Below are 70,900 nucleotides of genomic sequence, written 5' to 3' on the forward strand. Positions count from 1 at the left end.
TTGCTATCATTTTTCAAAAAAGTTTTTTGTTTTGACTATGTAGACTGTTGCTTGCTGACCATCTCCCAACTGTTGCACTTCTCACAGGAACAAACATTTTGTTTCTTTCCTTCTCCAGCATCGTGCAGTAAACAAACTATGAAAACAAGTCACGAAGAGAAGCAAGACAAGAAACAGCAACAGGAAGGATTAAAATTCCTGCATTCCCACCATGAAAATGCTTTCAGCAAAGCATTTCAGCCTGTCTTATACCCAAGCTCAGTGACAGTTTCAGAACAAAACCCAACCAGTCTGCTCTGAGGTCTCCTACCGGCAGAGCATAAGAAATACATTGTTGGAAGTCGAGGAAAGAATCTACTTTTGTAAAGAGCCGTGGGCCAAGCCTCAGTGTAACTGCCTACCCCACAGACAGAGCAGAGAAACCACAAAGGTGAAAAATGTGCCCTAAACATCCTGTTTGCAAAAGGCAGAGAGTACCTGCAGGCCTGGGAGGATGGACATATGAAAAGACGTTTGTGATATGGGAAAGGCTGAGTACTCCTGAGCTAAAGCAGTCATTGGAGGGTGGGAATGGAAGCAGACTCTTCAGCCACTCAGTAAAGGGGTCATAGCAAAAAGAAAGCAGAAGAGACTGGGAAAGCCTTGCAAAACATGAAACATAATTTTGTCTTTCATGTCCAGCAATTCGACATAAACAGCTGAAGAGATGACATGAGCTTCTGAGCTTTTTCGATCTCATATGAAGGTACTGGACTATTTTACACAGCACAAGCCTAATATGACCTTTCAGATTAAACTCAAAAGTAAGATAGTCATCAGGCTCCCCTATAAAGGAGGGTTTTCCAGCAGAACTATACTGGCATGGTTTTAACATGACTGATGTTAGCTCCTTGTGCACGTAAACTTAGTCGTCAGTACACACTCCTTTTTCTTGTGTAGTTTACGTTGCTTTGAGCATCCACACAAGGAATTACAGTAAGACTGGCACAAATTCTAACACTGTAATTAGAGTGCTACTGTCCTGCTAGGAAGTAAACAAAACCTGAAAGTCTATCAGAGGCAAGAAAGAGCTACTGGTGAGAATCAGGAAAACACTCAGAATAGCTCGCTTGAGATTGAGTGCATGTAAATGCGCTCCAGTTATTCCCATGGGATTAAAAAAAATACACTCTGTAGTATCTTCATTGCTTTAAAATAGTAAGAATACATCCTAGGAGGAGACGATCCAAAACCTTCTCTGAACTTGCAAGCAATGCTGAGAATTTGGGATCTTTTTTGTTCACACAGGCTAGTGCCAAGCCTGACTGCACTGCCTTGGGCTTAGGGGAGGTTGGTGTTCAAAGGATAATGCAGGTTGAAAGAAACTTCAGGAGATTCCTAGTCTAATCTTCTGCTCAAAGCAAAGTCTGCCTTGAGATCTGACAAGGATGCTCAGGGCTTTATCCAGTCAGATCTTCAAAACCTCCAAGGATGAAGGCACTACAGCTTTGGTGGGCAACCTGCTCCTCTGCCTGATTCCTCCCTCAAAATAAAAGTTACTTCAATAAATCCACTCTGAGTCTCTCTTGTTTCAGTCTACTTGGGCAGAAAAAAAAGAAAACTCTCCCAAAACAAAACAAAAACCCCTAACCAAACAAAACAAAAACCAACCAAAAAAACCCCCCACAAAACCACAAAAAAACCCACAACCCACACAAAACCAAAACATACACACATCCATGCTCCAACCCCCAACCCTCAAAAAAATAAATTTAAAAAAAAAAAAAAAACACAAAAACTTAAGCCATTTACCCAGATCTCTGCATGAAATCTCTCCTGCAAGGAACAGTAATTCTCAAGGCCCTGTGGAGTCCTTACTACAAGCCTCCAAACAGGTACAAAAGGAAGATAGTATGCAACCATCCAGCTATCTGCAAATTCGGTTTGTTCTGAAGTATTTTCTTCCAGGGTTGGGAGGCAGAGAGAGGAGGCAGGAATATGAGTCTTTACAGTCACATTAGAACAAATTCTAGCTATCAACGGTACTTTCTTTTTTATGGTAAGAGATCAGGAGAGGACAAAGTGAATGCTGGCTCCCTTTCTGAATTAATCAGGCATTTTACCATTCACCTAAATTTCATTTCATTGTTTAAATTCCCTTAACGTGTCGACAGATAATTCCAGGCCTGAGGGCAGAACTGAAGGAAGACTGAACCTTACACAGCCTTGCACAGGGACATGATTTCAATGGTGAGAAGCTTTCCTTATCTTAGGGTACAGTTACTGATTTCTAGAATGAAGCTGAATCCTTCCACCTAAGATAAGGAAAGCAAGGAGAAATACTTCAGCTTCCTGTAGCATAGGTGAAAAGTTATTATTAGCTGTTTTTTCTCAGTCCTCAACAGCATGAGGAGATGATGCATCAGCTGATGCTTACCTTTGAAGGCAGCCACAAGCAAATTATTACAACAGGTTTTCTAACCTGGTCAAAGTTCAAAAGGTTTTGCAGAAGAGGAAGGCTGCATCACAGATTCACAGGAAAGGTAATCCCCATGTGCTCCAATCATTCCAGAACAGCATTTGGCTCAAATACGGAGGGAATCAGTTTAAGAGCTATGTTGTGAGACTACATGCTGTCCCAAATGCACCTCCAAAATGTATGTATTCTTCAATAATGGGCACGTGGAAGCTCTGCAGGCTTACACTGCCCACGTTTGCGAAGAATCATCACTATTAGTCAGTTCTCAGACACCAAATCACTGTGAGGCTGTTGAAATATTGCAGTTATTTTACACCGTTGGCAGACAAGCATTTTCCTGCATCACTGCATCACTGAAAACAGATAAGAACACTGCTTTCCTATGGAAGATAAGGGGTTAAGTTTGGAACAAGTATCATAAGGAGATACGGGGGGGGGGGGGGAAGTGGAGTAAAATTCTTCAAGCAAAAGCCGCTGGTGCCAAAAGCTCATAGAATATCAACAGTTCGTAAAAAGAAAATAAGATCCAATATCATATAGCAATTGCCATATCTGGAACTTCTGAGAGCCCTGTACCAAGTCATCAGGTAAAATATGGCCATTTAAGGTGCATTAATGAGATAGTGCATGCACAGTACAAGAGGAGTAAATATCTTTAGACATTGGTAAGTCCAGAACAAATCAACATGTTTTATATCAACAAAACATACTTTGTGAGAAAGGATGAAGTAGCAGTGAGAAGATAGGTTATTAAAAGAAAAACTTCTTTTTAAAATCCAAACTTATAACCCATGAAATGCAAAGCTATCACCAGAAAAAAAAATTCAAAACAACTTCATATAAACAGAAGGATATATGATTTAATTAATGCTGAAAACAGGAAATATTTTAGAAAGTAGACCTTTCAAGCTTCAGAGCTGCTATATGAATGGAAGTAACAAACATATTTTCATACAAAAAGGGAAAAAAAAAGAAACACACACAGGGAAAAAAAAAGGTAAAATAAACCTTTATCATCCTGGGATGATAATGTAGGGGCAGCGAGTTAATGCATATGCACCAGAAAGTAAAACAGTGTAAATGCAATTAAGTTAATCTGACTCAGTTTTATTTAATAATGAACACCAAAACACAAACATACAGCATACAGGCCATTTGAATAATGCATGCTGTTCTTCCAGTCCAGAGAGAATATTAATACATGAAAGATTGAAAATGTTACTTCTAGATGGCCTCTAAGTGTAGAGTAAGTTGTTTTTAAGAAGCATAACTGGGAAAAGAAATGAAGATGCTTAGATTCCTGAGCAGTGCTTCCATTTGGTTGTTCATTAACACTGAACTTGTGCTAAAACCATCCCAAAGATTTTGACAACTGGGCCTCAATATGGACACTGGCAGTGTAGATTCCCAACAGTGTCTGGTTAGTCATTGGCAAGGATAGGAGGATTCTTAACACACCTCAAGTGTGCCAATATCAGCCGTTGGACTTTTTGCAAAGACTGGCAACAAGAAGACAAAGAAAAACCTGTGGACTTCATCCACTATTGCACTTGCATACCCACACTTTGTCTGGCTCTGAAGAGCCAAAACCCCATAAATGCTTCATTATCCCTTCATCCAGTCTTCAGAGTCATCTGGGCAAGGACTGAATATTTTCACTTAATATACCTCAAGTGGTTAATCCTATTTTGCAGTTCTCTGTCACCAACACAGCTCCCAGTCCAGTTTAATAATTTCAGATGTTAACACCTATGAGTGAAAATTCAGCCCAGGGACAGTACTGATGTGTTGCCACAGCAACCATTATTTATAAACTTGCATCCTCTTGGCTGCCAAGGACCATTTTGAGAGCCTCTGCTCCCCTTCAGTCCATGTAGTATGGGGACACATACAGCTGCCTTAGAAACTGATGAGCTAAATTGACACTGAGTGAAAAGAAAAAATAGCAAAACCCCACTAACTTAAGAGAATTACTGTTTGCAAAAATGAGGATGAGTCCATTTCCATTGCATCTATGGACATGAACCAGAAAGGATGAAAGCAGTGATGAGATTTTATCAATATTTTTTTTAAGATTTATTTTAAAAGTAACTGAGAGCTAAGCAAGCCTGAGAAGACAGCTTTAATGCTCAAGCACAGGATATTGCATACTCAGCCAACTCATCTACATCAGATCTGCAACGTAGAATTGCACATGTAAGACATCAAGGCAGTACTGCTAACCACAACATTCCCCTCCAAACCAGCAAGGGCTTTGAGGTGCACTAACTAGAAGCCTTTCTTTACATGTTTTTTTCATTTAGTGTTTCTTGAGAAATCCAACAAAAGGGAAGACATGGAGGAAAGCAAATCCTCTGTGAAAACTCAGGGCATGAGGCAAGACTATAGCCCTTTCTCCTCTTAAGGATTCTACAAGCTGGCCAGGAATGCCAAAATATAGGAAATAGGGCTTCCTGGAGGGTGGGAGCCTTTTGATTTGGGGTAGGGTGAGCGGGTCCCCTCTACAGGCCAGAATAGACACATAATTTGCAGCTAGGAAAGGGGTGGTCACACCTAGGGATGACTCAGCTTCCCAGATCACATATTGATAAGGCTCCCTTTGTGGTTAGTAGCCTGTAAATTGCTTTGGGCTGCTCTAAGATTAAATACCATGGTATAAATTATTCTAATTACTCGGTGTAGATTTATGTACTACAGGACAGAAGCCAGGCCCCTGTCCTGCCAGAGGAATAAACAAACAAACAAACAAACGCAAACGAAAAATCAAACAAAACAAAACCACCACCACCCCAAAAAACCCACAAAAAATCTTCTCAAAAAGAAGCAGTCCTGCAGTCTATTAGCAGACAAGTCATGATACTCTACCTTTCTTTCGTTTTCTGTGCCTCCACCCAGGACATTTATATACCCTAGTAATCACTATCTTTAGTGACTGCTCGAGAACAAGTCTACCAAGTAGAATACATTATCCCATCATTAAAAGCTGTCACTTTATAAAAACAAATTTCCTGGGACTGTATAAATTATGCCCTTGACTGGCATGTCAAGCCTGTTGTGCAGATGATTTTCTGTGTCAGTCTGTTAGCTGTCTGATGTTAAGGTGAATCTTACCAGCACACCTGACCCAGCCCCAGGGTCCAGGATAAAGGCTGCTTTAAAAGACAGAAGCAGATTTAGACTAAGTTCTTTAAGCAGCTCTCTGAATAACAGGGTGCAGTAGCCTACCTGTAGGCCTACCATAGCACAGCTATAGAACCCTAGCTCTTAAAACTATCACTTAAATATGCATCATTATCTCACAGGAAGGGAAGAGCCTCACAAGTCTGTAATCCCGTTTCCAGTAGCCACTTAGAGCAACTGAACAAAACTATATGTGACCTACCAGAAACTGTCAGCAAAGACTCAGCTTAGCAAGAGGTTAGAAAGGAGAAGTGTAGGCTGACCCTTCTCACCTTATATTGCCAGAACCTGCATTCATACAGTCATGTTTCAAAGCAGACATGGGTTTTCTGAACTTTCCTGACCAATTTTGGATGCATTTATTTCTCCAAATTCCACAAAGAAAAAAGAAAAATCAAGTGACTACAAGCTCCACGATTTCACTGTGGGAACTAGCAGTCTTAAAAAAACCTCAAACAAACAACAAAACAAAAACTTTTGGGCATTGCCTCCAATTACATCTCAATAAAAAGCAGTAATCTTTCACTGTTCACCTTTAGCATCTCATTTATATCATTCACTCATATCCTACCCCAGTCCCTTCTCTCCCAGGGCAAAGGGTCAAACCAGTTATGCCCTCTTCACACAGCAGTGAGACCATGCCTTTGACTATTCCTGTTGCCTATTCCCATATTTTTTCTAGCTCTTCTATAAATTTTTTAAGACAGAGTTATTACAACTGGTTGCAGCACTCAAGGGGTAGGTTACACCATTGAGTTATATAGCAGCAGAACAGATGTTTGATTATCTATCTTTCTCTGTAATTATTAACTTTACCTGCTGTGTGCTAACCAGTCTATGAAATATCCACAATAACCCAAGATCTTTCTTAAATGGCAAGTTACAGCCCATTGTGTATATATCTGTTCAAGCTGATTTTTTTTCTACCAGAAGGCACTCACAGTTTCACACTTATCAGTTTCCACATGTAATATCATCATCTAGAACAGATATAGGTCAGCAGTATAGACAGACACTTGTTCTGTAGAAGCTTGATCAAGACCCAACGCATTCATCACACCAGCTAACAGAAAGCAGTCAGAAACGGATGTCGTATTTTAGCCTGGCTGGACAGTGTACAACCTGCTCAGCTCACATTTTATTCATTCCACCTGACTTATTTCTTTTGTATGGACAGTGTGATTTAGGAAACACTTCTGTCACAGGAGTGCACTGTACAGAGTTTGTACCACTTCACTCTTCAGGTGTGTGCAAGGAAAAAAATGCAATTAAGAATAAATACAAAAAATAATTTATATAACTCCCAACCCCAAAACGCTCAATGAGGGCCAGTAGTTATATTTTTTTCTGCTCCATTGCACTCAGGCATGCCTAAACCCTTAGATGAAAAAGTATGATAAATGTCACAGAAGTCTTGATTTAAATCAAGTACTACAACTATGAAGCTCCCCACTCCCTAGTAGTAGTAAGCTGAAAGTATACACACAGATGCTAAGAACAGGAGCCTATCACAGCTTTCAGATTCACTCAACATCCCTGCAAAACTGTTTTTTTCTTGCATCCTTCTAGCTCCGTCACCAACAAGATGTTCTTTCCATCCCATGCGAGTCATTAAATAGCCATCTAACACCATCTGCTGGATTGGAAAGAAAAAAAATTACGCCAGCATCTCACTGCCAGGCAGAAAGAGAGGAAAAAATGCCCCAAACATTAGGAAGAAAAAAATTATACCAGCACCTCACTGCCAGGCAGAAAGGAAGTGAAAAATGCCCCAAACATTAAAGTGTCTGTGGCTCAGCTTTGACTTGGTCCTCTCCCCTCATCCACAACTTATTTCTGTTCTCTTTCCTCTTTCTAAGAGGCAAATCTGGACTGTTGGCACTAACAGACAGTCACAAACACAAAAAGTTCCCTGCTCTAGATGGAGCAAAGTCAGGATAGAATTCTGCAGAAGTGTAGAAATGAGCTGACTTTCTGTTGAAAATCCAGGATCTCAGCATGAGTCAGAAGCCAGGGATGCAGAGCCTGTGCAGTGAGAGGAAGCAGCCATTACACATTCAGACGTTACCTCAGACATCAGCCCTTGGCTTTTAACATCCTGCACAAAGGCCAAAGTACCAGTTATATCACCAACATGAAAACATACTTTTGAAGACTGGCAGGGATATTTTTAACATCCAGTTAGGCAGCTGCCGGATGCAAGATGATAGTTTTAATTAGTTATTTATGCACCCCCTTTCTTCAGGTCAAATTTATTTCACACATCACCTGGTTCCTAACAACACGGGATGCAATGGTTAAGCTTTTTCTTTCACCGGAGGAAACACAGGCCTGGCTGAAATTACATCAGGTATAAAGCACCCTGTGGAGGTTGTGTTTTCTACTTCCCACTCCTTTTCTTTTGCCTCTGTTTTCCTACTTCCATACTGAAATTAGGGATGCATCACACATTCGACAGTTAGACACCAGATTTTATGTAAGGTCCTGATTTCTTCAGCCAGACATTGTGTGAAAGGAGAAGTTCTCTATTGACTCTTATTGCACACCTAATAAATCAGTGCAAGTACTCCCACGATTTTACCCTGTGTAGCTAACAACACGTCTGCTGCCTTATTCAAGGTTTTCCTCTGCTCCAGCTTTTTTGGAAGCACCACCAATAATTTAGCAAAACAAATCCCACAGCAGTAAGCAGGCTGGTTCAGATAATGCTGTAAAAGCTGCAAGGAGTCCTGAATCATAGGATCCCCCTAGGGGAAATAAGGCCATTCCTCATGCATCAGTGCTGCCCAAAATGGAAGCTTACCTTCTGTGAGAGAGGCAAATATGATCATAGGGTGAATTTGCTAAAGTATTTCCAGGAGAAAGAGGGTAGTTTTTGTGGCATTATACAAGACACCAGTAAGACTGCTTCTGAAATACTGCAGACAGCTCTGCTCACTAAGTTCAGGGTGGATAAATTTCAACTGAGTCAGCACAGAAAAGGGTTCTAGGATGAACACAGCAACAGAAAATCAAAATACATCAGAGGTAGTGGGGGCATGAAATAAAACTAAACCTTTGCTTTGTTGGCCAGCAAAATTCAGGCTGAGATTGCAGTTACTAAATAATCTGATCTAACAGCAGCTGCCCATCAGAAGGGCAGCAGTGCCACAGTCCCCCTTGCATTGAGCAGGGCAGACCACAAGCTTGCTCTGCTGCTGCATGACAAAGCTGGACAAAGGAAGCAGTAGAAACATGCCGCTGAGGGAAAACCAAGCATCATCTCCTTCAGCAGAAGAAAAGTCTAATAAGACAATGTAAAACTGTCTTAAGAGGGCAATTTATGAAGTGCTGCCAAGCACAGCAGTTCCAAAAGAAACCCAAAACAAGCAAACGCACAACAACACAAAAACCTCCTAAAACTGCACCAAAAAAATGAAAGAAGAAATTGATTTCAGCTAAAAGACAGCACAGCCCAAGAATTAGCATTTATAAACTAACCATAAGCACACTTAGGCTGGAAATAAGCTTTCTAAATGCCAGTTCTCTCTATGGGCTACTGGGTCCTAAGCCGCAATTAATATTCCAAGAAATCTTGATTAGTTTATAAAATTAATTATATTTTCTTTCCAATAGCAGGGGAATAAAGCATACTCTTGGAGCTCCCTGCCCATTCTACGTTCCTAGGTTGATAGTCTCTTTATACCAACCCTTATAACAGAGAAACTATCAAACACATTCAAAGGCTGCAGAAATTAATTTTTTTTTACTAGAAGCAATGTCAATAAAAACCACAAAACGAACAGACAACCAACCACAAAACAAACAAACAAAACCCCAAACAAAACACTGCTCAAGGTGACTCAAGCCAGAGATTTGAATAAATCTAGACAAAACATTTTATTGCAAGCTGACAGAGTAGATCAAAAGCAATGCGTCCCCTTTGGATATATGACTTTTCGGGGCAAAACTGGTTCAATTGACCAACATATGTTACAGAAATTGATTTTTTTGCCTGGGTATTCACTTGTGCAGAGAGGAACTTCTATAGCAGGAGACAGCAAGGACCTGAGGACATTCAAACACATCAGATAGAGAACATATCCAGTTTTCTGTCTGGCACCTACTTTTTATGGGAAGGTTTACCAATACAAATTATCAACAGGCACATGTGTGGACACACACACATAGCTTGTCCTAGGGCTTAAATTGGTTGGTCTGGAGTTTCAAAGGAAAATGCTCAGCTGGTGGCAGAGTGGAATTTCACAGTAGCTGAAAGCCTGCCCCAGAACAACTTGGTCCCCTGGTCCCCACTAGAGTCAGCTCAGCCCTTCAGTCTGCCAGTTATCTCATATGGAGCAGGGCTTCACAATCACACCCACCTCTTGGTTAAACTGCCACACTTCTGCTCTGATAATGCCTTACTCCTCTGGACAAAAGGCACAGTCTACACCTTCTATATTTCATATTTCCCTCTGGAACAACTCGGGAATAGAAGAGAGCATAAGACATTTAGAGATACAGCATCCAAAGAACAAAGTCATAACTGTCATGCAATGGCATATGTAAACAGAAGAAAGGCAGGATTTTTCCAAAAGGTTTTTGTCTTGTTGATTTGGATTTGTTGTGTGAGTATAACACCGAAGCAAGCAAAACAGTTCAGAGTGAGTCACAGAGAGGAGAACATAAGATCCCCCCAGCAGTCATGCTAGAGTTTCACTATGAAGCACCCTTCTGCTTCAGTTGGTGCTGAGCCAATGCCCCAGATAAGTACAGAAGGCACTGCAGAGTTTTGTTGGCAAAAGCGGCCTTTACAGATATGCCCTTGCCTAGGAAGTGTTTTGGGAACCAGGCTGTGGCATTTGGATTTGTTCTGTTCACTACAAACTTGGCTGAACTGTACCACACAGCAGGGCTTTTATCCTGTGCCTTGTCAAACACCCAGCCTTCTCAAAATGCCAGCAGTTTTTTGTATCAGTACATGCTAGGAAAAACCAGACAGTTTTTCCACAGCAGGTGGAACATCCTCACTGAACAATCCCAAAAGTACCTGACAATTTGTAATCCTGAGAGCTCTTGATGATCTGAGAACTCAAAAGCACCTCTGCTATGTCTGCACTGAGAGATGAAGCAGGAAGACCTGTAGAAGTGGTGACCATCCATATGGCATCCAGTGCAAGCACAGAGACAGGATTTCCTGGGGAGGGCAGGTTATAACCTTCTCAGGGTGGGCAACAGGGCGGGACAAGGCTGTGAAGGGGGAAGATCTCATCTGAGGAAATTACCTGCTGCTTGTTCTCTGCTGGCAACAGAGACACAGATGTCTTTGTTGATAGGCACCCAGGGCTGGGTTACCAAGGAACACCTGGGATGGTGCTGGGCAATTCAGGATGCTGGTGTTTGCTCTCTGGTTTTCTGCCTGCAAGGAAGGATAGGGACATTCCCAAAAAACTCCGTAGTTGTGGATGAGAACACCTGAAACCATTTGTTAAGCCCCTCTGTTGGCCACAGGTGAGGTGTGTGAGCTGGAACAGCCCATCTTGGAAAGAGACCCAGCAAAGCACAGGGGAGGTGACTTTTCGGGATGACAAAATCCGGGCTGCTGAGTGCGCCCACCACACTGCACAGAAATGGGCAGGCATCAGCCTTTCTTGTTGTCTTAAAACCAGAGCTATCTGGAGAGCTGTGGGCTGCTCTCTGAGGAAAAAACTTCTGCACAGGTCCTTGGGTGTAGCCAGAGGTGCTTTCTTTCCTCCCTGGGAGACCTCTGCCCAAGTGCCAGGAAAATAAATGCCAAGGGAAAAGGCTGACACAGAAGGCACCTGCCTCAGCCTCGAGGGAGACGCAGCTGGGCAGTACCAGGAAAGGGTTGGAAAGCTGAGGAGAAGCCCTGATTCAAGAGCAGCTGAAGCCCACAGAAGGGATTAAAGGGCAGCAGCCACTGAGCACAATGTCTCTCCCTCCCCCCTTGCTCAGCACTGCTGCTGGGAGCAGGGCCACTGAGGACCTGCTACAGGAGTAGAAACTGTGGCATCAGAGGCAAACAAATTGTCTTAAATTTGGGGATTTGGGGTTTTTTGTTTCTTTGGTTGGTTGTTTGGTTGCTTGGTTGGGGGTGTTCTTACCCTCTAGATCTTCTGCTTTTATTAACCACTTCCCCCCACTTCTTTTTGAATATAGTTAAATGGGGTGTCACACAAACCACTCTGCAATCTCATGTTTAGTAGCTGAGTACAGTGCTAAAGCCCTGCAGAAACTGAAAACAAATGGCTGCTCCCTCTAATCACATGGAGATTTGTATGGAGCTGTGTCCTCAAGCCCTTGCCCTTTGGCTGTCCAGGTGAGAGGCCTGAGGGCTACAACCCACAAATCTGGCGTTGCTTCTGTCAGGACAAAAACCTACAGTGTAGATCCTGTAATCTAGTTAAGTTAAGAAATATGAACTATGTCATTAATATCAGGTAGTATATCTACTCTGGAGACCTCAAAAGAACTCTTCTAGTCTCTCAGTGCATTTCTTTTCCACAAAGTGAAGAAGTGACTTTGTCAAAATACATAAAAACTGAGGAGGGAGGCTGTTTGCTCTCTTCTCTTGCTGCCATTTTAGTTACTGCTTACAACAACAACTGAAATATTCATTCAGAAATTATTACTGCGTGCTTTTCAATGGCAGGCAGAAATCTGCTGGGAAACAAGTGCACTATAGGTGCAAAACCAAATCCACAATAATGGCTTATACAGAGGGAAACATTTTTATACACAGTTTAAGAGAATCTGCCTCCCACAGAAGAACAGTGCAGCCGGCAGCCCAGCCTGTTACTGTGCTTTAGGGAAGTCCACTGCGCTGGGAAAGGAGATCTGCACAGTTAAAACTGCAGTTTTTTCTTGTGAACAAATAGGAAAAGCTATCTCCAGTGCTTCCACTTCTTAGAAGTAATTTGTCCAAGCCAGATACCAAATCTCCAATTCTTTATCTAAGTGGCAAAATCGTAGAATAGAATCACAGAAGATCTCAAGTTGGAAGGTACACATAAGGATGGAGTCCAACTCCCTGCTCCTCCCAGGACTCCCCAACACTAAACCCAAGATCAGCATACTCCCTGCTGTCCTCAGGCTCAGGGGCTTTGGGCTACAGATGCCAGTTTCTACTGAGACAGGGCCAAGAATAGTGAGCCAGCCAGGGGTGTTTTTATCCCTCCATGTCATTTCTCAGGCTTGGGCTAAATCAAATTGTCTGCAATGATAAAAACTTAGCCTGTTTCTTGCCTCCTGTAAGGTGGATCATGGTTTCTTTTACAGAGGTAAGGAAGAAGAATTACTTTCCCTGTTCACTTTGATACTTTTTTGTCCTTTCAATCCCATGGGACTACCAGGAAAGCTAATTAGATTTTCTCCTAGATTGTTTCTGAAATGAAAATGCAGTTTGTGTAACACCTTATAATCACCTTTGTACTACTGTAATGCAGTAAGTATATGGAATAACTAAGAAATTATCCAACTTGTTAACCATGAAGGAAACATTGCAAGTCCTGGAACACAGAGAAGTCACTACTTGGTGTTTTTTAGCATCTATAGCCATCTTCTACAGATTCTGTGTGTGGTGTGTCTGTGGGGAGCTCAACAGCCAGAAGAGGGTAGTATAAGTTAGTTAATAAACCTCATTTGTGAAGAAGAGGTATATTTGAGAGAAACACTTGTTTACATTTCTGGCTGCAAGGTAGAGAAATATAACTTTGAGAAACTCATCCCCAAACATTTGTCAGAATATGGGAAGGCAGATTTACAGTCATAACTAAAAAGGATTAGACTGATAGCAGGACAGAGAGCTTTTTGCATTCTGTTAGCTCCTGTTTGACCAATGCCTGTATGAATAAAAATGCACGTCCAAAGTAACTTCATTACTTTGATTTTAGGGGATAGCAGCACAAGTCAGCAAAACTAACAGTTTTACCAAGTGTATACTGCAATGAATCTGAAAAGCCAGATGGGGAAGTCATGAAAATGTGGTTCAAGGCCAGGTAATAGAATACGAAACAGGAGCTTGCTGAGTTCACCAGACAGATGTACATTTGATGACCTGAATGAAAAGGCTCATTTTGCTGCTGCCTCTAATGTCTACCCAAAATAAAATCCTGCTCCCAGAGCTTGTATGTAATAAATGAGTGTTCACAAGGGGTATATTGCCATATCTAGCAGAGCAGAAACACCAGCTCACAGGAGCTTTGGAGAATCCTCTTCTATGCCCATGCTGAGGATTGTCCCCTATCAGTGCTCATGGCAGTAAACAGAACTGAATTGCTGCTGGGCATTTCATTATACAAAGAAATATCTACATGAGTTAGCCTGCAATTTTTTCTTTTCAAGAGATCAAACAGCAGCATTCTTCTCTGAGAAGCTGATAGGGCTTGCCTGAGGAGATACATGAAAGGATAAGGAAGACTGGGGGATGATTACTGTTATGTGCATCACAGTAGTGGTTAGAAATCCCAGACAGGATTAGGCCTTGATGATGCTATGTGTTGTACACTCATACGGGATAGGAAAAGCTGTAGCCTGAAAAAAGAAGCTGAAGCAGACAAAAGGTGAGAGGGGAAACAGGTGCAAAGACATGAAATACCATGCCCAAGAGCATACAGCCAGGCACTGGACAAGGAATACAAAATTCCTGTTTCATCAACTTGCTTCAAGTAGAGCTGCTTTAAATAGCTCAGAGTTTGTTAGGTGAAAATGACTGTATGTGTGTTTAAAACTTGGAGAGGCAGTGAGAAGATAATACACCGTTTATTCATATTTTATTTGTATTCCACACCTGAAGCAAAGTGGAAATGCAAGCAGAATATTTTTTTCTGTAATTCTTTTCCCCTCCACCCTTTCAAAAATAGCACATATTGGAAACACTGGAACTTTCCATTTCAAAGACTGTGACACCAGATTCTAAATGCTAAACTAGCTGCCCTTAGCCCTGCTGCTACAATGCAGCCATTTTCTCAGCTTGAGTGTGTGCGCTATCCCTACGGAACACAAACAGCAAACAAGAGCTGGAGAAGGGAAGGGGACAGAGCACAATGTATGCAGGTGGTACAAGGAAGTTAGACTAATTTCATCCCTTGAAGGGTTTAATCTCAGGTATTGTGAAAACCTTCATATAAGAGATTCAGAAAGCCTTTAAAGCAGCAATGTCCCCTCAAATAACCAGTTGTGAACTTTCCACTGGACTTGACTATTAGTTACAGAAAAGGCTTCTAAAATGACATGCAAATATCCAGCTGCCATGTCTGCTTCACTCAGTCCCATGTCTCTAACCATTTTTAATGTGGTATAGAAGCAAAACTGACTAAAAAGATTCTTTCTGGACATCATTCTGAATGATGCATAAAGGTTACAGTAATAAGCAGGTTCTCATAACATTTCCTGCCTTTGCATTTTGGCTTCACTGGCACACAAGAGATACATTATGGAAAGTGATGTTTGATGAAGTCATTTTTCTGCATACCTTCTGCTCTGTGCTGCAATTCTAGGGGATCGTTTGCCATTTGTGTCAGTCTTGTTTGGCTGAGCTTCCCTCCTGACCTGCCTGTCCATTAAAAGGAGTGTAAGGATGTCCACGCAGAGTCGGCTAGTCTGGCTAGACTGCTTTCCCCTTGCGTTTCCATGCTGCCAGACACCATTCCCTGCAGAGGGATTTGGACTGATGATGAAGCTGGTAAGGGGACATTACCCCTTAGAAACATGCTTGAAGGGCTGCTGTTTATCTCGCTTCCTGGGTTGGCAACATTTACAGCACTGTTGCTCACTGTCCACAGGCAAGGGTAGTGGCTGGAAAAAAAGCAGTACAAATTGAATGACTTATTTCAAAGCATTTTCCCCTCCATAAGACTTGCCACGATAAAGCCAATTGCATTATCAGCTATTCAAATTGAGCTACTAAACTAGATCAGCCCTGCAGATCTTAAGTGAAAAATCACCATCACGCCTGATGACCTTGGACAAAGGCATGGAGAGAAATACACAAATAGATATGAGGTTTCAAAACTTTAAGATCTTTGTTGTGAATGCTTATAAAGTTTTGAGAATTGCAGCTGATTTTCCTGGCACCTAAGTTAGAGAAGAAATGTGTGCGTTCATTTGGGGAAAAGAAGGGACAATATCTGATAATTAATTGACTCTCAAGGTCTAAATTCCATCCACTCCTAGATAGGTTCCTCATTTCATGCAGGAGAACAGTGAGGAATAAATGGAGAAAAGTAATTTAGCTTTACAATGATCACAGACTGTAGATACCAGAGTTCTCTGTGGCTGTTCCAAGATCCTAGTTTTCAGCAACGCTGGGGAAAAATTAAGCTCCCATTGATTTCAGAGCAGGAGATAACTAGCTTGTCAGAAAGATCTGTCCAGGAATCTTGATTTTGGCACTTAGGACACGCTTAAAATCCCAGACACCAATTAAAGCTTGGGACAAAGTGTGAATCACTAGGGCAGTTATAAAAGCCTCAGTGCTCCTCATACCAGCAATTTTCCTGTAACCTTACCTGTGTCCAGGGCTGGCACCTCCCTTTGTTTGTGGCACTGAGAGCAAATTAGCATGTGGGGAGGATGGCAAAGTCCAGCTGTCATGTCCTGAGAATACCTGAAGATTGTTGCTGGAAGTCTCCAACAAATTAACTGGGGAGGAAAAAAAAAAAGCAACAAACAAATCCTCAGAAACATTGTCTTAAGGCAACAGAATATGGGCAGGCCTGAGGCAGCAATCTGATCATGAGGTTCCCAACCATAGGTAGAAAGACAAAATTCCTGTGTTCATTTGGAGAGTAGCAAGGTGCCATTGTAATTCCAGGTTTGATTTCTGAGAAGGTACAGCATGACAGACATATGATATGCATTTTTGCAAGCCTGAATAATAGTTTTTCATTAATAATTGACATATATCTGGCAGTGTTTTGATACAGATTTCCTTATAATTCGAGGTTAAATACTTAATCAAGTTTTATAAATATTGTCCCATCTCTTGATGTAGGCCAGGTTGGATGGGGCTTGGAACAACCTGGTCTACTGGAAAGTGCCCCAGCCCATGGGAGGTGGGTTGGAACAAGATGATCTTTAAGGTCCCTTTCAAGTCAAACAATTCTATGATTCTATGGTAAATATTTCCATTAAACAGGAATTCTTGATAAATTACAATTAGCAAGCAGATTACTTTATCCTTACTCTTCTTTCCAACCAACTTTTTCTGATCGAAGTAGAACCAATTTCTGAAACTCAGGGCCCAGATCTAGAAAGTGAAAGGGATTCAAAAAATGTTCTGCCAATACCCAAATGCTTTCATCTCACATCAGCTCCTACCATGTTCTTGAAAGCTGCTTCGACTTGAGAGCTCAACTGCATCATGGCATGACACTGAAAGAAGACACGCAGTGCTCTTTTTGTATAATTGGGAGCTACACTTAAAGCGAGGTCATACACTCTCATTTATAATTAACAGTTACAGTGCACCCAGCTCTTTGTACCTCTTGTTTTGCTGCCTTAAACATACTCAGTGCATGAAGGGTTCAGTCCAGATCGTTACAGACACTCATCGTGCTCTTTCCTAGCCTCAGCTTATGCTTGTCTCAATGCTTGTGCTAACCTAAAGCAAGGGTCAGGCAGGCAGAGGAAACAAAGCAATGTTTTACAGCAGTACCTGTAGGTGAATGACTTCTCTGCACGTAGGGAGGTGGGTATGGAGCAGCCCGATGGCCCCGCAGTGCTGAATACCTCTCACAGCTGTGGGGAGCGTGTGGAGCTGGCAGAGGCAGAGGCCCACTGTACTGATAATTAGAGCTTCCCGGTGCACACATTGCATCAGGGCTGGAAATCAACCAGCCACCCACTTTGAGGGGAAAGAGAGAAGAAAACTATTATTATTGCACAAAAATGCTGCAATACAATTAAGAAAGCAACCGGCCTTCTTGCAGAACTACCTGTGCCTCAGAAATACCAGGTGAGTCCAAGACACTGGTTTTCAGGACAACTGACAAAAAAAATCAAAATGTCCCCCAAAAACCAAAATGCCCCAAAAGCCCCAAACCACCAACCCTAAAAACAAGACCTGAAAGCAACTACCAGAACATATCAAGAACACCAAAGAACAAATGAAAGAAAAACTATCATTAAAACAAACAAAAACTCTGCTCCCCCCATTTTTACCTGTTTACCAATGAAAGATAATTTTATAGGTGGCAAAAATATTGACAGTTACAAATACAAAATAAAAAAAGGGGGTAAGAAAGTAAAAATGTCGTATATCATCTTGATTCTAGATTCCTTTTAATACTGAAAAACTGGATCACAAGAAAAATGATCCCTCTGCAGAACCTTTCACATTGTTTTCTACTGTGAGGTTTCTTCAATCTTCTTTTTTTTTTTAAAGGGTCTCTTTCTATGAACAAAATTCAGCACTCAGTAAATGACTGAGCCAGTTATGAGCCAGTTAAGTAAGTCACAGGTTGCCAGCACCCATCATACCACACAAAACTTCCAGCTGACATCAATAAAAACCTTACTGTGAGAATATGTCATATGTTGACCTTCAGAGACTGTCTCTGGAGCATCCTTAGAATGGTTTCTGAAAAGCAAAATATTTAGTGGTAAAACTTCTCATTGAAAAATCACAAAAGTTATAAACAGAACTGTTCACTAAAAATTGGAGAAGTGAGTTTAAAAAAGGGGGAAATCCATCTTCCTTAACTACTTGCTAGGCAGCAGTAGACCTTTCCACATTCTGCCATAAAGGAAACAGGAACTTACATTTCACAACATACACAAAAATGTTTGTAAGTTTGTGCCATATCTGGGGGTTGAACCTGGAGTTCTAAATCTACCTGTGGGCACCATTCCTCCTTGCAGGCCTCCTCCCCAGACCAAGGCAGGGCTTTGCCTCCTGCTCAGCCAGGCAAGCTGAAGGCAGCATTCCCACTTCTGCAACTGCAAACCCTGATGCTGAGACACAACAGCTTCTGAAGTGATGAGAAGAATGAAAGGAAATAGAGATTCTCCTTCAGGCACGTGGGGCACTTCACGTGTCAAAAGACACAGCAGGTCTAAACAAAATCTGTTAGCAATTATGGGCTGGAATGCATCATTTGGATGCCTCTCTGCAGTAAAACAGATGATGCAAGCAAAATTTCAAAAGATAAACCACAATTTGTTTCCAATGGAAGCATCTCTGACACCTTACATACGTACATCTTCACACCTACAGGTTACTTTTAATGAACACACCATACATTATCGCACAGTTTTAATAACAGTAGTGTACTTACAGTTACAGTGCAATTTCATTTCAGTTATGCTTTTTGACATCTGCAGTTAACTTTTATTCCCCCTGACCTATCAAATTACAGGATTCACTGGAGTGCAAGTACAATTTAGTGACCATATGCCGAGTATAACATTACTGGGGAAGTTCACACCATCTCATCTCAGACTTCCCGTGCAGACAGTGCTAAGTCCTAGAATCCTCAACAGAATATTCACCCATTTCAGACACTATTGTAATAATTATACAGATTCTCCCCACTAATATCAGTGGAGAAACTCTGGATTTAAACCAGCAGAAACAAGATTCAATTATGCCATTTTTCTTTCATATTGTGATGCAATGGTTTTAACCATATCAGCAGCAAAATGCTACTGATAAAAAAAACAAAAAAGCTACAGAGCAAAAAAAGATTAACTCACCTTTCCTTTGCATCCAGGAATGCTTTGGCAAAGGGATTATACTTGATTTTGAGAGCTGTTATCTTGAGTTTACAGAAAACAAAGCATGTTAGTGAAGGCAATTTGGAATAGAAACTTTATAAAACATCTTCCAGAATAATCTTAAGTGAAACTTTCTGGGTTAGCCTAAAATATATCTCCACACTTTATGTTTTCCAGGGCTAGTTAGGAGACAGTTTTGCTCGTTGCCGAGTGCTGTGTACTTATCAGTGCCACAGGTAGAACACCAGTTGGGGCAGCCTGGCATGAGTTAGTCTGGCAAATCCTGTGGGATGGTGGACCATTTCAAGAGTTTAAACACTGAATTCCCATCAAGTATGAATAAAATCTGCAGCAATACTAGCTAACAGATGTGACACGGGAGTTAGCAATTCTCACAGTCCAAAGCATACATCAATTACATTTTCAGGATTGGGAAGAAATTTTTCCATGGAATATTGTGCTGTTACACAATTTTATGTATTATAAGGAGCAGGGAGAGACAGGGTTATCATTATAACTATCAGTTATTGCTGAAGAAAGATATTAGACTTGACTGTAGGGCTGTAGGGCTCTTTGTTTTTTCCAGTAAAGGATTGGGATGCCAGGACAGATGGACCAGTCTGGAACAGCTGTGGCAGGATATTAAGCTAAGCCTGGCTTAGTACTCAGCCAGACTCCAGATTAGTCAATGTTCTACTGCAGAGAGACGACAGAGTATTAGACTGGATGGAACGTTACACTGCATGGGACTGATGGGGAAACAAGAAAAAAGCAGGCTGATCTTGTAGATAATAACCTTTTAATATATCTCATCAATGGTGACCAAGAGCACAGTGTGGCATCCACCCACCTCTTCATTTTGGTAGGCAGTCACAGCTATGAACTGCGTCTCAGGGAAGGAGCAGTTCATCACCATCCGGTGGGGGCCTCCCACGCGAACTATGTGTACCTGGGGCTCATATTTATGCAGGGAGTTCAACATTATCTGCAGAAAGCAAAACAGAGAGAAAGACACCACTCTGGTATCTCACAGCTGCTCTTTTGCTCTGGCTTGATAACAGACCAGACATCACTGTTAAACCTCCCGGTCAGTGATTATTCAAACAGAAGGACAGGTACCGTCTTCTCAGAATCACAGAATAAGCAGAGTTGGAAGGGACCCATAGGGATCCCTGCACAGGATCATCCCCAAGAGTCACACCATGTGCTGGAGAGTATCATCTAAATGCTTCTTGAACTCAGACAGGCTTGGTGCTCTGACCACTTCCCCTCCCTTATGAAAACCACAGGGCTGAACAGAATGAGACTTCACTGGACTTGTATTTAAAGCTTTTTATACAGCAGCATTAGTGTATATTTGTATCAGCAGCTATGGCACTCAAACCATTGGGCTTCCACTGCAGTAGAGGCTGCTGAAACAGAGCGGGGCACTCCCTGTCCTACTTCTACTATCTGAAAGACTCAGAGAATCACCATCACAGAAAGTGGGGCCAGGAGGGAGCTGAGGGAGTCACGTTGTCACCTCTCTGGGCAAGATGAAGTGTATCTAAACAAATCTTGGCAGATCTCTCTAACCTGGCATTAAAAGCTATGAATAGCATTGATTCTGGGCTATTAAATTAAATTGTTTTATTATCTCTACTTCAAGAAAAAGATTTTTTTTGTTAAATCTATACTTTGCAAAGTGATGTATGCATAGATACATACATACATACATACATATGTATAAGAAAGAACACAGCTATTAGCATAAAGCACCGCTAGTCAGCTACTACTTTCTAATACTATCATATAATGGGAAGCTGAAGCACAGAATGGTTTACCTTAACACTGTTGTCAAGATTTCAAAAGAAAACAAGGGAAGCTTCAGTCATTTGTTATTTGGTGACTGTTGTCTGGGCTCATATAGCTTTTCCTCCCCTGCTTCCTCTCCATCATATATACATACCATGTTCCCCTGTACTTTTTTCACAGGGTCTCTTCGACCCTCCAAGTTTCCTGTAGCTTTTTTTTCCTCCCATGCATATTTTTTCTGAGGTCCTGGACGCAAGAAAAGCATTTGCAAGCTCAGATCCTGTTCTATGCTGCACAGTCATTCTTGTGTGCTGGTTCCATGTATGACTTATGAAAAGTCAGATCATCTTCCTGTTCTCCAGTCTGTAAAAACTGAGATAATTTCCTACCTAATTAGGGTACTAGGCTTATGGAAGTACCTCACAAACCTAATGAAAATAACAAATAGAAAATGTATAACATTTACGTGGAAAAAATTGATTCTGGGCTGACAAGTATCATCCACTGTAGGAGTTTTGTACTAAACAAATGAGCAAACAAAAGGTCTTGTGCAACATTTTGCCTTTAGATGCATCATCAAAAATAAAATATGAAATAAAAGTAATTTCCCTGTTTGCATTTTTAAGGGGTTCAAAGAGAAAGTCACTTATTTCTGGTACATGTGGTTTCTTTCCAAAGGCCAAAGCTGATTCAATAGAATATTGATAATTATCATGATGCAGAAGCAGACATAGCAATTATTTCATTTAGGAGCAGCCTTTTATTCTGCTATCTGACTCCTGCCAACATTCCACTTACACCAAACAGCATTGGGGAACACAACAAAAACCTAATACCTGTGGCCATTTTTCCCCTCTTTCTCTGAAGTCCTATGTAAAAATCCCCAGCACACAAGACCAACTCTGAAAAGCTCCCTGATGATTAAGTAAACCACAGCACTCTGTCTCTCTTAACATCAAGAAGTCCATTAAAATCTGAAAGTGCCAATTAAGGCCTGTTTATCCCTGTTTACATTTGGCCTCCAGAGAATAATTGGCATCTGTGGGTGAAGAGGCCTGTAAGGGCTTCTATAATTACATAAATGCACCCTTGATATTTCTTGATTGGTAGGTGCTTGCAATTGAAGCCAGGAGGTGTATGTGGAAACATCAGGCCATACCTGCCCACTCCCATTGAGCTTGTTGGTAAGTTTGACTTTGCTGAAGGAAATGGCAGCTTTCATCCAGTGGGCCCCAAAGTTGGGAGAGTCTGGGTGGATGTAGACGCAGCTGTGGTTTGGTGGCTCTGGTTTCCCAGCCGGCACCCATTCTCCATTGATGTACTTCCATCGGTGGCCATCAGTTGGAGCAAAGTCCAGCAGGAAGGAATACATGGCATTTGGGTCCAAGCCTGACACGCTGATCTTCAAAACGGGGAACATCCGCCTGGCCGGGGAAACAAAAAAGGGAGACATCACTGGAAAATGGTTTTGAAGACTCTCCTCAGTATGACTGTGTCCAGATGCTCACAGAATAGTTGAGTGTAAAAAATACCCTTCCTCACTCCCTCCTTCTATCCAGCTGAAGAAGTCTCTTAAAGGTTAATATTTTATTTTATTTTAGTTCAATCATTTGGAAAAAAACTCATGTTATCTTAAAGTAGGGCACTAAGGTCTTGATCATGCCAAGAATTATGAACATAATGAGGTGTGTACAGGATTATCAGAATTCATGGGATCTGGACATAGTAAATACATACTTAGGTGTGGAACCAGAAAGAACAAACAGCTTTAAACAGAGTTGAAAATGACTGAGAAGGTGGAGCTGAACCACAGCTTCACTGCAGAATCCTATTAAAAAGTGCACTTTGGTGTTTAGATTGACCTTGTTACACTCTACCATGTTCTGTCCAGTGGCCAAGTCCCACTTTGACTGATTCTGGATATCTGAAATCATCCTGCACTCTCCAGCAATCAGGACATAATACTAATGAGGTATTCAACGGACACCAGTTAGATTTATTGACCACACTACTCTATACAAAAAAGTTTTCTTTCTTCCTCTGAAGGGATGGTCAAATTCTAGAATTTTGTGAGCAAAGTCAGTCAGTTCCCTCTGTCAGTTCCCATGGGTCTTGTGTTGTTCTACCCAACATCTCCCACTTGAGTAGTGATTTCCAGGTAGCACTATTCTAAATGCCCTAATCTGCTACATTTTCCTTGTCTAAAAAATTTTCTTTACATTATCAGGGTTGTGTCATGTTGGTATGGCATGACTTAAATTTAATAAATGCCTTTTTATATAATTTTCCATTGTTTTCCACATATTTCGTTACTCTTTCATTCAAAGTACATCCTAAATTCTTAATATAGGGATATATTAAAAAGTTTGTAGTTAGCTGAAACTTTTTTTTCTCCCTTTCTTAAGTGCAACTATTCACATACTGTCCCATTACAATCATATAAATATCCAGTTTGAGAAGTTCTGGTTAAAATCCTTGCCATTGTACCTTGCACTTGGCAGTTCTTCCAGTAATTTGGTCCTGTACTTCTATATTACTTGACCTCATCTGCTTGATCAGGTTCTTTTGCTTTCAGTTCCATCTTACATGCAATGTTGTCCTTTTCTAAGTTCTAAACATCTATCCAGCCTTCCACGATCTTGTGCATTTAAAACTAAAATCCTACCTGTGCTTAGCTGGAGGAAAATGCTCCTTTTGTGCTTAAAGGTCCATGCCACCTTTCCTCAATCCCCTTTTAACTATTCTTTTTTCTTTTGTAAAATAGATTTGCAGGAGCTCACAGCTTGACTTCCAGCAGTGTTCTGCCTGTCCCAGTGCTTGTGACTGATGCCGCACAGCTTTGAATTGACACCTCTGTGCCTGAAAGTCTGCAGCAAAAGAGTTAGTAAATTCCAACAGTTTCAGGAACTGGGAATAATTTGTGGTCAGAAGAACAGAGGAGTCTCCCAACAAAGGTATCCTATTCTTAGCTTGTCAAGGAACATATGTAATTGCTGTTATCTATCACCTCCAACATTCTTCTCACATGAGTCACAGGCCTTCCTGCCCCAGACACCTCTATACTGACCTCTCCCGGCAACTGGCATTTTTCCATGACACATTTTTATGGGCAGGCCAATGAATCTTTGAGCTCCTTTTCTCTATGGGCGCAGGGAGACTGTTTACGCCAAAAAAACCACAGCAATAGCCTGAGGTCTGGGGCCATGGGGCTAAGGTAGCTCTCTAGGCTTAGTTAGGCCGCGGTGCAAGACATCCAAAATACATAAAGGAGCTGAAACTCCAGGCTCTTTCAAGGGACACTGAAAGTCTTTGCCCCCTGCAGCCATACTCTCTTGTGACACCCAAATACAGACTGCTAACAATCATTCTCCCATGACATCTCACTCACCACCACGTGGTTTAATTTCAGTGATGTCTATCCTGGTCAGAATGTATCTATCTTCCCTGTGTACCTAGACATATTGCTAGGACAGGTGATTATTATAATGAATTATAATACAGCCACGGAGACAAATCTATGTACTAACACTGAAGATGGTTCATCTAACTGTGGCATTTTGGGACCCTTGGTACCAATTAGAGATGATGCAATAAGAGCAGATAGAACTGTGCATGCTAGAATTTGATGCCTGAGGATCACTAGTCAATTAGACTTTCATTCTCTGGGATGCTCCTGGATCAGGTTTCAGTTTAATTTCTGGGTTTTGCTAACAACATGTCCGTACCAACTGTTTTAGTTTTCACACACAGTAAGTTTAGACCAGCTCTTCTCTTTCATAGTGGAACACGTTTTTCAAAAGCATTCATATACCCTTCAGCAAGAATGATTGAGTTAGTTATACTGATTGAAGCAGCAGCAGCATAAGGTCAATATTTTTTCTACTGAGAATCCCTCTGGAGACAAGAATTCTGAACCTGAAAAAAACTCAGCACTCATAGGAAACTGTCTCAAGTTTGTCTTTTTTTGAATAGCCTGGACTTGTTCAGAGATCTTTGTTGCAGGCCACAGTCCATATTTCCTTTTTTTTTTTTTTTGGTGCAATAATGTGATTTTTATGAAAGATACTTTCAGGAACACAAGAGATCCTTTCTCATTGTTCCTGATGCTACAATAACTTTGGTAAAAGGACTTATGCAGATGACTGTGTGACGTACTTCTGTAGTTTGTTATTTTGATCATAAAGAACCTATTCCTGCCCCCACTGACATTACTAGAGATGTCACGGGTTTTAGAAAAGGTAGAATCAAGCTGATAAGGCATGTATAAGTTAGAATAACAAAAATAAGGCAGCTTATACAATGAAATAAAAAGTAACAACACATGTTCAGATAGATTTCCTCATCATCATAAAAAGATTTTGTCTATGCACTCACCATGACATTTTAGAGGGAACTAATATCACAATGCAGTCATGATTTATATTAGCTGGGAGGAAAGAAACTGAAAAAAGCCTGTTGGTAAGGTGCAATTCTTTGCACCAATTTAATGAATTTTAGGCAAACCCTTCTTACCTCATTTTTGGTCACTTCTGCTGCCAAGGAGTCAGTTTAAACTACTGTATACTAAGAGTAAGTCCACTCAGAAGTTTCCTGTAGCCTAACAGCAGTTTTTAAAGCAATTTAAATGAAGCAAAACCAGCTTCTTGGTGTAAGGAGAACCTCAGCAGCAGATTTCTATCACTGTAGTTTATAAGAGGAATCAGAATGGCAACAGGTACTGTTACCCAGGAGCTGGTATTTTGGGCAGGTTGCTGTTGTCTTACCAGAGTAACCCTGCTGAGCTGACAGACTAGATTTTTCCTTTTTACTGCTTTCACCTATGTCCCTTGTCAAACTACAGCCAACAGTAATTTCATCCACAAATTCTGCTAAAATGAAGACTGCAAAATCAATGAAAGCCCACATGAGTAAATTTCCATCTCTTAATTCCTCTCTCGTATGCGGATCTCCTGAGAGGTCTCGCAAAAGAAACGTATGCATGTTCGGGGGTGGGGATGGGAGTTGCAGCAGAGGGTACATTAAATGAAAACCTTAGTGCCACTGTACTGGCAAACCTTTATTTTAGTAGCTGCTTGTCTGTTATGGGCTGGACTCTGCTGTCAGCCCAATTCAGAGCAGAACCTCTGTGGAGAGCCTCCCTCAAGCCAGTGCCTGGTTCAGAAAGAGTATCCTTCTTGACAGGTTTTGCACTCTTTTCCTGTGCCTTTCCATGTTCCCCAAATAGTAAGATATGTTATCCATTAACATCACAATATTTTGTCTTTCTAAAACTATGTATGTTAACCAATATTCTGCACTGGTTTCTAAGGGCACCAGTAAAAACTATGGAGCCATGCCAGTGTGAGACCACGCATACATACATACCACATGGAACACAGTTTTATTATACCCCATTCTAGTACAGACTGCTTGTAAAGCTGTTAATATCCAAGGCCAGAGAGATGAAAACTGCAGCTGGGATAACAGCACCAATCTGCTTCTGTACAGTAATTTGAGGTCTACAGGTAAGGACTTGCTAATAAAGGCTGGTGGTTATTAGCACAAAAAGTCATTCCAAAGGTTTTGAGAGGTACATCTATTCCCTTGCAAAAGTTCCCTTTTTGTGCAGCCTTAAGTCAGTCAATATATTTTTCCAGCATGTTTCAAAGCAGGAATAATGGGTGGCAGGAGTGGTCTGGCAGTGACCAAAGAGGAGCAGGGACACCCCATTTTGTTCATATGCTGGTTTTAGGGGACTATGAGGATGCAGTCCCCTAAAAACTGTTGTGTGCTCATTGCAGTTCTTTCGAGTCTGCACACACAGTTTATTATTATAGCACTTAACCCCCCTGGCTGTCACCTACACTCAGCCCACAGATCACTCACCTGCCGTTCTTGGTCACGATCATCTCATTAGTGACTTCCCTGAATCTCTGCCAGAGCGTCGCATCCTCTAAGACAACCTGGAGCTGTTTCTCAGTGGGGTCGCCTTTGTCTCTCCCAGCCCGGAGTTCACTCTCCACTACGCTGAGCAGCCTGGAGACGGTGCAGTCACTGGGTTTTTTGCAGCCCAGGTCTGCCATGACGACTTTACTGCCAGAAACTTCAGGTAGCTGCTGAAAAGACAAAAATAATGAGCTACATAAAAAAAACCAAGTCAGTTCATTGGGCAACGACTGACAAACATGCTCTCCTCACTCTTTTGCCACTGACAAGCTCTTTCCTCTGGAGGTCCCAATGGGCAGTGACACCAGCGTGTGGAGGTTTACGCACACGCTCCACACAAAAAGAGGACTATCTCCTAATTACCTGTCAGACAGTCAGGTGGGTGGCAGGCTGATGACTCAATTGGCTGCCTTGAAAGAAGAGTCCTCCATCCAAATTAGCATGCTTTTATCTTTTTTCAACCTGAAGTGGGTCTAATTGTTCTGCTTGAGAACCAGGTTTCCATTAATGAAAATTGTTTCATTTCCAGACTGAAACAATGCATGGAAATTGCATTCACGCTGGTGCGGACTCTGACTGAAGGAGCTGGTAAGAGTCAAGATAGTTACACAGAGAAGGTAGTCTTAAAATATTTTCACAGGGCATGTTGAATAAATGCATTAACCTCATTCCTCTACGTCCCTAAATCAAAATGTAATAGTAAGAGACCGTTCTGCATTGAGGCTTCAATGCACAAGGAGAAGGTAGCACCCCTAGATTACACTGTTGATACATATTTTGTCCATCCTTTGGTCCCACTGTCATTCAAAAAACTCTGCTGCACCTTACAAGTGCTGAACTTCCCTCTGGCTGCATTTCCAGGGATAGACTCCACACTTCTGGGGCTGAGTGTGAGCTTAACTGCCTGAGGCCTGGCATTGCTGACCCGCTTAAGGTCCATCTCATACAACGGCTTGCTCAGCATCCTTGAAACAGGCATTCCCTCTGAGACCTTCTCTGACAAGCCTAATCCAACAACACATACTCCCCACAAAGAAGCCACTATTTTACTGAGAAGTCCAACAACTTCAGCATTCAGCCAAGGATGTGAGAGACCTGGGTTTAGTTCCATTCGAGAGGGTTAAGTGGAGGCCCTGTGAATGTCAGTGACCCGTAAATACTGCACTTTGGCATATAGCAAGGCATTTGAGTGCCTAACTTCTCCTGATACATCTATCTCTGATAGTGTCTCTGAAATTTCTGGTCTGTTGGACATAAGAGAGTCAGGGATTTGATTATGAAAATGTAGTGTTGGAGGTCATTTTTAGAGAAATATACTTTTTGTGTACTAATTGAGAACTTTGCATTCTTTTAGTTCAATAGCCCATGTTGAACTTCTATGCTTCTGACTCTTTAAATCCATCATTTGACAAGGCTCAACACACAGATCTCACAGTTAAGAAGCTGAGAGATACTATCTACCTAAACAGCAATGGCCAGAGCTTGATGGCACCTTATTTGGCAACAAGTCCTGCTACTAATCCCTCAAGCCCTCTATGGAGTAAGGATCCTGCTTGCAAATCCTCAACACTTCACAGCTGCCGGTGTGCAGCAATATGATGTTCTGCAGAACAAGAGGCTTTAGGAGAGAATCCTCAGTTCCCAGAAATGTCATCACCATTGGAAGATGCAAGCTAGGCAAGTCTGAGGTATTTTCTTTCCTCTATTCTACTCTTGTGAGACCCTACCTGCAGTACTGCATTCAGCTCTGGGGCTCCCAACACACTAAGGACTTAGACCTGCCAGAAAGAGTCCAGAGGAGGGCCACCAAGATAATTAGAGGGATGGTGCACCTCTCCTATGATGACAGGCTGAGAGAACTGGAGTTGTTCAGCCTGGAGAAGAGAAGGCTCTGGGGAGACCTCATAGCAGCCTCCCAGTACTTAAAGGGGGCTGATGAGAGCTGGAGAGACTATTTACAGGACAGTGTAGTGATAGGACAAGGGGGAATGGCTTTAAACTGAGAGTAGGTTTAGATCAGATATTAGAAAGAAATTCTTTACTGTGAGGGTGGTGAAGCACTAGAAGCTGTTACCTGGAGAAGGTGTGGCTGCCCCATCCCTGGAAGTGTTCAAGGCCAGGTTAGATGGGGTTTGGAGCAACCTGGTCTAGTGGAAGGTGTCCCTGCCTATGGCAGAGGGTTTGGAACGACATGATCTTTAAGGTCCCTTCCAACCCAAGCCATTCTATGATTCTATGCTGCCTCCAAACTTCGCTCTCTAAAATCCCTTCCCTCTCTTCCTTTTTTAATTGTCAGCTCCTAACAAAAATACCTAGATTATTTTAATCTATCAGCAAGCTCACATTCAGAATTACACTAGGAGATGTCAAATAGCAAGTTCTAGTTAATAAACAGCCCACTTTCACTGCTGAACAACTAAATAATGTTTCATGTCTATAGGATATTTAGGTACCTGGAAGTGTGACCCTTTGCATTTGGAAAAATAATTGCATCTCTGGTAGTATGCTTGTGTAACATGGAATATGTTTATGTTTGGGTTTCCCTTTCCAAATACTCAAGAGGAGAGAGAAGCTACTACTGTAATTTTTCCCTGCATGGGATCAAACGGCATAGCAAATGCATAGAAGATGATGTGAGACAGTTTTTATTTTTATTATATTATAAATGCAATTAAACACAGAAATTGAAGCTGTTGAAGTACCATGAATTTCAAATCAACATCTTCAGCTTTTCAGTCAGTTCTAAAACAGAGACATGCTATTTTGAGATTATTTTTTTTGGTTGAAGCCCTATTTCTATACAGCTTTTTTTAGACTCAGTTGCTTAGAAATCAGAAGATCCAAAGTTGAGGCAAGTAAAGAGACAATAGCTCATAAAAGTAGCAATATTTCAGTAGAATCATGGAATCATGGAACCATAATTACACACAGTTGTTTCCATAAACAAATAAAAAGGGAAGCAGCCTGGTCTTTAAAAGTACTGACTGCCCATCTGTCCCACAGGGCTGCAAGTGGAGTGATACTGGATTAGAGCCTCCAAAAAATCACATCCAGTCTACCTTCCTCAAGGTGCTTAGAGCTTAGAGGAAACCGAAAGCATGCACAAAAGCAACAACAGTTGATGTTGGTGGAAGTGTTTCCAAATGAGGAAGTGAAACACCTTCTCACCAGCAGGCAGTGGTGCATCACTAGAGGTAAAGAATAAGCCCAGCAAAGATGGATTGGAAATGGAGACCACCACAAAGCAAGAGAAAAGGATGTCCTGCTCGGAGTGCACTGCTTGCCCAAAGCACTCCTTGGACTGAGCTGTAGAGAAGTAAGGGTATATGGAAGGAATGGATAATGGACCCATTCCAGTAATGGGCTAGGAAGCAAGTTTTTCATCAATAAGACTGGATTTTTTACATCTAGCATTCCTAAGGGAGAAGCACGAATGTGCTTGCTTAGGTGTATCATACTAAAGCTTGTATCCTGCACAATAATAAAATGCACTTTCAGATCCCAGAAGTAGGTAACAGCTGGGTGCTTACAATTATCACTCACACAAGGTGACTGATACTTGAAAGTCTAGCGTCCACAGAAACCCCCCCCCCAAATCTAATAACTTAAAATACCTGACTTTCATATATTTTCAATTTTAGTAACTATGTTACCACAGCTCAGGATGCCTGAAACCACAACGTTTTCCAAAATGAGAGTAGTTACCTGTGGTTGGTTAGTGGGAACAGCCCAATTACTATTTTCAGCATAGCGAAAAGTGTTTCAGCTGTAAGAGTTCAGCCTAAGATCAGTTTGTGATGTATGTAGCAACATACCCAGAAGGCTCACCACTGACATATCTTTCCAACCTAAAAAAATAGCCAAAGAAATAACAAGTTTGCATGCATGCAAGCAAATGATCAGCTGAATGTACCTCGGCCTGAGACTTTACTTTAAAATACACATCCAGACCAATACGAACCCCATTCCACAAATCAGGCTTCCTAGAAATTGTACCTTGTCTCTGTGTCACACAGCTGCCATGGAAGATGGCTGCAGAAGGGAAACCAGATAGATTCATACTCAAAGTTATTTGTTTACTGTTGGTTTTTCATTTTACAAAAATATTATGGGTGGAAACCTACTTTGAATATTTACCTGTTTTAGAAGTAAATCTAATCTTATGTCCCTCTGTTCACCTAAATAACAACTTTGAATGCTTTCCAAACCCCTTCTTTCTCCTGCTTTCTTGCAAGATTAATTTTTCCAAGTCTACAGGTGCTGAAACTGAAGCACAAACAGATTAATATCCCTGGTTTAGGTATTGCTGGGGCACTGAGAATAATCCATTCTCAGATGTCAAGTGGGTTATTCCTTGGGCTGGAAGTTAGAGCTTCCTGATTCTAACATTTGGGAAAAGGTAGCTGCACTTACAGAGGAGCACAGTAGGTGTTTCTGGTGACTGTCACTTGATGCCAGTGCAAGTGGGACAGAGCAGGGCCAAAGGACAGAAGACTTATCTCTTGTTTAATTAGACAAGCAAATCTGTAGGTGCACCAGAGGGAACAGAAAATTCTCCTAAAAAACCTGCAATGTTGTAAGCTTTCCTTGAAACCAAGCTGAGAGAGCTGGGCACTTCCAAGCCGAGATCAGATACTTTGTGGCTCATATTCAGTCAGAACTAGTTAAAAATGCAGGCACAATGCTCATAATCATCTTTGATTTACTAATAAGTATTTAGTGACTCCTGTTTTTAAAATGAAGCCATGAAGACTGGGCAGAGCAGTGAAAGAACAAGCCTGCAACACTTACTGGAGTTTACTCACCAAGTTACAGCAGGAAAAAGCAAGGGGTTATTTTTGACTTTCTAATTAAGCTTGTTCTAAAATGCCCCTGGTCACCAGCTGGTGAGGTACACAGAAAGAAAGAAAAAAAAACAAAACAAGAAAAAAGGTAATTAAAGAGCCTTTCTTGCCTTGACATTGGATAGCTGGTTTTGGCCTTTAGGTGCATGTTTCCAAATAAAAGGCAGCCCTTCATCATCAGATGAAATTGCAGAAAACAAGACTCACTCTTTCCATCTCCAAAGCTCCCACTGCACAGCATTCAACTACCCCCCCTCTGAACATTCAGTCCCAACACAGGGAAATGTAACCTCCATCACCATGACACTCCCAGGAAATCGACACCCATCAACTACCACAGAATAATTAAGGAAGGATAAAAAGACAGCTGCTTTCTTTCTGTTTTTTAATCATGGATCCAGCCCCCTAAGAGATTGCTAGGCTAGAAGAGACTTAAAGAAGATTAGCTTTTTCATTAATGTTGGCGGTGAGGGGACAGTTTCAATAACTTCCACTGGGTATGTTCTTAGCAGTGAGGCAGGCAGCTCGTCCAAATAGGACCTCATTGCATATCTGAGATTATAACTGAGATTAATTTGCAGCCCAGAGAGCAGGGGAGGCTTTACAGATCAATCTTTCTTTTCGGAAAATAATAAAAAAAATAAAAGATTCTAAATGAACTTTTTAATTCTATTTACAACATCACAACAAAAGTAATATGCTCGAAGTTTATTGGGCAAATCAAACATGCACTTATGACTTGGATGTTTAAGTTTAAAGCTTTTTGTTAACTATGAGAGTTAACAAGTCCCAGGTATAACTCTGTTGAAGCATTTGGTTCTCTCAGAAGTGGTGAACTTGACACAGACTGTTACACACAACCAGAAACCACAGAAGTACATGCCCATGATAAAACATTTGTTTTCACACCACATATTGCATCATGGAATGGTTTGGATTGGAAAGGGCCCTAAAGATCCTCTAGTTCCAAACCCCTGCCATGGGCAGGGACACCATTCCCCAGACCAGGTTGCTCCAAGCCCCACCCAACCTGGCCTTGAACACTACAAGGGACGGGGCATCCACACCTTCTCTGGGCAACATCTTCCAGTGTCTCACCATCCTCACAGTAAAGAATTTCTTCCTAATATCTAATCTAAATCTACTCTCAGTTTGAAGCCATTCCCCCTTGTCCTGTCACTACATGCCCTTGTATAAAAGGACCTCTCCAGCTCTCATCAGTCCTTCTCCAGTTTTTGGACTGACAGCCCTTCAGAGCTGCAATGAAATCATGTTGGCCAGACAATACTTTCAAGGTACCATTTTTACTATGCCAGTGTTATTTCACACTTTTTCCTACAGAGATTTTAAAGCACATATTCTCAAGAATAACCTCTCTTAGAGATGCCACGAGGGAATGCAAGAGAAACTTAAAAGGGTTTCAACCAGGGTAACTTGATAAAATATCAATCCCAAAGATTGGCAGCTTAGATATACTATTCCATCTCTAATTCATCAGAAGCTTTCTTCTGAAAAGTGAGAAAAAAAGAGGGTTTTTTTCCCTTTATGCATCTCCAGCACTTCATGGCTGGGCAGTTACAAACCTGTACCCCCACTAATACTGCAACCAAGATAGGTTACTAGGAAAAGTACAAGTAAGGGGTGAAAATAACTATAAACCCCCACCTTTGAACACTTTGCATCCACAAAATACCTTCTCTTGCAAATCAGACCTTGTGGAAGGAGAAGGGAAAGGGGCAGACATTAGGAGTACAGCAACCTTCCAAGGGTCTTGTCACTGAATTTGAATGCTAGTGACTTTGAATGCAAGATCATGGGATTCAAGGACCAGATGCTGTAGCACAACAGCATAAAGTATTTCTAAGTAGCAAAGAGTATTTCTAAGGAGCAAAGTCATTCATCAACAGAATGCACTTTCCATAGAGGGCAGCTGATCACTGTTTAGGGATTACAAATGAAGACTTCACTCCTTTTTTTTTTTTTTTAAATCATTCAAGTATTAAGACCTTGGCATGAGGATGATGTGGCAAAGTTCAACAACTTTGTTGTTATGCAGGAGGTTGAACTAGGCAAGCAAAATACCTCTAAGCTGTTAGATATGGGAAGGATTTATTGTCCTTTTAGGAATCACAGTTGGATTGATATGACATAGATGTATCAAGCTTTCCTGACATTCCTTGGAAGCTCTATCCTTTTCAAAGACATAAAATGCAACCCCCTAGGTTTCTATATTACAGGAAGACAGGCTGCTGCTTCTTCTACAAACACAACTTTAGAGTCTCCTGTAGGACAGAAATTTCAGTTGAGTCAGTTTTGAGATGGAGATTGTTTAGGAGAACAGTCAAAAAAACCCAAAACCAAAAAAGGTAACTGAAAAAACCACAGTCTCCCACAGCACACAAATCTCACCATCACCCTTCCAAACAAAAAAAAAAAAGACCCACAACTGCCTGTCAACCAGGAGAAAGGATAATACACCCTGAACAGCCTTGATACTCTGTCAAGGAATACTGGGTTATGGTAATAATACTGGTTTGAAATATCCAAATCACAGCAAGTGTTTGGACACCTATTAAGCACAAACTTAAAAGGACCAGCTTTCTGAAAGAAAAAAAAATTGCCTCTAACTATTTTTAACACACATTCATAAATCATTGGCATTTTACTTCCAGTGTACAATGAGCACTCAGAGCATATTTATTTCAGAGGCATCTTGCTTCTTGTTGTCTTTGCTGACAGAATGGCATCAGGCATTCTTTGCTCTGTAGCATGGACTAATGATAGTTTGTTGGCACATCTAGGTTGACTCTTGAAGTAAATAAATAAGAAGTAGTAAAAATATCATCCCCACCTTAACAACTCCCGTTGTGTCAACCAGTTCTCAGGGTGCATGCAACTGCTGGGTGAAGCTCCTGCACAGCAGTGGTGACACAAACTCCCCTCAGAAGTACATGTTGTGTGCACAACAAAGGAAGTGAGGACAAGACAATAACTTTAAAAAAAAAAAACAAACAACCAAACAAACAGAAGAAAACAAACAACCCAGAGCAATTTCAGCATCACCTGGAGAATCAGCATCACTAAAAATGCCATATTAACCGTAAGGACAATTCATTTAATGCAATGAAAACTTTATTGAAAGGAAAAAACAGCACTTGCAAAGATTTCACTTCATTACAGAGAAAGTTGTACATTAGGGAAAAAAGTATTTATCAAAGTAGAAATAAAACAGTGTAAATACATAGAAAAAGCACAGCAGGAAACAGAATCAGTAACAGTATAAAATATTGTGGAGAATTTCTGAATTTGATTTTTATTTTACAAAACAATTCCACAGCTGTTAGAAAAATTTAGTGGTCACATTAGAGCGAGGCACATGGTTTTAAGAAAATACACCATTTCTGGCCAGCATTTGCTGTGGTTGTAAACATCAGTATTAAGACAAATGTGTTTAAACATCCTCCTCGGTTTTGAGAGTCTACAATACCCCAGTGATCTTACTTTCATGAACATGATTAAGTACCAAAATTAAGTAAGAGCCGTTCTCAGAAATTCGGAGGTTCTTTCAATCTCTGAGCACACAGCAAGAGAGGATGAGCTTCAAGCACCCACACTGCTCCACAGGCAGTTCTCAGAACACGTATTTCTGACCACTCATAAGGGACAGTGCCATGAGCCTCCAAAGGCATTGCACACCAGCTGCATCCACCCACAAGTTATGACAGATTCAAGCCTGTCATCCCGTTCCTAGCTGGAAGCCATCCTGTAGTAGTCTACAGTCTCCACCCAGTTTGCATATTCACCTACAGAGCCTAAAACACTCTCTTTTTTAAAATGTGATTTCTGAAAAGACTTTCAACTTGGTGGAGAAAATATTTCTTGGTTTTTTGTAACAGCTCATGAACAATCTCATTACTGTAAATACTAAATGAGATGAAATTGTTCACATCATCAGTGTAGAATCATCTCAGATAGTACCAGCATTCACAGTGGACTTCATCACACAAAACAGAGCAAAACTTCGAAGTAGTGAAAAAAAATCCCACATTTCGATGTATAGAGTCTCAGATGACTACCACCCTTCCCATTTCCACTTCTACTATAGCTGGAAAGTCAGCTGATCCCAGATAAACATATTTCTTGCTAGAACTGTATGCTAAGGCTGCTTGGTTCAGGTTATGATACCTGTACTGCAAATAAAAAAGTGGACAAGTTGATCAACAGTGAGGCTAGGCAAAAAGCACTTTCTGGTAGAACACCAAATCCTACTGGGATAGGCACCCAATGTCATACAAGTTTCTTTAGAGAAGTCAGCCTTGAGTTAAGTGCTGTAGGCAACTGAGCAAGAACTTTGGGAAGGAAGGAGCTTTGTGATTTAAACCACAAATATCTCTATTTGCAATAGACTGCTGACAACAAACATTCCTGCACTGAACGACATTAGGATAGAAAGCTTCAGAGATGCCCACCACGCTTCCTGCCAAGTGGATAACCAAAGCTGATGATATTAAAACTTAACACAAAGTAGTTTTAATGACGAAAAAAAAAAGGTTTAATGGTATTATCTAAGTCAGATTGAAAACTAGTCAAGAGGGAACATTCATATACTAGTTTACTCCCTGGTTATGTAAAAATCATATAAAATAAAGTACTTTAATAAAGTGGAAATTTCTTTTGCTGTTAAACTTGGCAACAGCCTGAACACAACCACTTACAAGGGAATAAGAATCTAAAGAGTTTTGTTCTGATAGAGCTATTTTAAATCAAAACTGCTTGTAGATGAAGCAACAAACCCTGAGTATGTTTCACATATTGGCAAGAATACAGCAAATCTGTGCTACCATCTGACCTTCACAGGAACAGAGCACAACACCAAAGGGCAACAAAAACCCTAGTGGCACTATGGTGATCCTTGTGTCTTTGCCATCTTTCCTTGGCCTCACTTCCTTTAAGGGCACAATTGCTTAGTCTCACGTTCTATGCAGTCAAATAAAGATTTGTTCTTCTCTCTTATTCAATAAAGGCTGTGGAACTGGAATTACAGTTTTAAAAATGATAGGACGGGGGAGAGAAAGAAAGAAAAAATTAATTTAAGTTTACCTGCTATCTATTGGTAGTTCCATTTCCTACTTCTAAATAGCTGTATTCACAACAGCCAGCTCAAAGGTTCCACTTAGCCAATATGCAAGTTGAAAAAATAACATTCAGCATACCCAATTCTACTGTTCTTCTAGAGGAATTGCTAGGGAGTCAGGCTACCACAATCCTACCCAAGCTAGCCGAGGAATAAGAGAAAGGCTTTTACGCCTTCTAATGTGAAGAAATCAAAAAAAAGAACCCCAGAAGTCAAGTTCCATTATCTTGGCTGCTGATGAACCTGGACTGATGACCCCAATTAACATAACTTTCCTGGAAAGGGGAAGCAGAAACAATGTACTAGTAGTTTTTTTCAGGAACACCCACAAATTAAAGAAATATTGGAATGTAAAAGGCATTAGGGTTGCATTTGAATTTCCCCTATACAAAGGAATTCTGTAAACATTATCAAAGTTCTAAGAAAAGACTAACACACGTCCTTTGACAGATGTAGATAGGTTTTGAACTTGCTCTGTGCCAGAATACATCAGTTTAGATACTTTTCTGAGATTAGTCAGGGAAAAGAAGTATCAGTTTTCTTTAATTCCCAGTCTCCCTTGTGCAATTAACCAGTTCTACTTTTCAAGAAGAATAATAGTCAACCTAGTTATTTCAACACTAACTTCCAAGTCCTGGAGGAGAAGAAAAGCACTAGGATATAGCACTTGAACCTGTATAACTAATTTATCCCAACATCAGTGCCATGTTTTCAAGGTGGCATTTTCCATTCAAATGTCTTTGTAAAAGTAATTCTGGCCAACTGGAATTCACAGAAAGGTTGCTAAAATTTCCCTTTCATACTATCTGCAAAAGGGAATCCTTTATTTTTTTTAGAGAATCCTAACAGCTGGATGATACTATGGTTTATAGATTATCAGAAGGACAATGAAATTTAAGATTTTGGATTAACTCAGATTTTAGTAACTTTCTGAAAGCCACAGAATATCTGCCTTCACTGTGGGGTTATTATTCATTGCCAAGTAGATCTAGGTTTTTCCTACACTAAAATCTTTGTGGTACAAGTCAGGGACATACTTGCCATGCAAACATGATGCTTTCAAATGACTAAACTCTGGGCAGATGGAGCAAGAGAGGCTTCAGTTCCTACCAGAGTCCACTGGATAATCATAATCTTACACACTGACTTCAGGAAGACAGTTTGGTCAGGGGAAAGGTGAAAGCAGTTAAACAGTACCTCACAGAGGAGAAGCAGGAATTTGTGCTCAGATATTAAACAACTGACCACTGCAGTGGTTTGGGAGTAAATGATTATATGTAGCTCAGAAGATAAAGAGAGTGGCCTTGGAATTTGGATATTGACTGCTCAGCATTTGTTAGGAGCTAGCAGCTAGATTGTACACACTTTCTTTGCTAGGACAGGCAGTAGAAAATCATACTTTCTCCTCAAAGCAGAAGAAGTTCACTAGTGTGTGCCAGAGTTTTAGAAGAAACTGATCCCACTTACAAAAAAAGAAACGCTGGAGTTTTAATCTATTTACATTTCAGAAGAAAATGCATTCTCCCTTGCCCAAGTTGCTTAACCAACAGCCCACATCCACCTTATCACAGTTTGTCCTTTGAGGAAGAACATAAATAAAATCTCTCTTTGCTTGCCTACCATGCCCTCAGCTTTGCACTGCTTCTATGCTACAGCTGAGGGAGAAGAGAAGCACCTTCAGTTTTGTGTGAAAAATTTCAGCTTCCTACTTTGTACATACTGTACATACTGTACTGTACATACTGCTTACATTTAGCTGTAAACAAGGCAAAGAACTCAGGTTCCTGGCAGCTGAAAAAATCAATTAACCTTATTTTACAAGGGTGTTTCCTACAGGAACAAGTTTTTACAGATGAAAATATCCCTTTCACATATTTTAAGGAAACACCATCAATACAGACTGAAAATTAAATACTTCATTAAAGATGCAAACATTTCATGGTTAGTCCCAAACAGTCTCTGACTTTATAATTAAATCTTTTAGAAGTCTCATAAACCTAACATTTTGCCAGGGAGACAGGAAAAGAAAGAATACCAATATTCCATTATCCAAGGCAAACAGTGCAAAGATTAAGCGACATAAGGCTATTTAAAAAACCCCAAGTTGTCAGTAAGAAATCAATTTGCAACTGATTTCTTTTTCTTGAAAAATAAATCATCTAGACTGCCATAGTCCCAACGGAGCCAAGGTCTTCATTTTACAGACTTCATGTATTACTTTGAAATATTTGCAAAACCAAATACATGAATTTATTTAAGAATTATCATAGCAAATTTTGGATTTCTGCCCAGTTCTTCTGCCAGACTGAATTTCATTTGATCACAAGCACCCTGTGATCAAGACACCATTGCTTACAAACTCAAGCAATTGCATACACTGGATGTAGCACAGGGAGCTTCTAACAACAAGCTGAAAGGCATGTGCTTAAGAAGTAGGAAACTACACAACATGGTGATCTTAACATAGTTCTACCTAGCACTTCCTAGAACTTCGTGAAGCGTCTGGTATTCCTGTTAGGACAGACAGACCGAAACACATTTCTTCACAGCATCCCTACAGGCAGGAGAAAGAAAAAAAAACAACAGTCACCTCAGTTATGCCACTTGATGAGACTCAATCCATGCTGCCTATCACACTGACACTGAGGGCTGTAAAGATCAGCTGGCCATGGGTTAATTGCACAACATAATTTGCATGACTACACAAATGCCTTAGAGACAAGTGGGTCTGCTCACTGTCCACCTGCCCACTCACAGAGGAAAGGACACCTGTAAGGCTGTACTGAGGCACTGAAGGCCTCAGTGGGGCTGATGGGGCAGGAGAGAGAACTGTATGCTCAAACACAACAGTGCTCATGGGGGAGAATGGGAAAAAAAGGTACACAGAAGAATACTCTTGTTTAGTAGCATTTGAACCAACATTTAGGCATTCCAAAGGCAAGCCTTATGGTCAGCATGTGGTCAGCAGATTCACATATTTTTTTACTTGTGTTCTCCCACTAGAGAAGTTGCTTAGTTTTATTTTCAGATTTAACTACATGGATTTCCTACACCAGGGAAAATCTTCTAAAGCCACATATTACAATGCTCCTATAAAGTAATTTTCTGTATGATTAATTAAACGATGAAAATTAAGAGAGTAGGGAAGCTTACCTTGCATATGGTATGAAGGAAATGCTGTACCTAAGAAGAAATATTTTGAAAGTTACTCTTCATGTCAGATTTTATTAGTCACAAACAAGAACAACCCTTCTGATACTCTGAATTAAAAGATACACAATTAAAATGAAGCTTTGAGTTTGTGAGCAACAGGAATAAGTATCCTTGCAAGTCATCTCAGCCCAGCCAGGCTGTGAAACACTATGGCAAAATAGCGGGGCATGTTGTGGAAGCATTTTAAACACAGCTCTCCTGCATTCAATATTCTTCATGCTCCAAGACCTACAGGCAGGCAAGATTAGTCTTGAAGGCTGGCTATGTGTTCATATCAGTTTGTGCACTACTTCAGTGACCTTGCACAGAGCATATGTTAACATGAAGAACACTGACAATTTGATTGGCATAGCTGGGTCTCCAGACAAATTCAGAAGAGTGTAAAGGAGGAATACCATGTAGTAAGCAACAAATTGATTTAAAAGGGAAAGAAAAAAACAGTTTTACTTCAAGCTCACAGAAATTAAACATGTTCAAAGGAACTTCCTTCAGAAATGGAGCCCTAAGCTCCATCTGCAAAGCCTCTGAAGTGGTGTGAGAGATCAAAAGGTGGGAACAGGTCAGCTCCTCACTGATGCATTGTCTAGAATCTAGGGGAATGACAAGGTAAAAATTTTCCTTCCCTCTAGCCCATGCAAGGTCAAAATCCACTCAGCTACTAATGTTAGGTGCATAGAAAGTGGAGCACGTGGGGAGGAAATCACTTACCATGCCATGGCAAAGAACTGTAAGATGCAGAAAAGAAGCGCGAGTCCTGCCTTGCGCCACTGAAGGAAGAGAGAAGGAGGGAGGAGGGGAGAAACATAGCAGAGACAAAGTGTAAGAATCTTATTTTCAAAATATACTCCAGTTATATTAACTCCATATATATATATATATATATATACACACATACAGGACTCAGGTACTCACCCAGAAAGCAGAACATAGTGTTAGTACAAGGCACAACTAGAAGAAAACAAACAATTTCTGTTAAACATAGAAACAACTCCAGTTTTTATAGATACTGTAACACTGTAACAGGTTCCTTCACAGGACAGGAAGGGATTACATAGTTTCATAGTTTTATCCAATCCTGCATAAGAGTTCCTGTATTTAAAATGATCTTGCTATTACTTTTCTGAAGCGAATTAAAGCAATTACAAAATATCACCTGGTATCTCCAGAAAATAATTTTCTGGCTGCAAAGGAACATCAGTGGGTCCCTACTTCATCCCACACACTTCTTGGTGTCATAGGCACACACCACACTTCATCATTTTGCATGAGTAAGACTAGAGTTGTACCTGAAGAGTCTTTCTGCCTCTGCACATGACACATTTCCTGATGATTACATGGTTACCATGGGGTTAAAGTTGAGTCATTACTTAATGTTTACCAACTAAAACTATGATACACTTTCAAGAACTTTGGGCTATTGCTTAGTAGCTCACCTGTTTATATATATGAAGTCCAGTACATTCATTCAAACCAGTGCTTTTTCTTTTTTCAGAGTTGCACTCTGTCTTTCTTTACTACAGTTAAAATCTTAGGGGGGGCATTAGGCCACTTTGGATTATTTTCTGCTTTAACCCTCAGTTTAAATGGAAGCCTCCTATTAGTTAAAGTTTTCGTTTTCAATTTAAGACACAACAGCTCATTTTGCTATGGCAGATGCTGATAATTCATCTTCCTTCATCAATATGTAACAGGCTTAGATACACGAGTCCCACTGTGGCACTAGAGATTATAATGTGCATTTTTCTGCTTGAGTGGGAAAAACAAAGATATAGTACTGCATATTCAAGACAGTAACACATGCATTTTTAAAGAAATCATACACTTCACCTCAACCATGATAACTGACTTTAAATGTAATTTTTCCATTAGTTTTAAGGTGGTGATTTGTATATTGGTCTAAATACTGCATCATACATCTAACAACTGGCTTTATTCCAGTGAACAACATTCCAGGCATTCTCCTGACTTCAGGCACCCTGAATGCATACAAAACACATACACCACACAGTAAGCTTCTTCCTTGGATCTGCAAGCATGCACAATTTCTCAAGCTCTGCAGCATTTCAGGATGTTTAAAGAGAAATTAGGAAGTGCTGATGCCAAGCAAACACTCTGAAGACATTCAGACTGAAAACGGGAGGACAGTCTCATGCAAGCTATACCACCTTCCAGATTTTAGACTCACCAAGAGAAAATGGGAAAGTTGCAGAGACAAAAAACCATTCACTTTTAGGTATGGAACTTAGCAGCAACTTCCAGGCATAGACACACACACAGTAGGTTTGGTACAATTTCCATCTTCTGAAAATAAAAATAATTCTAAGGGCTGACTTCAGCTAAACACTGAATTTGCAATTTCATTCTGTCATACAAGTTTCAAAACCTGAAGTTATCAGCCAGCTGGGATGATGCCTGCATTTTTAATGCAAGGTGACCACAGCATAGAGTTCCCTCAGTTGCTTTGTCAGCAATAGATGATTCTATCAAGGTAGAAATACCTACATGGTTCTTTAAAGCAAATCAGATAGAATATAAAAAGACAAAATAATGAAAACCAAAATATCTAACTACGTCCATAGGACTAGTTTCCCATCTTTCATTTTTTAGGAAATGCGTAAATATGATGTTGTGACTTCAAGCACCCTAAAAAAGCACACGCATGGTACACACACACCAGCCACAGACCCTTAATGCCATTTAGCACAACAATCTGGCTTCATCTCAGTCTTTTCAGTGGTTTTCTGGTGCTACACTCACCTTTCCACTATAGCCAATTTGCAGGGTGTTTGATGCTTTAAGAAAAGAAAAAAAAAAATAAACGAAAACACCACCCACAAACACATCCTGAGACACAGTTATATCAATGAAAAAACTTTAAAATGAAAATTTTTCACAAGTTTTCATGAGTTAAAACTGACTCCTTTGATACTTACTAGCATAACAATAGTAGCAATCAAACGTGTAGGCTCAAACATCCTTTTTAATTGTTTCACTGGTCCCATAAGAAAAAGAGTGCTGTGAAAAATAAACCAGGATGAACACAGAGGTAAGAAAGGCAAAAGTGAAACTAGGTAAGAATAAACTGTCTGTTGTCATGCAGAACATAATTACACTATGGAATATACGAGACAAAATCCATTCCTGCTTTTTTTTCTGCAGAGTATTTCAAATTTTATTCACACTTGTTCAGTTAAAATCAACATAAGCAGAGCAGAACTGTCAAGTTAGTAGCATAGGTCAAGGTCAGCTCCAGTTAGATCATTCTTGACAGATGCTTTTTTCAACCCGCTTTTCAAAAATGCTTTTTAAATCTGCTTTTCAAGAACGCCATCCACAGAGGTTCTGCATGGATTGCCAGGTAATCCAGCTCAATTCCCCTATATAAAGAACTGTTTTCAGACCTGGATCCATTCTGTGATCCCTTACTAGAACTGCAGCCCTCATTTAGGGCCCTGGTGATGGATACTGCATGAATTATACAATGTGAAAGTTTTATCTAAAGTGATATTCCTGTCTTATATACTATGTTATTCTGCCTCATCAGTATATTACTTCCAATTCCATTATTTACACTTTCTAACATCATGCTAAGTTTCCTCAATCACAGAAGGTTGTGTCTGTCACAAATCTGTGGGGCTATGTTTCAGGAACCTTGAAGTCCTAACAAATATGCCTGCCCTGACAGACAAGACTGCCCCAAATATATTCACCAAAACACACAGAACATTACCCAATGCAAAATGGAGAAGAATTATTTTTAAATTGAGAAGGAGGAACCAACAAAATCCAAAAACCTCAATGCTCTAAGTGTAAGTTTGATTCTTCTTTACTGATGAGTAACTTCTACCTTGAATGCATTACTAATAACAATAAATAAAATTAAAATTTCCTGTACCGTTTCAGGGCACCACTGGGAAAACTGTGTTCTTTAAAATTCAACAAGAAAATTACCTACAAAAGCAAATCTCAGGCAAATGCAACAGCTTCTACCACTTATTAACACTTATGCACTATCATTCTGCTATTGTTTCTCATCTTTATTATGGAACTAAATTATAAAGATTGTTACCTCCCAATAGACGCAATATTCCCCAGAGTATAAAACACTGCAAAGAGAATCAGCCCTTTCTTTGGTATCCATAGCAGACAACTACCCTAAAAAGGAACATTAGAGAGACGGGGGGGTGGAAATTAATAGCTTTGAAATTGAAAAAGAAATATATCCCAGAAATATCACATCACAAAAGAAATTTAAAAAAACCCCAACCTTAAACCTAAATGGCAGAATCACACATACAAAAGTAAATCGCATTTATTAGCATTTTTGTTAAGACTTAGTGTATCTAACTGGAACAGAGTCAGACGTCTCCTCAGAGACTCAGAAAAATCAAGCAACGGCACAGAGCAAGGCTGCAATCACCTGGGCTCCTGAAACTCAAATACTGGAGAGATCTGGCAAAAAGTCCTTACCAAGACCGAGCACAGGCATCCTATCGCAAAACACGCAACGAAGCCTTTCACTCGGGTGCCCCAACCTAAAGAAGTTGAATCAATAACCTGGAAACGAGGAGAAAAACAAAAGCGAAACTTATTTACTAGCAGACCTTGCCTCCTATCAAGTGTGCAAACTTCCTCTCGGACGCTGAGCTGTGTCCTATTCCGGCACCCTCTCCCGCGGGAGGCGCGGGGGATGCGGCGGGACCGCCACCCGCGCTGGGGACCCGGGGGGTCCCCGCAGGGCTGAGGGGGCGGGGGGGGGGGACCGCCCGTCCTCCTGCCCTCACCGGGATTGCCGGCACCGGCAACTTTTCCGCTGGGGCTGTTCCGCCAGCTCTCCAAACAAACCGGGGAGGGGTTGGGGTTGTTTGGGTGCCCCCGCAGCCCCCCGGCGGTACCTCGGCCAGGCCGCTCGGCTCCTCCGCGTCGCGGCCGCTCAGCACCCGCTTCAGCTTGTCCATGGCTCTGCTCCCCGCCCGGCCAGCCCGGCTGCCCTTCCCTTCCCCTCCCTTCCCCTCCCCAGGGACTACCAGCTCCGGCAGGCACCGCGCCCACCTGCGCTCCCAGGTACGGGAAGGCCGCCGGGGCGGCGCGCGGGCCGACGGGGGATGTAGTCCGGATGTGGCTGTATCCCATCTCCTCCCATCCCTTTCGTGTCCATTACTTGGCAATAGCAAAGCTCATAGAAACAGTGATACAGACTTCATTTCGCTCCCACGGCTGTGGCTCTTACCCCGGTCTGAAAGAGTCTCCACTTTATTTTCGTAACTAGACAGAGCGGTCTCCTGCCAAAGGCACGTGGGACGCAACATCTTACTAGCAGGCAAAATTCAGCATCACAAGTGGTTATTTCAGTTTATTTTGCCCAGTTAAAAACAAAACTATAAAACATTTGGTACATTTTAGTTCGCAACATACAAGAAACAATATAAACTGCCACATCAGACTCGCCACAAAACAGCTGGAGAATCCCCCCCTGCTCCCTCCCCCTAAAAGTGGTACCCTCCAAAGTGGTACTTTTCTGTGGAAATCTTGTGCCAGCAGGCTCGCGGTACACCAGCTTATGCTGCTGCTTCTTGGTAATCTGTGTGGCATAAGAAAGTCACAAAGTGCTCCAGTTTTGAACTTGTAACTGTAACTTCCTAAACATGTTCCTGTAATTTCCCCAATATGTGGTTCCACTTAAATGCACCCAAAATAGATGGATATCACATATCTACATAGTCAGGATACAAGCCCATTCAATAAAACTGTATCAACAGGTCACAGATTAGAGTGTATGATGGACAAGATAAAATACACAGTATAAGCTAAACATGCAGAGTGCCCTTTTCAGTGCTTTCTGTCCACTCTGTGGGTTTTCCCCCCAACACGTTTTAGCCCAACGGAGCTTACATTAGCATCACTGACCAAACCCGAATCACAGTTTTAATTAATTAATGCAGATACAGTTTCCTTCATGCTAGCGCTACATGAGCTCTGCTCTCAGTCATTACCAGCTTTAAAGTGTGTTTTTATAAGCTTTAAGGCATGTAAAATAATATATGCTTAGAGTAAAAGAAGTGCCATGATTTACTTCTACTAGAAAAATACCTCTTCACCCCCATTTGCTGTTCCCTTCCTTTTCACTCTCTCCCCGTACTCCTCTATCACTGGAGCGGACCCAAATCATCTTCTATTACCAAATGAATTTTAATCACTTCCGTGCTGCATTTATTTGCAGCCCCCTTCTTTACCCTGACATCAAAATCTTTAGGAAACAATGCTGGAAGGTGAAAAAACACCAACAGAATATAGGACTGTAAGAGGGAATATAGAGGATCTCACCTCTATTTCAAAGTGGCCATAAATTCAGTCACGCAGACCATGTCCAGGTGACAATTTCTTTCAGAGACTGCTTAATTTCAGTTTTCTTCACTCATTTTATCCTATGGACCATAAGATATTTTGCAGTAATCCTTTCCAAAGGATTCCAAAGATAAGGCTGAAGGTGTATTCAGAAAAAAAAAAATAAATTCTAATCAATAACTTTTTACAAACTAATCCCCACAGACTCTCTGTGAGGTAGGCATATATTAACTCTCATTTTTACATACAGGGAACGGAGGCACAGAGAAGTGTCTTCCCCGTAGTTGGAGTAAATCAGTGACACAGGACACCAAGAAAACAGTCCCTTAGATGGCAGTAGACTGGGGTTTCTTTCCTAAAAACCTCAGGGTCTTCTCTACATGAAAACCATTTCTCTGAAGATCTGCTTAAATACCAGGTTTTGAGGTGAGTTGTTTCTATTAAGTCATGCAGTGTAAAATACGAACATTTTTAAACAAAACCCCCAAGACAACAGAATGCATACTCATTCTTATCTGTAATCACCTTAAACCACAGCCTGCTTTTCACTGCAGTGACTTGCTTCTTGCACTGAGAGTCAGCAGTACACCGAGACAAGCCTGCTCAGCTGCCCCATTCTTAGGCCAAACCATTAACATACTGTAGGATTTCCAAAAGCAACACAAATATTTAAGTTTAATCTACAAAGTGTTAAAACCATACTATACAAGTGATCACGATGCTATTAATATTAAAACTTAAAGAATTTTATAATAAACCAAAATTACGTATCTGGAACACGTTAGCATCCTTTTAAGGCCATACAGGATCTCATTTGTCAAACTCCAAATACAGCATCCTTTAGGGATTACAGACTAAACACCCCTGTCTTCCGCAGCCTCAACCCACGCTGCAATTTGGCAATTTGACTTTCAGGGCAGTATAACCATCACATGTGGGCACCATTCAGTGCATCCAACAAATGGTCAGTGCAGAACAATGCATGTCCAATGTTGTATGTGACTGGAGCAGCATCCAGACCCCAACTGAGAGTCTCCAGAACTGTCTAGAGAAATCTGTCTGACATCAGAATTAACTGCTTTACAAAGAAAGTCATTTTACCTTTATATAGTGTCAAACAAATCCATTTTTTCCCCCCATCCCTAAACCTATCCTCAGATGAAATGAATATTCTTAGGTGAGACTCTGGATCAGAGAGTAACAGTTGGTTATCAGCTCACAGTAGGGGAAGCCAAGCAAAATGTGTAGTTTAGGACTGTCAGATCAAAATAAATGCAGATGAGTTTTTTCTTTTTCTTTTTACTGTGGATGATTTCACAATAAAAATAAATCATGCCAACTTTACAATGCCAGTAATCTCTTAATATCTGAAGCAGCAATAACAAAATCTTCATAAAAGTGTTAGTGGTGGAGGGTCCAGAAAATACTCCTGCCTACTTGGTGAACTAAACAGAACCCAGACTCTTAATTGTCATTTCTCCAGTGCCACTGAAAATTATCACTCACCACCAGCTTATCATCAATTCCAGATACAGGTTAAAAAAAAAAAACAACCAAAAAACACCATTAGCAAAACCTGCTTGAAATGTTTTCTCTTAAGGCTACAGAAAAATTAGCCAAATTCTTCATTCCACTATTAGTGAAATACCCCCCATGGCAACGAATACATGATCACATCATCTCCAGTCTACTTCAAGTCCATATAAAGTCACATTTATTTATTAGACTTAACACACATGGTTTCCAGTGATTCTTCTGGTTTAGGCTCCAGCTTCTCTGGGAATTCTAATTTTTCACAGATTGTCTCCTTTATGGGTAGATACTGAGAGATCTCGTTAGGTTCCGTGAACAGGGAAGGTGGAACGTGCTAAAAAGCAAAAATTTTATATGAAACAAGTGAATGAAAGGAAGGGGGAAAAAAAAGTGCTCCAAACTTTTACAGAAAATTAATCTATAATTTACCTGAAGTCAGGTATGATTATTAAAATTTATCTTATAACTTCAAATGGACATACAGTCTTACTCTTTATGTGGATCAATAAGCCAGGGAAAGTGATTTAACATTTTTAAGCAGCAAATTATAAGAGCATAAGAAAGTCAGAGATATCCATAAACAGCTACAATGTTTTTTAAAAATATATTTAAAATGGGAATGTAACAAACAGTCTTTGTAAGGTTCTAATTCTAGATGAGACTAGGATGGCCACAAGGGATTCCATGTCTTCTAGCCATTGTGATATATTCCCTGGAGTTGCTTGTATTTAGCTATTGATAATTGATCAATCTTAACATGTATCTTAGTTTTATGACGTTCACCACAGACATGTATATAAAATACTAAAACTCACTGGATTTTAATTTCATATTTTAACAAACAAGGTGGTTTCATTAAGTGAATCAGTATCTTTCTCTGGAGATCTCTGTAGATCACCATATACAAGACATGTGATGGAAAAAAATAATGCTATACTGAACAGATAACCTCCAAACTTTCTAACAACATTCTTTAAGAAGTGCACCCAGAGCTATTCAAATTCAACCCGCCCTTTGGCTACCCTTGCCATGCAAGGAGCCATACCACTGTTCTAATTATTTCAAATCTCAGTGAAGCAGGAATCTTTTCTGCTTTACCTATGCAAGCTAATCTAGGGAACTGAAAAGCCATATGCATTTCCTCTCTATAACAACAAGCAGGAAAAATTACTTAACAGCACAGATGATAATTTTTAAACATGAGATGAAATAAAACCTAGATCACTGATTAATATTTCAAAAATTACAAAACTATTCAGAAAGCTCATGTCTGGATTTAGTCCTCTTTATAGGGGTCACATATTGTTAAGAAATGATACAGTGCCCCTTTCCTCACAAGACAAAAAACATTTTGCAAAAATATTCCCTTTGGAAGGTTAGCATTAGTCACTTTTTCCAAGTGAAAGAAAAATAAGGGAGAAGGAAAGTTACAAGAATATGAAAAATCAGGTGCTGGGTCAAGAATAAAAATCAACAGCTGCAAATCCAAATGTGCCACAAATTATGCTGAACCATTCCTAGAGTTTGAAGGTCATGTAGTAAACTTATTTGAGAAAAAGTGAATGAGTCTATTACCAAACAGATTTTAATCTCTAACACTACCTGCAAGCATACAACCAGGCCTGAAATTGAGCATCAGGGGACATGGAATACCTGATTTTATACCTGAAGAGTTCTATGAAAAAATAATGAATAAAAAATCTTGGTAACTCACAAGTAGAAAAAGTAACCCAATCCCATCTCTTGCCATGTGATCTGAGCATTTACAAATGCAAATCCTGAAATCACTAAAACAAATGCTGCACAAGTAGAAAGATTTTTCCTCTCTATCAGTTCCAAACCTAACAAAGAATGACTTACAGACACAGTATTTTCTGTGCTGACTGTAAAACAAAAAAGCAGACAGAAAGAAAAAAGAAAGTAAGTTTAAAAAATGCAATACCTTTAAACTTGATATTTTGCTTTCTCTGGATGTGTATTCTCGCAACATGTAGGTCTTGTCAGCCTAATGGAAAAAAATTATCATCTGGTATCAGTGCAAGCCAAGCATTTTAAATACATTGAATTCAGTATACATTTGAATTTGGTTGACCACAGATTTTCATCTGGGAGCAGAAATGTATGTTCAAATTCACAAAGACAGAAAAAGTTGATAGCAATGTTCTCTTTTCCAAAAATCACCTTTCTGTGTGCATGCCTAAAAAAAAAAATGCTAGGACTGAATACACTTGTTAATCTTTACTCACCTTGAACTACTTCATCAGTACAAATACAGTTAGACAGAATAACCAAACCAGTTAAATCTTAACATTCTGTATTATTTATGAGATATCAGAACTCAATGGAATATGGACAGTTATTTGCAAGTTAACACTTGCAGTCTAACTCTATTAGACAAGCCAAAAATAATTTACTTGGAGAACAGTATCAAACTATTTACTGTTGCCTATTTTTCCTCTTGTACTTCCTTCTCTAATCTGTGTCTGTCACATGTATTTTAGTGATTACTTCACATGAGAAATAGCCTGCTCTGCTCGTGTAACACCTCCCTTCACAGCACCCACACTTGGTTGCTAGTTCAGCACCACCACAATTATAAAAGACAAATGAAAGTTCAGTTCAGGTAACCTCTGTGCCCCCAAACATCAGTATTAAATTAGAGGAATATCAGCAGGTCTATAAAAGTAACACGGCAAGGGAACCTCTGTAAAATAGTCATGATGGAAAACAAGGGTTTACCTCATGATGAAGCCTCGTATCATTCATCCTGATAAGTACCCCATCAACTCGCAAGAAAAACCTCAACAGCACAAAAAAGCTGGAAGGCATAACTCTCTGCAAAAATAAAGATGTTCCATTCAGCATATTACAAAGGTACACTTTAAGTATGAAATTATCTGCATCGGATTATCACAATGAAAGATAGTATGAGGAGCTTTCAGTAGTAAAGCCAAAATCTGGGCTGTTGATATGCTACAACCATGGCTGAACAGTAGGGCAGACAGTGCCTCAAAAGACTCTTAGGTAGGATGCAGAAAGAGGGAAAGGATTGTTCCCTGAAGCAAGTGACAGATGATAGAAAGATTTCAAAACAACATATTTTCCAGTAAGATTGTATTTCTAAGAGCAAGGATAAAGAAGTTTGTGCTCTAAAGTTTAAATCCCAGAAGGAAGAACACGCAAAAAGTGACTGCATTTTGCATTTATTAGTCAATGAGTCACCAAGCATCTTGTGTAAGCCTCTAAATACTCACTACTTTTACACTCAAACTTGATACTCCATGATCGTGAAGTTCGTCTTCAAACAAAAGTACTTCTTCAAAAAACATAATTTGTTCCCTGGCTTTCAATTTCTCTGTATTTATGTGTTCTGTTGTAGGAACAACCTAAGAAGAAAAGAAAGGTTAAGAACAGTTAGCACATTAATTTGTTGCCAAACCACAAAAAGTTTGTCCTGATCTTTTGAATTCCACAGTTTTAGAAAAGAAAAAGCTTTTAGAGCTCAAACCTTAAAACATCCCAGATTTCTAGGAGAAGTTAAAATTAAAACCAAAGTTTCCAAGAGTATCCTCTTGGAAACAAACATCAAGCAAAGGCAACAGCTAAGAGTGGAAAATTATTAATAAACTTCCCTCTGGATAGGGGCTCAGTAGGTTTTCAGCTGCAAACAATTTGGTTCACTTTCTTCCAAATGTTTTTTCCAAAACATTTGAAGATGCCTCATGTTTACCATACAAATGAGAAGTTCGGGTTTATAAACAGGATTCCACACGTTCAGTATCTCTTCTCACTACAGACCCTGAAAAGGTTTCTAATAAAGCCTTTCTGTGAAAATCAAGTACCCATATGTTTTCCACCTCATGGTGGAAAGACCTAATACACCTCATGGTGGATAGACCCTAATGCACTTCTGGTGCATTAAGACTACAGGCCAACAACACATGGTTTGTTTCTATGCTGCATTTTTAATTCCAGAATAACTCATATGATCTCTAACTAAAGCATTCTAGTGACTTAATATAGATTTTCTACTTAGTAGCAAGAAATCTGTATACAGTAAAGAAAAACTGGGAACTTTAGTCTTATTCTCAAGATATGGGAGGGCTTGTGAGTTTAAATAAGAGGAGTTACTGCTGCAATAACATAAAATCACTGAAAGCAGCAAGATCTACATATCTGCTTAGACAAACAGGCAAGCAACAGAGCACAAAGTTGATAGTTCTGCTGTGTGTGAGCAGCTCAGAGCTTCAGAGGGGCACCCAGCAAGTGCTGAACATTCCCACGTGCTTTAAGCCTAAAATGCATTAAGACACCACTCACCCTCCCCCCACCCCTCCTGTTATTAAAATAAGCCATGATTTCATTAGGATAACACGCTGAGAGACAGGATAACCCCAAACTATACTTTGCAGTCAGAAATTATGAAGCATGCTTTAGATTTTACAGAAGCCTACTGAAACGTAAATGACAGCTTTAAAAGTGTTTGACTGAAGCAATATGTGGTCAGCATTTAACGTGGAGAAAATGGTTACCTTTAATGTTGCAGTATCTCCCAGCAACGTCCCTTTGTAGTCTGTTGTGTAAGTCCAGTCATACGGCTTGACAACTTCCTTAGTGTGCTCAGTCTCACTCCTCAAAAAGCGAAAGAGAAAACAGGTTTGTAGTAACTGCTTTGTAGTAATTCTCAAAAAATTACAATCCCACGTACGACTGTGCACTATGGTTCCCACACTATTCCCCAACAAAACCAGAAGATTTGTGCTGCAATGACGATGTTAAGACTGAATCATAGTTTCACAACATCTGTTTCCGTAATAACTTAGAAAAACATTATGAGAATTCCTGTGCTAACACTATCTCAGTTCTATGAGTCAAAATAAGGATTTCATGCAATATTGCTGAAAAATTTGTATTTCAAGATCATTTTTTCTTTAAGTAGGCAGAAAGTGATGTGCTGATGACACACAGCAATAGTTGACACTGCAATTTGCCTTAGTTTTCATGACAACTTTGCTTTCTCTCTGTGTTTTATTTCCAGGTGCTCTAAAACTAATTTTGTAAATACCAAGCATTACAACTAGTTCTCATGCATGGTAATTGTTCTGCTTTATTCCTAAGGCTAAGATTTTAAACATGTACAGCACTTCAAAACACCACACAATCTTGTAATGCTCAAGGCTCTGTGAGTTTGAATAAACAGGAACAGCACTGAGCCACGTTAAACTTGAAGTTTATTTTAAGAAAGCCAAGACACAACGGAAAAATACATCAGACCCAATTTAACAGATAGGATGATCACAGCAAAGAAAAGCTAAGTGACTTCTGTGATCACACGCTGTATCTAGGGCAGAACCAAATGCAACATGGTCTTCAAGAGTTTGGTCTGTTCTTTTAACTACTTTATGACGGTTTCACATACAACGCACCAGTACTTGCCCACTGGTGATAAAATACTGTACCTGCTCTCTTGCCACTCCTCTGCACAAGCGACTTTGATCATACCTTGACAATTATTGACACATTTTAAAGCATCTGTAGCATTGAACTCAATTCCAAAACCATGATCATGCTGTATTCTTAGGATATTGTCTCCAAACATCATTTCTGGCAGGGAAGGCATGTGTAATTCATCGGCCAATCTGCAGAGAAAAATAAAAGACACATCAGTCAGCTATAGTTCAGTAAAAGCAGTCCCTGTTCTGGGATAAGTATTCTTTAGACCATAATAATTTAGAAGGCATATCATTGATGTGTTCTGCAAGACTTTGTATTTTCCCAGGTTAATCATTTGACCTGAAATGCAGAATCATTGAACCAAAGTGACTTTTTCACCACAAAAGTATTTCCAAAACATTCCTTCTCCATCAGGCTCGTACAAAAGTCTCACACATGAGGAATCAAAAAATATCTGAGAAGCATGGAGAAGGAGTTTTTTAACCTCTTCTAGCAAATTCCTGGGTGGTCCACAAACTACTCTGGCAGGTGCTCAAAAAGAACTTTTAGGAACGAGCACTCATCCTCAGCAAGTTTGAACTCACTAGGCACAGTGGTCCATACCTCCAAATTTAGAAGCCTACAAAAAAGACACTAAAAAGAACCCTGGCATAGTATGTGAAAAGCACAGAAGACACTACTGTGTCTTTCCAAGTTGGTAGAAGACTGGTACTGGTATTTATAACTTTAAGCAGAAAAGCCACAGCCAGAGCCACAGATCCAACTGAACAAGGTACTGCATGAACCAAGTAAGCATGATCCCTGCAGAAAATCTCAAACCATCCTATTTCACGTTCTGTTTTGCATCAATCTATATACTTATTTGTACTTATGTACATATAAACATATGCTATATATAAATACACACACATACCACCACCTGATATACACTCTGACCTTAATTACTAAAAGGCTTCATATACTTCTTTTTCTCCCTACCACTACCTACTTTACCTCTCAAGATCAAAAAGGAATACATGACATCTGGAGAGAAGAAAACTTTAGGAAAATACATTAATTTGAAGGACGGAAGGACAAAAAGTGTTGTAATCACAATGTTCACATTGATAACAAGGCATTCCTGAACAAAAGTGGTTATTTCGGTAACCCTACATAAAAAAGAACAATATGCTAACCTTACTAAATTACAAAAAGCAAATTCATAGACCTGGAGAATAAGATCCTACATTTTTCCCAGAGAAGGCAGAATCACATTATGAACTTTTCCATTTCATCAAGTGTAGGTCCCTTGACCTGCAAAGACCAACTCTAGCACAGAAAGGAGTTCTTGGCTATGGCACATTTAATTCTTCACTTTTCCACACAGGCTGCTGAGGGATTTTTGCAATATATATCTGCCAGAAATAAAACTCCTACAGATACTAATGATGTTCCCCGAGCAATAAAAAAAGGCAAAATGCCAAGAGAAATACATTATAAAAGGAAGCTGACTAAAAGCACTGCAACAAGATGGTTTCTGACTTTTCAAATTTGAAGTGGGATGAATTGTTTTGCAGATCTCATGTTAGGTACCGAGATCTACAGATAAATGGCTATTTTTGGACTTCCCTACCCTGCAAAATCCTCTGTGTTCTTTCAAGCCTGTGTTATGCCTCTTGCTGCTTTACTTTTCAGTCTTTTTCAACATGTTCTGAAAAACTGTGCATTCCTCAAAACCATCTAAACAGACAAAAGTAATTTCTGAAAATTACAGAGGTGACTAATTTAAAATAGGTACAGTTAAAGAAACTGAATAGATCAGAAAATAAGTAGAGCAGGCAATTTGGCTCTTAGACTGGCAGCTTAAGTCTCTCACTTGTTCACAAATAATGAAGAGAATTAACATCCTCCCAATCTTAACAAAAAAGATCTATATTTTTAAGAGGTAGCATCCTACAAAATAAGTCTTCAAATATAGCACAAAAATGAAATGCTCTAAGAACAGCCCTCCTTCCCCCACAGGACACAAGTACAGCTTACGTGGATGTTGAAGCCTCATTACAGAAAAACTACTAAATCATAGGATTCAAGTTTTCTTACCTGTAACTGTAAAAACCAAAGGATCATTAGTCAGAAGCAGTTTGAGATTATTTTAGGCATAAGATAAAGATGGAAGAAGGAACATAGGTTTTACCTGTTTTAAGGCAGACGTCCAGTTTTAAAAAAGTATTATGTTGTTATGTTCAAAAATTAACATTTACATAGTTTACTATAATGCTAATTAAAAAACAAGCGTAGCATTTCCAGACATGAGACTTTATCAAACAAATTAGAATCATGGAATTGTTTAGGTTGAACACGACCTCTAAGATCATCAAGTCCAACCGTTAGCCCAGCACTGCCAAGTCCACCAGGAAACCATGTCCCTGAGTGCCATGTCTACACATCTTTTAAACACCTCCAGGGATGGTGACTCAACCACTTCCCTGGGAAGCAGGTTCCAATGCCTGACAACACCTTCTGTGAAAAAATTTTTCCTAATATCCAATCTAAATCTCCCTTGGTGCAACATGAGGCTGCTTCTTCTTGTTCTATTATTTGTTACAACCTCCTTTCAGATAGTTGTAGAAAGTGATAAGGTCACTCCTGAACCTCCTTTTCTCCAGGCTAAACAACCCCAGCTCCCTCAGCCACTCCTCACAGGACCTCTGCTCCAGACCCTTCCTAAGCTCCATTGTCCTTCTCTGGACACATCCAGCACCTCAATGTCCTTCTCGTAGCGAGGGGCCCAGAAGTGGACACAGCACTCGAGGTCCAGCCTCACCAGCGCTGAGTACAGAGGGACAATCACTTCCCTGGTCCTGCTGGACACAGTATTTTTGATCCAAGCCAGGACACCATTGCCTTCTTGGCCACATGCTGCTGGCTCATGTTCAGCTGCTGTCGACCAGCACCCCCAGGGCCTTTTCTGCTGAGCTGCTTTCCAGCCTCTCTTCCCCAAGCCTGCAGTGATGCCTGGGGTTGTTGAGACCCAAGGGAAGGACCCGGCACTTCGACTTGTTGAACCCTCTCACAATTGGCCTCAGCCCATCGATCCAGTCTGTCCAGACCCCTCTGAAGGCCTTCCTACCCTTCAGCAGATCAACACTCCCATCCAACTTGACATCATCTGTGAACTTACTGAGGGTGCACTTGATCACCTCATCCCGGACTGTCGATAGATATTAAACAGGACAGGCCCAAATACTGAGCCCTGGGGGATATCACTTGTGACCGGCCACCCGCTGGATATAACTCCATTTACCACCATTCCCTGTGCCCGGCCATCCAGCCAGTGTTTCACCCAGAAAACAGTGCACCCATCCAAGCCAAGGGCAGCCAGTTTCTCCTGGAGAAGGCCTTATTAATCTCAGGAAAGGGAAAAGCAAGATGAATGAGCATATATTTAACATGACTAACAAGAAATTGTATTCCACTATTCCAGAAACTGAAAACAAGTATCTGATGAATTTAGCTGCCACTGTGGTCAGTTATGACACAGCTGAACTGTTCAGCTCCACATCAGCAAATCTGACTTAAGTGCTTGATGCTGACGCAGGAACACTTTCTCCAATGGTTTGACAGGAGTGGAAATTACTACAAGAAGGAAGCAAATTATAAATTTTTAATGAAAACCACTACCTTAATATAGCTATTACCAAGACACGCTACTGGAGTAGAGAGTCCGCGGGCCACATTTAAAGGGCCCTTAATCACCATTAAAAAGTAATTAAGAAAATCAGGCTTCTAATTAGCAGGCATCAGTTCACAGATCTCCAAAACCACTAGAATCATAGAATGGTTTGGAATGGAACGGACCTTAAAGATCATTGAGTTCGGACCCCCTTGCCACAGGCAGGGACATCTCCCACTGGACCAGGTTGCTCAGAGCTCCATCCAGCTTGGCCTTCAACACTGCTAGGGATGAGGCATCCACAACTTCTCTGGGCAACCCATTCCAGTGTCTGGCCATCCTCACAGTAAAGAACTTCCTCCTAATATCTAATCTAAACCTGTTCTCTTTCAGTTTGAATCTTGTCCTGTCACTACATGCTCTTGTAAAAATCCCCTCTCTCTCTTTCTTGCAGGCTCCCTTCAGCAATCATTAAAACCAAATTTTGGAAATCCCTGTAACCCAAATCACCCTAGTTTCTCCAGCCAAAGAATCAAGCTTCCCATCTCGAAAAAGGAGGAAAGAGCTCCCCCTCCCCCCTAGCAACTGGACTGAGAAGCATCTCCCCCGCCCTGGGAAGGGTCTGTGCTTCCAGCGCAAGGCGCCCCAAAGCCCTCGCTGTGAGGGGCTAAGGCTGCAGCCCCGCGGGGTCCCCGAGCAGCGGGGACGCTGTGCTGTGCTGTGCTGTGCTGTGCCGTGCTGTGCCGTGCTATGCTGTGCTATGCTGTGCCGTGCCGTGCTGTGCCGTGCTATGCTGTGCTATGCTGTGCTGTGCCGTGCTGTGCTGTGCCGTGCTATGCTGTGCCGTGCTATGCTGTGCCGTGCTGTGCTGTGCCGTGCTGTGCTGTGCCGTGCTGTGCTGTGCTGTGCCGTGCTATGCTGTGCTGTGCTGTGCTGTGCTGTGCTGTGCCGTGCTGTGCTGTGCTGTGCCNGTGCTGTGCTGTGCCGTGCTGTGCTGTGCTGTGCCGTGCTATGCTGTGCTGTGCTGTGCTGTGCTGTGCTGTGCCGTGCTGTGCTGTGCTGTGCCGTGCTGTGCTATGCCGTGCTGTGCCGTGCTGTGCTGTGCCGTGCTGTGCTGTGCCGTGCCGTGCCGTGCCGCCCCCCCCGGCCCGAGCCCGCCCCACCTCTCGGCCTGCGCCGACTTCATGATGTGCGTGCGGGCGGCGCTCAGCTTCCACGGCCCGAAGGTGAAGTCGCGCCGGCTGCTCTGGAAAACCGGGTGCATGGCGGACTCCTCTCCGCCGAGGGGAAGGCAAAAGGAGCCAGAACGGGCGGCAGAGGCGGCGGAGCTCCTCTCCTCCCCACACCGCACAGCGCTCACGGCAGCGACCGCAACGCCGGAACAGCCGCCTCGCAGCGCTTCCGCTTCCAGGGGCGCCGGCAGCGCGGAGCCCGGGCGCGGAATCCTGGGATGTATTAGGAAGAGCTTTGCTAGCAGGGAGAGGGTGGTGTTCCAGTACCTCTGCTCAGCCCTAGTGAAGCCACATCTGAAGTGCTGTGTCCAGCTCTGGGCTCCTCAGAACAAGAGAGACATCGAGATCCTGGAGCCGGTCCAGAGGAGGGTGACAAAGATGATTAAGGGACTGGAGCATCTCTCTTACGAGGAAAGGCTGATGGAGCTGGGTCTGTTTAGCCTCGAGAAGAGATGGCTGAGAAGGGACCTCATTAATGTGTATAAATATCTAATTCTAAGAGGATGGAGCCAGGCTCTCGGTGGTGCCAAGCAATAGGACAAGAGGCAACAGGCAGAAACTGATGCACAGGAAATTTCACTTGAATATGAGGAAGAACTTCTTTACTGTGTGAGTGACCACGTGCTGGAACAAGTTGCTCAGAAAGGTTGTGGAGTCTCCCTCACTGGAGATATTCAAGAACCGTCTGGACACAATCCTGTGCAATGTGCTCTGGAATGACCCTGCTTGAGCAGGGAGTTTAGACCAGGTGACCCACGATGGTCCCTTCCAACCTGATCCATTCTATGAGGTGACGTGTGGGGGGCAGGTGGGAAGTGCTGCCACACATGGAGGGCTCCGTGCTGCTCTGCGCTCCTGGAGCCACCATGAGGAGAGCAGACCTTTCTCTAGCCTCTGCCCACCACAGGAAAAGGGAGCCAGCAAGCTCCCCCGTGCCCCCATTCCCGGGGAGCCGGTCTGTGGCAGCTGATGGAGAACATGTATGTGCCCCGTGGGTGTTTGTGCCTCCAGCCACTTCCCCACGGGTACCTCACCGAGAGCAGCAGGATGGCTGGGTGGGAGCTGGGGAGCTCTAAAGCCTCTGACGGCCCCGGGCCATCTCCCTGCCCATGCTCAAAGGTGCAGCAGACATTACCAGGCTTCATCACACAATGCCCTCTGCTGTGTTGGCAGGTGGAACTTCCTGGGTATCAGTTTCTGCCCGTTGTGGAATCCCCTATGCTGAGTTGGGTATGGTTCTTAACATATTGGTTCTTGAATGTTGTCCAAAGATGCTCTTTTAAAAATGTCGAAATGTGATGGCAGCTTAAAAAATCCTGTAGAAAAGCATCAGTAGAACTGGTTGAAAATGACACATAAGTTACTACTCCATTGCTAATGGGGAGGTGGTTGGGTTGCTTTTCTGCATCACTGAAAGGGCAGACTTAACTCCCTAAGAATTTCCCTTGGCACAGGAGCAAGACACACGATCCCACTCCTGCTGCTGGAGCACAGGGGCAAGCTGAGAGAACAGCTACGGGAAACTGATGTCCGCATCATGAAAAACTCCCCGGAGCAATCAAAACATAGCACAGCTCGTGTCAGAGCAGTCGTCCACTGCGCTCAAAGACCTTAGTGATGCACAAGCACGGCATTTAATTATTGTTCACCCTTTATACTGTGTACTTTCATCATCATGGCTAGGCTTCGCGAACGAAGATTTGTGTACTTTATACTGACACCCATATCTGGTGTCTTGCTTCAGGTGGTGTTGGGGGGAAGAACTCCTCCCAAAATCTTCGCTGTGTTACTTTTAATAGCGTTTCGGAGGTGTAGCGATTTGGCTCTGCCCCTCTGCGACTGCCTGGTACTACGTGCCGAGGCAACTCGCTTCACCTGATCCGTGTAAAATGGATATCCCCCACACACACACACACACACTTTTTACTGGATTTCGGAGGCTCCGCTCGCCCCTCGCGGGCGGCCGCGGGGAACATGGCGGTCGGGGAAGGGGCGCGGCGGGACGAGGCGGCGGGGCGGGACGGCGGGAGGGGCAGGGACGGGCCGGGGCCATGGTGGGGGAGGCTCGGGCCGCGGCGGCTCTGGGGGGTCCCGGGCGCCGTAACCAGGAACGTCCCACTCTGGCGGCGGCGGGCGGTGAGTGCGGAGCCGGGGCGCGGGGCAGAGGCGGCGGGAGCGGCGGCGGGACCCGCTCGCCCCCGGGGCGGGGGGGTAGGCGATGGATGCCCGGGGCGGAGGACCCTGTCCCAGCCCTTTGTTCGCTGCCGCAGGGAGCGCGGGGGCAAAATGGCGAAAGCGCCCCCCAGCTGGATCCCGCGCGCTTTTTGTGTGCCGGCACGCCTGGTCAGGCTGCCCGGGGTTGGGATGGGATACTGCCCCTGCCCTGGGATGTGATGGGATGCTCTTTGCCCTGCCCAGCCCCAGGCGGGCCACCCCTGCCGAAGGCCGCTTTCGCTCCCCGGTGAGCAGCGGGGCCGCGAGGGGACGGGGAGCGCCGGGTGCCCCGGGCGTCGCCAGTGCCGGGAGCGGCCGCGGGCAAAAGCCGCCTTCCCAAAACGCGCAGCGGTCCAAAAGTATTGGACAGGCCCGCAGAGGTGGTGCGGGCATGCTTAGAGAGAAACTCGAGGGGAGGCGTTTTTGCAAACAGCCTCAGACAGCTTCGCTAGAGAGGAGCTAAGTTGTGTTTCTACAAAGTATTGGCCCAGTAATGTCTTTAATTACATTCTTAGGAAAGTACAGATAAAAATGGAAAAAAGGCGTCCCTCCAGACTGACACTGCTGCCTAAGGCCACAGCAGCCACGCAGATGGAAGCATTTCTGTGAGTACTCCTGGCTATCTGGGACCCGTGGTTGGGCATAGCCACAGAATTAGCTGAGATGACTTTCCCTGAGTCCCCAACTTCCAAGAAATTCTGATATCAATGTCATATTGTTTAATGGACTCTTTTACTTTCCTGGTCTGCATATTTGCATTTTTTGGTGGTGGTTTTTTTGGTTGTTTGGCTTGGGTTTTATTTTTCGGTATGCTGTCTTGCAGATGGGTGAAGGATTGAATGGTGAATGGCAGTTGGAGGCAGCGGGGAATAGGCTAAGGAATTGGGAGAAATAACAAGGTTTCACAAAATGAGGTTTTGAGTCAGTGGGATGGATGCTAAGACTGAGAAGTCAAGGATTAAAGGTTCTTAAGCATTTCTGTAGCATGGACCTTGGCTTAATGCAAGGAAGTGTTTTTCAAACCTCACGTACAGAAAGCCAGTTCCCCCAGTCCTTTGGTATTGGCAGCAAAATACAATCACATCTGTAGCTAAGGTGATTATGAACACGGAGAAGCGATGTTGGGAGAGTACATGCAATGGTTCCCAAGTCTTTGAATGTTACTTAGCAACTGTTAAGAAAGAGTCAGCAGGGTATGATTAGCCAGGCATCCCCAGACCACCAGCAAACGCTCCATAGGCAGAATACAAGGTAACAATTGGGATAAACAGGCAGATTTTTTTTAAAAAGTGACTTTCTTTAAAGTAAGAGAAACAAAGACTGATAGCGATGTTCTTGTTTCTTCACAGGCTAGATGAAGGGACCGAGTAAGATGCACAGCTGGTAAGTATGACCTAGAAACAAGTAATATCCTTAGAAAATTTTAAAGTAAAATGTACTAATTTTCTTTCTTGTTTCCCCCCTTCACTTCTTCTTGTCTTTCAGACAGTTTCTTCCCTGTTCTAGGCTTGATGCTGTCATTGATCTCTTTGGTGGGCCCATAGGCAATTTACTGCCCCTTCGCTTGCCTGTCTAAAATGATTTCCTGTGTACTACAGGTAAATTTTAACACAGGCAAAAGGGCCTCCAGTCTCTGGAAGGAGTTTGAAGAAATACTGCCTGAGTGTTTCTGAGCGTTGCTCTGCTTTTAAGTGCTCAGCATGTCTTGGCTGCTCCAGCTCTGCATGCTCTGACCATGAGCAGCAATTCCTCCCTCGGCATCGTGAAGGGCCTGAGGAACCTCACCACGCAGGAAGATGGGGCAGTCAGAGTCACCGAGTCCATTGCTATCATCGTCATTGCTATTTTCATCTGTTTGGGCAACCTGGTGATTGTCGTCACCCTGTATCGGAAGTCTTACCTTCTCACGTTGAGCAACAAGTTTGTGTTCAGCCTGACCCTTTCCAACTTTCTGCTCTCTGTACTGGTGCTGCCTTTTGTTGTCACCAGCTCCATCAGGCGAGAATGGATCTTCGGAGTTGTTTGGTGCAATTTCTCAGCCCTGCTCTACATGCTGATCAGCTCAGCCAGCATGCTGACCCTTGGACTCATAGCTATAGACCGGTAAGCCGCTCTTTTTTAACGAATTGTAACAAATTGTCTAGTCATCTCATAGAGGGACTTGTTGGCTGTTCACAGAGTTGAGAAGCAATGCAGAGGGTAACATGGCGTAGTTATAGTGTCATTTTTTCTTCAGCCCCTTCTGAAATTTTGATCTAGACCATGACAAAGCGATGTCATCAACAATGCAAAATGCAGACGTGCGTCTGAAGTTTTTTAGCACTTGATGGTGAATAACACACTGCTTGAGAAACATGAAATAATGACTTAAAATTCCAAATTCTACCCTAAGCATGCACTCACACACAGGAACAGATTTAATAGTTGAGTGTGTGCCTTCAGCCGAGTTTGACAGTCTTGACTGCAACAATACATATTTTTACATGTAACTGTTTTAGAAACAGGGTCTCTGAGCCTGCTCCGATGTTTGAAGAAGAAAGGGCTAGATATCAACATCATTAAAATATGTTCCTTTCTTTGTCCTATGTCTTTTGTGCTTCTGTTGACTACTCCTCTTCCTGCCCACCAGGTACTATGCTGTCCTGTACCCGATGGTTTACCCAATGAAGATAACGGGCAACAGAGCAGTGGTAGCTCTTGTGTACGTGTGGCTGCATTCCCTTATTGGTTGCCTCCCTCCTCTTTTCGGCTGGTCGTCTTTAGAGTTTGACCAGTTCAAGTGGATGTGTGTGGCGGCCTGGCACAAAGAGGCCGGCTACACTGCCTTTTGGCAGATCTGGTGCGCGCTGCTGCCTTTTGTGGTCATGATGATCTGCTATGGATTCATTTTCCGTGTGGCGAGGATTAAGGCCCGCAAAATCCACTGTGGTAGCGTCGTCATCGTGGAGGAGGACTCGCAGAGGAATGGGAGGAAAAACTCCAGTACCTCCACGTCCTCGTCTGGCAGCCGAAGGAATGCTTTCCAAGGGGTCGTTTACTCAGCCAACCAATGCAAAGCTTTCATAACCATCGTGGTTGTCATCGGGGCTTTCGTGATTACGTGGGGGCCTTACATGGTAGTAATTACATCAGAGGCACTTTGGGGAAAAAACAGTATTTCCCCTGCTTTGGAGACATTGGCTACGTGGTTGTCCTTTTCCAGTGCCATTTGCCATCCGCTAATTTATGGACTGTGGAACAAGACAGTGCGCAAGGAACTGCTAGGGATGTGCTTTGGGGATCGGTATTATCGCGAGTCCTTTGTTCAGCGGCAGAGGACGTCGAGGTTATTCAGCATTTCCAACAGGATCACAGGTAAGACGTGTGGCTGCAAAGGACACTCTTCATTAATACCACTAAGAGCAAGGTTTCATGTCTGTGTGTGCTTGGCATGTTTCAGAGCTCTCTAAAAAAAGTGGGATGTTTCTGGAGTTTTCATCAGTCTTTTGCTCAGGTTATCCCTGACACCTGAGAGGAGAATTATTATTTTTTTTTTTGGTGGTTAACGTGTTTTTCCTACTCTAGTAAAATTTTCTCAGCCAGAGAAAAACATAGTGTTAAGGTTAATAAAAAATATTTATTTTCTTTTTTCTCAACCATTTCCTTTTGTGTTGCCCACATTTGAGCTCTACCAGTAGTACTTTTTCTACACTTTTTCTGTGATTCCTGGCTTTATGCTACAACTCTGAGATCCACTGAAGTTACACTGGTGTTACTGTAAATTCAGTTTTTAGGCTTAATGATTGTGAAGAAAAAATCATTAACAAAGTAGAACTATGTAAAAATAGAACTATTTGGTGTCTCCCCATGTTGCAGGCTGAGAGCTTCAGTTGCTCGGTTTGGTGTTTTGTTTTTTTTTTAAAGTCGCAATGCAATGACATTCTGATTTTTTCATCATTTGCCTTGCCCTGTTCAGAAGCTTCCAAAAATAGAACACTTTCAAGGGATATTTCATGCCGAGGCAGGAACTGAAGTTATTTAATTGAGAAGGAAGATCTAAAATGCAGAAGGAAGGTGAGAGCAGCAGGGCATCTGTTATCTTTTCTGCAGCCTGAGATTACTGGGAGAGACTTGTCATCTGAATGAAAGGATGCTGCAGCTACAGCCACATCACAAGCTGCAGGAGTTTTGACAAATCTGTATCCAGGAGATGCTATGGATGAACATACTGGGAACTGGGGTGGAAGGGCAAAGACAGGAAATTTCTTTCTCTTTCCAAGCAATAAGAAGCTGACAGTTTCAAGTTTATCAGGTGTATTAACTGTAGGCTGACAGGAAGGGGAAATAGAGCCCCACTAAACCCAAAACAAAATCTTGAAGTGAGATTCAAAGAAGGCACCTTTGTTAAAAACCTAGGATCTCTTCCTTTCTTGTTTTGAAGATTTGAAAGAAGTCAGGTATGTCTGTGCTTTAGCCTTGCTCATAAACTTTGTTACTCCCTAGCGGCCTGTAACAGCTGCTGGTGGCTACCATGTTACTCTCTGTCTAGAAGGTGCCTGGCAAATATTCTCATCCCTGTGAGCATATACACTCGGTGCTCAGCCTGTCCAGCTCATAAAATACATGTTGTTGAAACAAGAGTGGGAGGGAGATGGTGCAGGTAGAAAGGAGACTTTCCCTAAAGAAAGACTCCAACAATACCTGAGAGCTGCTGATGAGATTTCTAAGATGGGAAGTCCAGAAGCTGTGCACTCTGAATCAGCAAGGTAAATTTTATAAGCAGAATAATAAATAAAGCAGTAGAGTGAGTATTACTGGAAGAGGCTTTTACTATTGCAAACCCCTGAAACATTCACAAGAACAAAACTTTCTTGCAGATTTGGGACTATCTCCTCATCTTACTGCCCTCATGGCAGGTGGACGGCCATTAGGAAACAGCAGCAGCACAGGAGACACAGGTTTCAGCTGCTCACAGGATTCAGGTAACTACAAGTCTCTTGCTTTCTTTACTTGGGCAGAAGCTTGCACTTGGCAGAACTCACTGGGATAGTCAGTATTTACACACACAGATGTCTTTTGGTGGATGAATGACATGAAGCATCTGTTCCAGCTGTTACAACAAAACTGCTGCAATTGCTTTTTTCCTTCCTTGCTCTCAATATATTTACTTGCAAAATGCTGTTTACAGAATAATGACCCTCCCTTGTTAATGTGTCCTGGGAACAAGACTCACTGCTTTTGTGCCCTTCTCCTTTAGTTTTCTATTGTTCTTTGGAGACTTTCCCCGTATCCACAAGGAACAGAGCAACAAAGGGCTGTGGAGAATGTGCTTCTCTTTTCTATTTTGTAAGAGACCTTGTTTTGTTCATCCTGCAATGTAAACATAAACACTTGGAATGGCTTTAGCTTATGATTTCATCACTACTTAAGATCTCTCAATTGAAGTTGTTTTGGAAAAGGGAAAAACAGTTCTGCCAGTAATTTTCTATCCAGAATTGTTGCTAGATTTTTGTGGCAGTTGATTCAGCTACCACTCCTTAACTGCCCTAGTTTAAGAGTATTTCTGCTGTAGAGACAGCAGAGGGTGATCTTCTAACATTCGCTTGGTGTAAGGGGTTTGTTTCTTTTGTAAAGGAAAACGTGAGCTGGGATTTATTTATGGCCTTCTTTTATGCTGGTAGTTTTATGCCTGTTGTGGGTGTTCTGCAGCTTTATGTGATAAAGGAGAACAACATCCTGGTAAACCTGCGTCAGTAAAGTGGATGTTGTGTTACCATTTTTTGAAGGACAGTGAGCAGTTTAAACAAATGAACGAACTAAAGAGATAGTGAGTGCTGTTAGAAGTGCCACTGTTGGTTAAAGAGGGAGTATGGATTAAAGCCTGGGAATGGATATACAGTGATGCACTGTGAAATAATGTTTCACTGGATACTTTTACTGTGAGGAACTAAAGAGCAGCAAGAAGTCTTAGTCCTTCTTCAGTGTTGCCTGCTGCATGTAGTACGTGATTCCGTGGCCTGTAGTGCAGTTGTGTCTTTATCTTCCCTGGTAAACAGAAACTGGGCTTTTCATGTTGTGAAAAACAGATAAAGTATGGAAGAGGAAAAAAAATCCAAGTGGTGCCAGCTGTACACAAAATACGAAGTGAGACCTGAGTCCCAAATACTAGAAACGTTGCCTTAAGATCAGTTATTCCAAGGAAAAAGATCCACCGTGTAAGAATAAGAAGCTAGTTTCTTCACCAGCCACGTTTGAAAAAAAGCACTAAAATTCTACTGCATGGAAGAATATATCTTTCTTCCTAGTGCCACTCTTCCATTACATGCTACATTTCTGAGGAGGATTTGGTACCCTAGTAGATCAGTAAGAGTCTACTGCTTTCAGATCAAAAGCAGTCAAGTGGGTGAAGAGGGATATGAAATCACCATCCAGAGGAGTTACAAAATCTGGAAGGGACTTTGTCCTAGGTCTGTTGTCACATCACAGGAGTAAATGGATTGATAGTAGAGTGCCATATATTGAATGTGTGCAATCTGTGTCTTCCAACAACAGCTTCCCTGAGAACTGCTTTCTCAGCAGTGCCCTAGTGTGTCCACAAAATACTTGCTCTGCTTTTCCTTTATGCAGCAGAGAGACCAGCATTACAAGGAAGGTGTAGGCTGCAGTCTTGCCCTCTGTGTGAAAGCATTGCAGAGATGCCAAGAATTTCCTTGTGCTTTTTAAACTCTTATTTTATGTTGGAAAGGTGCAAAGCAGATTCAGGGAGGTGAAATTTAAAAAAAAAAAATAAAAAATCCTGAACTGGAAAAAAGACTCATTGGACAAAAATCATTCCCAACCAGCAAGGAATTTTTCCCCATTAAAATACACTTCAAGAAAGTGAAAGTAGGTTACTAGAGACAAACTAAATTGAACAGAAAAATTCTGCAGTTCAAATTCTACCCAGGTCTGATTACAAGCAGACATTTGGCAGCTATGGTTGTCTGCCTCTTGGGTAGCCACTGTTGGCCTCTTGTCTTCATCAGGAAATGGGAGAAGTTGCTCTCAACTTTACCTTTTATTTACTGAAGGTAAGGTTTCACCTTTATCTGCTGTCCTATTGACATTATAAGCTCTTCAGCTGAGAATTTTGAAGCTGCTTGAAGTTTTAGATGGCTAGTGAGAAAAGATTTCCCAATCCTTTGAATGAAAACTCTGACCTCATTCTTTTCCTTTTCAGTGTTTAATTAGAGCTGAAATTTACTCCCAAAAGCTGAGTTTAGACCTCTTTTGAAGGAACTGCTATAGACAGAAAAGTTTTTGCCAGGACATTGTATCCCAGTGTTACTGTCTTACTTGAGAATGCTTGCATTGTTTCAGGAACAGATACAATGCTTCTTGAAGATTATAGCTCAGATGGCCCTCATGCCCCACACTGCATCTGTCCTCCTCGACGGAGGAGTTCAGTGACATTTGAAGATGAGGTAGAGCAAATTAAAGGTGAGTTTAGGGGTAAGTATGTAAATGCTCAGAACTAACTATATTGCCTGCTCAGGAAGCCTCTCAGAACCTTCATAATTGTCTTACAACATCACTGATCACTCTTTGCCTTGACAGACCTCACCATTCATGCAGGTAAAAGAGAAAGCAAGATCAGGTCTTCTAGTTCTCAAGTAACAACAGACAAGGACAAGTTAGAAGCTGGGATTCCCAGCATACATATCATTTATATAGCACAGCAGTATCCTCTCTGCCACTCCATTTATCTTGGTGGCTGTTGCAATCTGTTTTGTGTTTCTCAGAGAATATATTTTTCTGTGCTCATATTTTGATTGCAATATCCCTGTGTTCCTCATTTGCTGCTTTCTCTCAACTTTATCATTCACAAACTTGAAATTCTTCTATTTACACGCTTGAATAGTCTGAATATAATTTCATTCTGGTATACTTACTTTTTTTACTTAACTTCTATTTCACTTTGCTAGGTATGTTCCTCAGCAGATATGGGTGAAAATAGATAAACAACATGCACTTATTTCAGTCAAATCACTCTTTAATTCTCTGCTAGCAAAGCGTTGCTGTGATCATCTGTAAAATGTTGGAAAGTTAATTTACGCTGGTAGTTACAATAATATGGAATAGAAGGCTAACAACCTAATTTTCTAAACAGTACGTGATTGTGGACAGTATGAAAACGAGCAGAAAGCCTTTAAGATTCAAGTAATAATAAAACCTGAGATAATGAGAATCCTTTCTATGGAATTTTTAAGCATCTTAGCAAAATTCACTTTAGTCCTCTTCCCAGCATGAGATGAATATTTCCTTGTACAAATACCTTACCATATAGGTTGCCCATTATTTTTATGAGTGATTACATGGGAGCTGACATCTAATTTTTCGTCTGAGCAAAAGAGGAAGGTTTTAGTGAAAAAGTCCCTCACAGGTTTAGCAATTCTCTCTGGTAAGTCTCAGGGTTTTCAGGATCTCTGAGACTTTCAATTATTTCAACTCACTGAAGAGTTACATTTAGGATGAAAATCTTTATTGCTCAACATGTTGGTGGGTAGAGAAGTATACAGATGCTACAAGAGCAACTGCACCAGCACTGAAGAGCAGGTGTATCCCAGGTCACTCTGGGATATTGTATTCATAGAATGGTTTTGAAAGCCTGAGTATTGTTGGCAAATGTGCTCTGTAGAACAGTTATTTTGCAGAGGACGTGATCATACCTGTAAAAAAGGATCAATATTGGTCTTAAAGCATTTGCACAGCCGTGCTGATCAACACTTATGCTGCCTTTTTTTTACCTCTTTTTTTCCAGAAGCTGCAAAGAATTCTGTTCTTCATGTAAAAGCCGAAGTCCATAAATCTCTGGACAGTTATGCAACCAGTCTAGCAAGAGCTATTGAAGCTGATGTGAAACTGAGCTTGTTTGGGGAAGATGCTTTACCAGGAGCCCTGTTCCCGGTGCGGACTCTGCCAGGAGGCAGCACGAACACACGGCGTGGTGCCAGGCCCCATGCCAGCCAAAGACTGAAGTTGCAGAGCATCGATGAAGGGAATATCTGACACCAGCACTGGAGTAAGAAAAGAGAACAAAACCACTAAGCAGGACCTATTGCAGCTGTTAGTGTTTCAACAGAACCAGGATACCTTGTGGGAATGTTTTCAGTGTTTCTTCAACATTTGAAAGCCAGCTGAATTTTGGCACTTGCATCAGCATTTTACAGTAGTGTTTGTTTACTGTTTAGGGTGCTATTGACTTTTCTGTGCCATGTCTTTATCACACAGTTCATAGGAATGCAGGGTTTGGTTTCGCTGACCAGATCATTAGTCTGTTGAATCTTGGGTCCATTATTGGCCAAAGCTGATAAAGGAAAAAAGCAGGAAAAGTATGTGCAGTGTTTTAATTTATTGTTGTATTCATCGTCTTCTGAACACCAGGATAATCAGTTGATACTTGATAGCTGGAGTGCTCTGATAGGAGCTTGTACATGGGATACTACATACAGCCTTACTGTCACAGACTCCTAGATGAGGAGCATGGACTTTACTGAGGGCAAAACCTGAATTTTTCAGAAAGCTCACGCAGCTTATAGTCCCACTTACCTTTTGCTGGGGGATATTTCTGTTTGTTCAGCCATCAGAATGGCACATAAGATCTGGCAGTGGATTGTGCATTGCTTCAGAGGTACGGAGCACCAGCCTCCCTGGATATAGTGGGTGGGAGCAGACCTGTGCTGGAAAAGCATAAAGATGGTATTTGAGGAAATCGTTAATGCAGAATTCTTAGTTTCTCTGAGAACTTCAGCTCACGTCCCTGGTTTTGCTTTTACTAAAAGGGCACTCTGTGGCTGTGCTAAGCTTGACAGAATATAAACAAGATATTGCCACTTCATATTCAGGATTCATCTTTTCTAGAGAGAAAAGAGTTGTTTGGTGTTTTGGTTTTTTTTAGTCATGAGGGAATGTAGTATTTAAGCTATACTTACCTCAGTGCTTCTATTTCTTGGAGTATTAATTAATCTCAAAAATAAGAACATTTGGCACTTATATTGCACTTTGCATGTTCTTAAGCACTGTACAGACATTACCTTGTTAGGCCTTTGTGAGAAGGTTGATCAGCCCTGCTTGCCAAAGAAGGGGAACTCAGCACAGTCAAGCTGCTGGCAGTGAAACAGTCTGCAAAGGTGGAAAGGTTTGTTATGAAAAGAAGGATTAGGTGGATCATACAAGTATAGCCAGCTT

At 41.6% G+C, this 70,900-nt stretch overlaps 4 protein-coding genes across 4 annotated transcripts in view; 1 reads left to right on the forward strand and 3 right to left on the reverse strand.

The window, feature by feature from the left end:
* Nucleotides 1-14,461: 14,461 nt before the first annotated feature.
* On the reverse strand, nt 14,462-30,824 carry TBX19 (T-box 19). Its single transcript, XM_017838349.1, has 10 exons — nt 30,779-30,824; nt 27,437-27,658; nt 27,014-27,243; nt 22,308-22,572; nt 20,205-20,339; nt 19,334-19,395; nt 18,157-18,218; nt 17,295-17,483; nt 16,147-16,279; nt 14,462-15,433 (listed from the first exon to the last, which is right to left on the reverse strand). The coding sequence occupies exons 3-10, from the start codon at nt 27,208-27,210 to the stop codon at nt 15,199-15,201; spliced, it is 1,278 nt and encodes a 425-aa protein (XP_017693838.1). The 5' UTR covers nt 27,211-27,243; nt 27,437-27,658; nt 30,779-30,824; the 3' UTR covers nt 14,462-15,198.
* Nucleotides 30,825-35,031: 4,207 nt separating this feature from the next.
* Nucleotides 35,032-45,267, reverse strand: SFT2D2 (SFT2 domain containing 2). The gene is made up of 8 exons (XM_017838353.1): nt 45,160-45,267; nt 44,735-44,821; nt 44,334-44,419; nt 43,198-43,279; nt 41,177-41,212; nt 40,973-41,031; nt 40,205-40,234; nt 35,032-39,605 (listed from the first exon to the last, which is right to left on the reverse strand). Exons 1-8 carry the CDS (start codon nt 45,220-45,222, stop codon nt 39,566-39,568), a joined length of 483 nt encoding a protein of 160 aa, XP_017693842.1. The 5' UTR covers nt 45,223-45,267; the 3' UTR covers nt 35,032-39,565.
* Nucleotides 45,268-46,716: 1,449 nt separating this feature from the next.
* On the reverse strand, nt 46,717-58,632 carry TIPRL (TOR signaling pathway regulator). The gene is made up of 7 exons (XM_017838352.1): nt 58,412-58,632; nt 53,602-53,781; nt 52,675-52,774; nt 51,397-51,528; nt 50,882-50,977; nt 50,085-50,147; nt 46,717-48,476 (listed from the first exon to the last, which is right to left on the reverse strand). The coding sequence occupies exons 1-7, from the start codon at nt 58,510-58,512 to the stop codon at nt 48,324-48,326; spliced, it is 825 nt and encodes a 274-aa protein (XP_017693841.1). The 5' UTR covers nt 58,513-58,632; the 3' UTR covers nt 46,717-48,323.
* A 1,889-nt stretch (nt 58,633-60,521) lies between these two features.
* Nucleotides 60,522-70,900, forward strand: part of GPR161 (G protein-coupled receptor 161) — a 10,901-nt gene continuing 522 nt past the window's right edge. The window contains exons 1-8 of the mRNA XM_017838354.1: nt 60,522-60,616; nt 61,210-61,299; nt 62,044-62,077; nt 62,309-62,797; nt 63,324-64,048; nt 65,551-65,655; nt 68,033-68,152; nt 69,474-70,900. The exon at nt 69,474-70,900 is cut by the window's right edge and continues 522 nt beyond it. Coding sequence (XP_017693843.1) covers nt 62,430-62,797; nt 63,324-64,048; nt 65,551-65,655; nt 68,033-68,152; nt 69,474-69,721 — 1,566 coding nt within the window. The 5' untranslated portion in view covers nt 60,522-60,616; nt 61,210-61,299; nt 62,044-62,077; nt 62,309-62,429 and the 3' untranslated portion in view covers nt 69,722-70,900. The remainder of the gene's footprint in view (nt 60,617-61,209; nt 61,300-62,043; nt 62,078-62,308; nt 62,798-63,323; nt 64,049-65,550; nt 65,656-68,032; nt 68,153-69,473) is intronic.

The sequence above is a fragment of the Lepidothrix coronata genome, unplaced genomic scaffold (assembly GCF_001604755.1).
Source record: "Lepidothrix coronata isolate B3197 unplaced genomic scaffold, Lepidothrix_coronata-1.0 Scaffold333, whole genome shotgun sequence".
NCBI classification, from domain to species: Eukaryota; Metazoa; Chordata; class Aves; order Passeriformes; family Pipridae; genus Lepidothrix; species Lepidothrix coronata.

What these genes read in the sequence shown, in the direction of transcription:
- TBX19 (XM_017838349.1), bottom strand. Translation starts at nt 27,210, where the DNA reads ATGGCAGACCTGGGCTGCAAAAAACCCAGTGACTGCACCGTCTCCAGG. An exon ending in TTCCTGGATGCAAAGGAAAG is followed by an intron (nt 18,219 to 19,333) that starts GTGAGTTAATCT and finishes TTTGCTTTTCAG; the next exon opens with AAACCATTCTAAGGATGCTC. An exon ending in GGTGCCAGCCCTGGACACAG is followed by an intron (nt 15,434 to 16,146) that starts GTAAGGTTACAG and finishes CTTTTTTTCCAG; the next exon opens with CCACTACCCTTGCCTGTGGA.
- TIPRL (XM_017838352.1), bottom strand. Translation starts at nt 58,512, where the DNA reads ATGCACCCGGTTTTCCAGAGCAGCCGGCGCGACTTCACCTTCGGGCCG. An exon ending in GAGGAGTGGCAAGAGAGCAG is followed by an intron (nt 52,775 to 53,601) that starts GTACAGTATTTT and finishes TCGCTTTTTGAG; the next exon opens with GAGTGAGACTGAGCACACTA. An exon ending in GCAAAATATCAAGTTTAAAG is followed by an intron (nt 48,477 to 50,084) that starts GTATTGCATTTT and finishes TTTGCTTTTTAG; the next exon opens with CACGTTCCACCTTCCCTGTT.
- SFT2D2 (XM_017838353.1), bottom strand. Translation starts at nt 45,222, where the DNA reads ATGGACAAGCTGAAGCGGGTGCTGAGCGGCCGCGACGCGGAGGAGCCG. An exon ending in GATGCCTGTGCTCGGTCTTG is followed by an intron (nt 44,420 to 44,734) that starts GTAAGGACTTTT and finishes GTTCCTTTTTAG; the next exon opens with GGTAGTTGTCTGCTATGGAT. An exon ending in TCCTTCATACCATATGCAAG is followed by an intron (nt 39,606 to 40,204) that starts GTAAGCTTCCCT and finishes TCCTGCCTGTAG; the next exon opens with GGATGCTGTGAAGAAATGTG.